Below are 72,089 nucleotides of genomic sequence, written 5' to 3' on the forward strand. Positions count from 1 at the left end.
CTAATAAGGCTTGATGGGGATTTGTTATAATTGTACATACTTTTGTTTTTGCCTTTTTCCTTCAAAGAAGGCACCACCTAGATTTTAAAATTTAACTTCCTATGTAAAAAAAAATGTTGTTTATGTTGCAAAGTTAAGCACTTGAAATATAAGAAATACTAGATTTACAAATGCTTGTAGAACCTTAATTTGGCCCTCTTATGCATGTGCATTCTGATGCAGACTTTAATTAGATGACCTCATAGTATTTTTTTTCTACAGGGTCTCTGCCTGATATATTTATTAACAGGAATATTTATTCACTGGTACATTTATAGTGAAACAAACCAACCAATCAAAAACCTACTACTAAACCAAGATACTCCACTGCATACCCTTCTCTCTTTGGGAGAGGATGAGAGAGCATACAACTTGTGTATTCAGTTGCTTAACACACTAGTGGAAGGGGCTGAAACACATCAGTGATGAGCAGGGTATAAGAACCTATGAAGAATAAGATGAAAATATAAAAGGGCTGATTTATGGTTGCACGCATAATCATACATTTGGCATTTATTAACTTCCAAGTGCTTTCCTCTGCCACCTAAATAACATTCTTTCAAGGTTTTTAATAATGGAATATATTATATATATAGTGTGTGTTACTGACCTGCTGTGTGACCTAGTGTTTCATCTCTGTGCCTCGGTTTCCTCATATGTAAAATGGAGATAGTGGGTGACATCCTAACCCCCACTCCGGCCCCTTTATGCCAGGTAAAAGGCTGTAGTGGTGTAAAGATTCCCTCAGCACAGGAACTGCATAACTGAGTCATCAGGCTGCTTTCTGAGGACATGCCATAGCATAGCTGTTGTAGGAGGGGCATCTCAGGGTGGGGCCACATCTCACAACACTGCAGAGATTTCAGGCAACACTATGGCCTATAGGGCAGCCTTAGCTTGTGGAGACTACTGTAACTTAGAGCCCTAAATTACACCAGGGTCCTCTCCAGCCCCGAGAGCAGTCCAGAATCAGGAAGTGCAAGGGTGATTTAAAGCCTGTGTCTTCTCCCTCCTGTTTTGTAAATTCAGTGTTTCATTTCTTTCACCCAATGATACACTCCTTTTTAAAGCCCTAAGAATAAAAAGGGAACAATATAAGCTATTGTTGTTGTTTCCCTTCAATTTAACAGGTTAAAAAAATCCTGCACACACAAGAGAGTGGGAAAGAATTTATAGCCTAAGATTGGCACTGGCCTTCAAAGCAAGACAAAAGCAAAATTCCTACTCAGAAAATGAAGAAGTCCTTTCTTCCTGACATCTGAGTGCTGAGCTGACATCAGAACTAACAAGATTTCCAGAGTTTCTGCATAGTATTTGGAAAGAGAAGGAACTCAACATCAAATGAACCAAGTTTTAAAATTAATATCCGCATAGTTCCATTGAGGTCATTGTGAGTCATATATACATCACATGGCAGAATTTGGCTTTCAGAATTGATGGCCTCTCTGAATCACTGAACAACAGATGAGAAAACTGCAGAATCTGTGATTAGATTTCCGCTGTGTTTCTTTACTCGCTGTATGTATGCTCCAGTTCACTGGTGGGGTTTATCAAATAATAATAATCATACCCCTAAGGACTTGATTCATTGTTTCATTACTTTAACTGTTTTTCCTCCTTTTTTGCTTTAGTTACTACAATAAAATACAGTTCTTTAAAGAAAGATTGATGGGCAGCAGCCTAGTGGAAGAACTTGTTTTGGAAGCAAAACAAAAACTTTTCACTTGCAGGCCTGGTGAGAGATGATCATGGCAGACAGGTACATGTTTTGTTTGATTCTGTGTTCTATTGAGAAGCTGTTCTGCTCCTCTCATCTAGCTGTTGTGGTGCACAAAGGGGCCTTGATGGTCACTGTAAGTGTAAAAAAAAAGGGCACTGGGGAGTAATTATTTTGCTTGTGATTAGTCTGTATTTGCACAAATAGGAATGTCTGATATCAGACATTTTGCTCATGATTATCTTTACATAATAGTTGCAGCTTGTTAATGCAGTGCTCCTAAGTTTTCATTTTAAAAAGCCATCTCTTGATATTCTTGGATTTCTAGCAGATGATTAGATTATTGGTTTTTAAATTAGATACCACTGAACCCTGACCAGTGATATCTGATCCAAGTCCGTTAATTTGTATTACATTTTCAAAGCAAGTCCTGTCATTAACCTTTTTATCCTCCATCCCTTTCTCTAAAACTATGCCCACATTCTTTCTCAAACATGAAATGTAATAGTGAGTGTAGCAATATGTAGCGTGGAGAGGAGATTTCTCTACAGTCTTAAAAGAAGGGGTGTTAGTGTCTGTCAACTTCTTACTTGATACTGACTGTATGTTCTTACAATGAATGTCAAGTGACTTGAAATTCTCTGTAAGATAAAATAGACAGATGTTTATACAGAAATCTTATAACAATAGATAATAGTTAACACTTCATAGTGTTGTTTTTTTCATTCATAGATCATAGAAATGCAGGACTGGAAGGGACCTCAATAAGTCACCTAGTCCAGTCTCTTGCACTGAGGCAGGATTAAGTATTATCTACACCATCCCTGACAGGTGTTTGTCTAACCCATTCTTAAAAAGCTCCAGTGACAGAGATACCACAACCTCCCTAGGTAATTTGTTCCAGTGCTTAGCTACCCTTATGGTTATAAAGGTTGATTTTTTTTGTCCTCCCCCCCACAATATCTAACCTAAATCTCCGTTACTGCAATTTAAGGCCATTACTTCTTGTCCTGTTCTCAGTGGTTAAGGAGAAGAATTTATCACCCTCCTCTTTATAACAACCTTTTACGTACTTGAAGACTGTTATGTCCCTCCTCGGTATTTTCTTCTCCAGATTAAACAAACCCAATTTTTTTAAATCTTTCCTCAGAGATTATGTTTTCTACATCTTTAATCATTGTTTTTGCTCTCCTCTGGACTTTCTCCAATTTGTCCACATCTCTCCCAAAGTCTAGTGCCCAGAACTGGACACAGTATTCCATCTGAGGCCTTATCAGTGCTGAGTAGAAGGAAGAATTAATTCTTCTGTCTTGCTTATAACACTCCTGCTAATACATCCCAGAATGTTTGCTTTTTTTGCAATGGTATTACATTTCTGAAGGAAAATATGGTGGGCTTACAACTTTGGCCGGGCTTTTAGGCCTAAATTTTGGATAAGCTTGTTTCTAGGCTGTGTTGAACTTTGGTTTAGCTTGTCTGTGTGTATAAGAGGCAGAGAGGAGGGGGACAGAGTGATGAAAGAGTGATGGAAAGTTGCTTCTGTGTGTCAAGGGTGAAAGGAGTCACAGTGGAAAATCTCCAAACAGAACTATTTGTAATTTTCCATGCTTATGAAATATATAACTGCAACAGTAGTGTTAGAAAGGTTGCTGACCGCAAAAGAACAGACAGTGAGTAACAGTAGGGACCTAGTGGGGAATATGCTTGTTTTTGCTTTGGTATTCCAATAAGGTAATTAATACGGAAGTATGTGTAATTACTTGTGTAATGTGTAATGTCTAAATATGTGTAATGTCTGTGGTTTTAACCGTTATAAGCTAGTTAAAGTTTAAACAGGGCAGAGTAGCTTGCCACCTTGCATGGGACTATGCTGACTCTCCTTATTGAGGTTAAAGAATCCTTATTGAGTTTGCAGGAACAAACTATCCTGATGCGTAGAAAGAACAGTAAATATGGCAGGCGACCAGCTTGACTTAACAGTGAAATCCTTGCTGATCTTAAACACACAAAAAAAGAAGCTTACAAGAAGTGGAAGACTGGACAAATGACCAGAGAGAAGTATAAAAATATTGCTCAGGCATGCAGGAGTGAAATCAGGAAGGCCAAATCACACTTGGAGTTGCAGCTAGCAAGAAATATTAAGAATAACAAGAAAGGTTTCTTCAGGTATGTTAGCAACAAGAAGAAGGTCAAGGAAAGTGTTGGCTCCTTACTGAATGAGGGAGGCAACCTAGTGACAGAGGATGTGGAAAAAGCTAATGTACTCAATGCTTTTTTTGCTTCCGTCTTCACGAACAAGGTCAGCTCCCAGACTGCTGCACGGGGCAGCACTGCATGGGGAGGAGGTGACCAGCCCTCTGTGGAGAAAGAAGTGGTTCAGGACTATTTAGAAAAGCTGGACAAGCACAAGTCCATGGGGCCGGATGCGCAGCATCCGAGGGTACTAAAATAGTTGGTGGATGTGATTGTAGAGCCATTGGCCATTATCTTTGAAAACTTATGGCCATTGGTGGAGGTCTCGGATGACTAGAAAAAGGCTAATGTAGTGCCCATCTTTAAAAAAAGGAAAGAAGGAGGATCCAGGGAACTACAGGTCAGTCAGCCTCACCTCAGTCCCTGGAAAAATCATGGAGCAAGTCCTCAAGGAATTGATTCTGAAGCACTCAGAGGAGAGGAAAGTGATCTAGAACAGTCAGCATGGATTCACCAAGGGCAAGTCATGTCTGACTAACCTAATGTCCTTCTATGACAAGATAACTGGCTCTGTGGATGAGGGGAAAGCAGTGGACATGTTATTCCTTGACTTTAACAAAGCTTTTGATATGGTCTCCCATGGTATTCTTGCTGTCAAGTTAAAGAAGTATGGGCTGGATGAATGGACTATAAAGTGGATAGAAAGCTGGCTAGATTGTCAGGCTCAGCGGGTAGTGATCAATGGCTTTGGGCCAAAAGAAATCTGATGAGTTTCAACAAGAACAAGTGCAGAATCCTGCACTTAGGACCGAAGAATACCATGCACTGCTACAGATTAGGAACCGAATGGCTTGGCAGCAGTTCTGCAGAAAAGGACCTAGGGATTACAGTGGATGAGAAGCTGGATATGAGTCAACAGTGTGCCCTTGTTGCAAAGAAAGCTAACGGCATTTTGGGCTGTTTAAGTAGGGGCATTGCCAGCAGATTGAGGGACGTGATCATTCCCCTCTATTCAACATTGGTGAGGCCTCATTTGGAGTACTGTGTCCAATTTTGGGCCCCACACTACAAAAAGGATGTGGAAAATTGGAAAGAGTCCAGTGGAGGACAACAAAAATGATTAGGAGGTTGGAGTACATGACTTATGAGGAGAGGCTGAGGGAACTGGGATTGTTTAGTCTGCAGAAGAGAAGCCTGAGGGGGGATTTGATAGCTGCTTTCAACTACCTGAATGGGGGTTCCAAAGAAGATAAATCTAGACTGTTCTCAGTGGTAGCAGATGACAGAACAAGGAGCAATTGTCTCAAGTTTTAGTGGGGGAGATTTAGGTTGGATATTAAGAAAAACTTTTTCACTAGGAGGGTGGTGAAGCACTGGAATGGGTTACCTAGGGAGGTGGTGGAATCTCCTTCCTTAGATGTTTTTAAGGTCATGCTTGACAAAGCCCTGACTGGGATGACTTAGTTGGGGATTGGTCCTGCTTTGAGCAGGGGATTAGACTAGATGAGCTCCTGAGGTCCCTTCCAACCCTGATATTCTATGATTCTATGATTCCTTGCATATATGCTCGCATAAAATAAAGGTGCCTCAGGCTGATCTGATCCAAACTCAACATGTGGTTGATTTTCCACAACACATTGTTGACTCATATTTAGTTTGTGATTCACTATAACCCCTAGATCCTTTTCTGAAGTACTCCTTCTTCGGCATCATTTCCCAGGTTGTATGTGTGCAATTGATTATTCCTTACTAATCATAGTACTTTGCATTCATTCTTATTTATTTGAAATCATTTCACAAAGGTGGCATGAGAATTTTAGTTCCCAACATTAAAAAAAAACCTGAGGGTTGCTTCCATGCCTGCCTATAGCTCAGCACCACCAGTGACTCCTGGAGAATCATGAGCAGCCTGTTCTTACTGTGGCCCAGTGGTGTTGACATGAGTAGACTTTATGTATTGATTCCCATTGCCTTTCCTTCTGGCTGCTCACAGTCTGTGTCAAAATGAGCAAACTATGCAGTAACCACATTCTGTGCAGACCAATCTGAATGTGTTGAGGAAATAATTACTATTCTAGTAAAGTCACCACTAATGTGTTTCCCCTCAAATACAGAAAGTTAGGCTATAGGCACGTGATCAGTTTAGCATAGGCATTCTCTCAACCAAGATTCTAATAATGGGGGCTTTGGATGAGTACTGTTTTGATTACTTAGCTGAAGCTTCCTCCCACCACCTCCCCAGTGGAAGATCCATTCTTTTCTCAATTCTATGGATTTCCCTGCCATCTGAGCCTCTCCTTGACACCAGGCAACCCTCTATTACCCTCTAGCCTGTTCACCATGGGCCCTTCTCCCATTGGTGTCACTCCAACCTTCCATTCTCTCCCAGCACCGGTTCACTACTTGCCCCTTTACAGAAGCAAAGGGACTGGGAATGGCAGACAACTGTAGGAGGAAAAGGGAATTGGAGTAGTCTTAGAGACACAGAAAGGGTAAAGAGAAGAATGGATATAAAGAAAAACCGAGCAAATGACCAAAAATTGAAGGAGATAATGGAAAAGGGGAGATAGAATCAATGAAAGTGTGAAATAAAAAGGATAAAGTAATAAAAGAGAATGAAGTCACACCTTCCATGTTAGAAAAAAGTTGTTAACCACAAGTACACTGCATTTTATATTTTCGAAGCATTGTTTGCGTTCATACATTCTGAGGTTGACACAAATCAATGTTAGTCATTTTTATTTATTCCGTGAAATGTGGGCCATTATATGTATCATTTTAGTGCTTTGCTGCTATAAAAGATCAAACGTTCTCCCTGTGACCTTATCATTTATTGGTATGACCATCACAGCATTGATACACCATTTAGCTGTGACTGAAAATTTTATTCTATTCAGTTATTTGGGATTTGGCAGAATATGCTAAAATTAGACATTCAGTGCAACACTACTATGGGATTATCATTCACTAGTTACATTTAATTCAATATGTGCAAAGAGCTAGGGTCAAGATTTTTAAAGGTATTTAGGCATTATTGTGCTCTGTGTGGCAATGCCTATCTGCTTTAGGTGCTTTAAATCTCATTGTCAAAAGAGATTTGGGTATTTCAGATGGCAATGTCAATGGGATTTTGGCTCCTAAGTGTCTCAATCACTTTTTAAATGAGCTTTAGGCTCCTAAATATGCGAGGCATTGCAATGCTGAGCTCAGCAAAGCCTCAAATACCTTTAAAAATCTGGACCTAGGTTTTCAGATGAACGCATTGGCCATTGCTCTGACCTTATCTGAACACCCATAAGGGAAGCAGGGATGAAATTCTGTCCCCAGTGAAGTCAGTGAAGCTGGTATTTTACTCTGGGGATTGAACATGAATTGGATGTCAAGTCAGTTGTATGTGCCTATGCAGAGCTCATTGTAGGAATAGCACCCAATTTTGGAATTTTGTCCCAAAATACATATTGTATCATATCTCAGATGTCCACACCACATATTTTCATTTTTGTAATATAACACTTAAATGAATAAATTATATTTATGTACATTCAAAGTAAGCTAAATTAACCTTTAACATTTTGATTTAATAGTCTGATACTCTGCCTCCCCAGGAAATTAAAAATTACTGCCACCTCTGAAAACTTGTCATTATCAACAATATGCATCTACTGCAAAGAAGGAAGGCCCAATCCTGCAAACATTTATGCATGTGCTTAACATTAAGTACAAGTAGCCCTATGAAATCAGTCGCAGTAGCCACCTGCTTCAAGTTAAGCAAGTGCACCAGTGTTTGCAGGATCGAAGTGTATGGGGCCATATTTCCAGGAACCTATTTTCTAATAAAAAACATTAAGGAGATCATTGTCATAGCTATCCTGTACTATATTCTTTGTCTTCTCAACTCAATTATTTAAAGCCTTATTCTTTAAACATCTTGATCATTACGAGTCTTAGTTGATTAATAGCACCAGGTTCTGCAACCTTCAGCCCAATGTTAAGCTTTTTACACTTCATATCATAGCTATAAACACTTCTTCCTTTTCCAAGTTCATCAATATTTGATTTATCACATAAAACAAAATGGTAAAGACTCCACTCCAACACACACTGCATACTTAAAAGGCATCTCAGGGTAGTAAATCAACTTCATTTTACATGTTTTTAAAGTTTCTTCATATTTTTATTTCTGTATTCTATTCTTGGAATAAATTGTCACCAATGTACCACACAGCTTCTTTTTGTGAGGATAACTAATTTGACAATAGATCGAGCCTGTGTATTTGTTTACTTTATGTGTTCAAAATAACCATAAGAGATACCATCACTGGGGGGACATCTTTCAACTGATTACTGCATGACATGTTTTTTATCCTTAGCATAGAAGATAAGTTACTGATTTCATTTTTTCTTGTACATAGTTGAAAATCTCTTTTGCAAATTAAGGCGGTACTGTGGATTGTCAACATTTTTTTAATATAAAAATCCTGGTACTTCATGTAGTTTCAGATATTGACCACTGAGGGGCCAGATCCACAAAGGGGCTTAGGCTCTTACACCCAAATTTAGGTGCATAAGCAGTGATGTAGTGGTAAGAAAAAGTGGGTAAACTTACCTTACTGATGTTCCAGGCCAGGCCATGGCATGGTAGGCACTCAGGGTGTGCAGTATCAGTAAAAGAGTGGTTAATTTGTAAGTATAATAGTAGATGAAACAAGCAACACTGTGTATGGGAACTGCTCAGCTTCAGAAACCAAACTCAGATTTGTTGAGGAAACAATTAAGTCCATATTCTTTTAAATGGTCCACACATATGGTCAGTCAATCCACATAGGCAGTAGCACTGGATGGCTCACTGTGGTTTTTACAGGCCACAATTTCCATGACTGATCTCTCTTGCTGAGCATAACCAGCTAGTAGATAATGTGCACATCAGTTGTGGTGGTCATGCAGCCAGTTCTTGCTTACCACTGAAGAATAGGAGTTAGTAAAAGCTTTATTCCTTAAATGAGAAATGGGTAAACAATATATTCCCCAAATGAGAATTGGATTAACTTAATTTAGCCATATTTACCCTTGACTATCCTATTGTGCCTACATCCCAATTTTAGACACCATTGTGTGCCACAGAAGCCCTACTCTGGTGCCACCTAATCCTGGAGGGCCTAAACCAGGGGTTGGCAACCTCTGGCACGCAGCTCGCCAGGGTAAGCCCCCTGGCGGGCCAGGCCAGTTTGTTTACCTGCCACGTCGGCAGGTTTGGCGGACCGCTCCCGCTGGCTGCAGTTCGCTGTCCCAGGCCAATGGGAGCCGCGATCAGCCGAACCTGCTGATGCGGCAGATAAACAAACTGGCCCGGCCCGCCAGGGGGCTTACCCTGGCAAGCCGCGTGCCAGTGGTTGCCAACCCCTGGCCTAAACTCATTTGGTGCCTAAGTGTCTGTCTCTGAACATGCACACTGCTGCCTCACTCTAAGCATCAGGATACCTATCTCACACTTAGCCCCAGCATGATCCTCATTCTAGGAGAACATAGATTTTCCTCCATCTGTCTTCCCTACAGGGCCTGATCTGGTAGATGTGCTCAGAGCACGATCAACTCTACACAAATCATCCTCCAGTGCAGAAAGAGGCAGATAACTGCCTTATAACCTTTAATGCTGAGGTTAGGGTGCTCACATAGGATATCGGAGATCCTGGTTCAATTTCCCTTTCTGCCTGATCAGAAGTGATTTGAACAGGGATCTCCCACCTCTTAAGTGAGTCCACTAACCACTGGATTAGGGGATATTCTGATGTGAGTCTTTCTCAGTCTCTTTTGTTGAAGTCATTCCACTATACTTAAATATTAATTGGGTCTGTGAGGCTTTTGTGGATCGCATTCTAGGCACCCATCTCTCTCTCCATTTCTTGTATAGGTGCCAAGGCTCCCTAACTAAGGCTTTGTGGATCCTAATGATTCTCAAGGGGCCTAAAATTGGACACTGCAGAGCCTAAATTCCTTAGTTGACCTGGGCCTGAGAACAGCTTCTTTAAAAAGTTTACGTTATTAAAATCACTGTGAACTTTAGTGACCTTCTGATACATATTCATATTAATCTAAGGAAAATAAAATATTCAAATCAAGTTTTATCATCGACAATAGTTTTTTTATTGCAATCAGTGTCAGTAATGTTGTCTTTTTATTTTTTACTTTTGGTAGACTTTGTAGTTAAAGAAAAATTCCAAATGGTTCACTAGTAGATAACGAAATTACCTGCATTTTCTTTTATTTTGCTTTTTCTTCTAATGGAAAATACTACCACATGCATTTTCCCCACAAGTGCTAGCACACTAAGATATGCAAATGTATACCACTGCACATCTTTTTGATAAACAAAATAGTTTTCATCAGTCTATTGAGGTTATATTTGTATTTTAAAATGTTTTTCTTACCAAGATTAACGAAAATATTCATTTTAAAAATCTTAATATTAAATTCATAATATGGAGGCAAGCTGATCACTTACTTAATTTTATTTTAAGGATAATTTGATATTTGTAAAACTGACCGAGTGGTATACAGGCAAATTCATAAATACCCTTTCAAATGTCAAAATGAGTTTGATTTTATTGGTTTTGTACCCTTTTTATTCCACCAATACATTTCCCAATAGATAGTATTTATTAGACTATCTTTAAAACAGAAATTGTTAGTAATATTGTTGAAAAGTTAATTTCAGTTTCTTAATTCTGAGTATTCCTGCTGGGGAGCCTGAATCTCTGGATTATACCCATACAGTCAGAGAACAAAACATTCCATGTTACCTGGGTTAACGGATGGATTTAGAATGTTGAGCATTCACAATAAATGGCTAATGAACAAGCTAAAACCCAAGTGTTGTTTGAAACTGTTTGCTATTTCTACAAATAACAAATATTTTTAAACAATTACCATCTGTTAGGCAAGTCACACACAGAATATTAAATGAATTAAATATTCATCATGAATTCATCCATATGCACTCAAGTACTTAACCCTTCTCTCTGTGACTTGACATATACAGAACTTTATTTATATGGCAATCGTTACTATACATCTCATTGGCATCTTGTTTTCAATTGTTTGTTCAAGAATAAAACACTTAAAATAGATTGTATTTCTTCTTATTAATGCTGCTTGTAATCTAAATTATTGCTTTATTATAGAGATGGGCCTGAGGCACAAAGTTGAGATCTGGATCTGAAGTAACCTCAAATTGTAGGGTTTAGGGGTTTAGCCTTCTCAATTAATGACATTAGATATTTATCAAACATGTTATGGATATTTATTTTGGAATACTCAAAGTATTCACATTTTACTTTAAATTCAGTTTTATATAAAATGATTAGGGCAAAATCCTCCTCTTACTGACAGGAGCGGCCATAGTGATATGGAAGAATTGAAATTATGGTTCAGGAGCCTTCCTGCTGTACAGGGCAACATTATAAAGGGGAGTCTGGATACACAGTGTTGCTATGAAAAAAGCAACGTGAACCCCTGTTTACAGTGTGCCTGACCACACTTCAAGTATACAGATCACATCTCCTTGGGGTTATGGTGTGTCTGTAGTCATGGGTGGTAGGTATAGGAGGCCAGGGCAGGCTAAGCCTCCCCAAACAAAAAGTGTGCTGACCCATGGCCTTTGGAGCAGCGCTGCCGAAATGACACCCACCCGTGCTCCATTCTGAGGCCCCGCTCCCGCTTGTCCTCTTCCCGACATGGCCTGCCTGCACTGTTCCTCTTCCCACTCCTGCTCCCCCTGTTCCCGGGGGGGCTGGGAGAGGGGGCGGAGAGGCACAAGTGGTAGGTGGAGGGGGCCATGTGTGAAGGGGCAGAGCAGGAGTGGGGCTTCGGGTGTAGTGGTAGTGTAGTGTGGGTGGGGCCTTGGGGGCAGGGCCGGCTCCAGGCCCCAGCACGCCAAGCGCGTGCTTGGGGCGGCATGCCACGGGGGGCACTCTGCCGGTCGCCGGGAGGGCGGCAGGTGGCTCCGGTGGACCTCTCGCAGGTGTGCCTGCGGATGCCCCACCGGAGCTGCGGGACCAGCGGACCCTCCGCAGGCACGTCTGCAGGAGGTCCACCGGAGCCGCGGGACTGGCGACCGCCAGAGCGCCTCCCGCGGCATGCCGCCGTGCTTGGGGCGGCGAAATTGCTAGAGCCGCCCCTGCTTGGGGGGAAGATGCTGAGGAAGGGTGGGCCTCATGGCGGAGCAGGGGGGTGAAGCCATGGTCCAAGCACCAGTACCCCCCCACCCTACTAATAAGGAGTTTCTGGCACTCATGCCTAGCCTCCCTAAATGCAGGAGATGGAGTTATTCGCTGCCCATGTCTGTAGGTGCATGTAACCATGTCCTATGCTGCTGGTACATCTATGAACTTGGGCAAGGAGAGTCATAGGCATTCCTGGTCCTTCTTTCTTTCCCTGGTACATCCATACAACATACATTGGGATTTGGTCCAAAGCTCATACTGTGCTGGGACACTAATATCTATCAATTGGTCATAGAGGGATTTGTACCAATTTCAATAATTTAGTTGGGAAAAGAATGTTTTTGCCTCTATGAATTTTTTCCCCTTTACTTCAAAATATAAAAAAACTCAAAACCATTTTGTGTTTTTTTTAGTTTTTAGCAGTCAACAAATGAAATAATTGCCCTCAAAATGATAAAAATCAAAACGTTTTCAGCCTGAAATTGCCAAATACTGCACAATTTTCAGTTCTCTGACAAAAATTAAAAATAATTTAGTCAAAAACCCAATTTTCCTCAGAAAAAAAGTTTTGACAGTTTTCAACCAGCACTATAAATTAATTTGAAAACATGCTTTTAGTTTAACTAGTGAAGCTTTCTGTGTGGACCACTGCTATCTGAGATGTGACTGTGGCACAGGTAGGCATACCTGACCTATCTTTCATCTAGCTAACATGAAAAACAATAGTAGTGAAGCTGTGGCTGCCTGGGCTATACAAGTCCATTTGGGACCCTGGGTTTGTACTCAAGTGGCTAGCCCATGCTACCACTTATGCTTCACTGCTATTGTTATTAGAGCTAGCTAGATAAAAGCTAGGTCTGGATGTTTACATGTGCTGCAGTCAACTTTAGATTGCAGTGTAGACATAAGCTGAAACTCAAAAAACATCCTCACAATAATTTGCTTAAATAGCTGTAGTATTTACAACATAAAGTTTGCAAATCAGCAAACATAATTATCTTGAAGAAAAGCATTAGTGACCTCCCGGAAAGGCAGACCTTATACTAGAGGAATTGCACTCCACCATATGGTCTAACAGAGAAGAGATCTTAGTACAGATAATTCCACCTGATTAAAAACATCCCAAAGAAATCAGAGGGCATCAAGCACTCCTGCTGCTACAGACTGTAAACCTGATATATTTGTGTTTTAAATAAAGTACAAGTTAAAATAAAAAGGCTTATTGCTAACATACAAGTCTTTGAGCAGTAGGAAATTAACAGATGAGGAACAAAAAGCAAAGTACATGTTGACCTGGGATAAAGAGATAGCTGCATTGTTAACAGAGGTAGTCAATTTGGCAGATGGTGGAATCATCTTAGATAAGTACAAGAGAATCATTTCAAAATTCTCTGGCAGTGGTATCTGATCTCTTCCTAACTTCTGAAGATTTATGGGACTGTCACCAATGGATGTTCACAAGACTGTGACACAAACATGTTAATTCCTTGATTTTACTGCTCCAAAACTGACCCTTTGCATTCAGTATCTCCTTTTATACCTCAGCAGTAACAGTGGTAACTCTCCCATTGGATTCCACAGGTTTTCTCCTGGGATTACTGGGTAAGAAGGGTTATACAATGTCAAAAAAAAAAAGGTAAAATGACTTCTGAACTTCCAGTGGTGGATCAAGTTGCTACAGCAACCTAATAGAAAAAGCCAAAATAAGCCAATAATAAGCTGCATGATCAGGATATGGGTTCCACTAGCCAGGAAAAAATATAACATATCTGAAATGACGGGTAGGAGCGAGAATATCTTGAAACTTGTCTCCCTTCTTAGAGTAGTCAAAAACTGAATGTTCCAAAACATAAAATCCAAAGGTACTTAATGCCTCCTTCTTCTGCAATGGACTTTTCATATTGTCGCCAACCATCTTTTGAAGGCCTCTTATTGTATTGGACTCCAGAGCCACCTCACTGTCTCTATGGAGCACTGAAGCTATAGTTTGTAACAGATATAAATGCTATATATTTTATTGAATCTGTAAACAAAATATGTAGTGAATAAACACAATGGAAGACACACCAGAGATTAATATCATCTTTTAAATCAAAGAGTAGCAAAATGAAAGCCCATATGAAAAGAGGATTTTTCATTCAGACAATCCTAAATTGCAAGTTACGGAAATCATTCTCAAATTTTTGCATACGGTGTGGACAATTTCTCATCTATCCATGGCTGCTTCCCCCCTCAGCCTCCTAATTCCATATCTATTGGGCAGCAGTTATACTGCTTGGTTAAACAAGACCGTAAGATTAGAACAGTTCAGTGGCGGCATATTTAATATAAACTCACTTTAATGCAAATGGTTTGGTTGCTTGATTACATTATTTCATTTTTATCTGTCTATTTATATCCTCTATCTGGGTATAGAACTTCAAATTTATTGGTACTTAATTCCTCTCATTGATTGTAGCCTCAATTAATCTTATATCTCCAGGTCACTTTGTAGTTTTCTGTTCTTCTCCATGTTTGTGATCCCTTCAGTTTTGCTGTTCGCTGCAAGTTTGAACATGGTTGAATTGCCTCCAAAGACACTCCTAATAAAAACAGGAATCGGGCACTCATGGGACTTGAGAGAGATTCTTGGTTCATTTGTTTTTAGTTTAATTGGACACAATTTTCCTGGAAACCCTAAAAGAGGATTGGACTGGACCACGAATATCAGGAATTGTCAATGCTTTAATGATGGCAGCTGTTTCATCACTTTGGCAGAATCAGCTCCATGAACAAAACTTCTTTGCATAGAACAGCTTGAGAATCACTGATCACTGATGTTTTGTCTATGGTATATGCTTCAAACTTGCAGTGTACAGTAGGGATTGACAAAAGAGAAGACTTTACTGGAAGATTTTGTGGAGTGCAAGAAAGGAAAATATTTGAAAAATCATGACCAATCTGTCAGCAACTACATTATTTTAAATATATATTTACCTTAGATTACAATGTGACCTCAGTGACTGTACTGTTTCCTAGAAGACATAACTTCTGTATCATTTTTTAAATAAATTTCAGTAGAAATTTCAGATGCATCATGAGGAGGTATATAAGAAAAATATGAAGAATAAAATAAAGAACTCCACATGGATTTCAACAATGTCCACCCTACCATCAATCTTAGCCTGGACCAGTCCACACAAGAGATCCACTTCCTGGACACTACAGTGCAAATAAGTGATGGTCACATAAACACCACCCTATACGAGAAACCAACTGACTGCTATACTTACCTACATGCCTCCAGTTTCCACCCAGGACACATCACACAATCCATTGTCTACAGCCAAGCCCTAAGATACAACCGAATTTGCTCCAATCCCTCAGACAGAGACAAACACCTACAAGATCTTTATCAAGCATTCTTAAAACTACAATACTCACCTGGGGAAGTGAGGAAACATATTGACAGAGATAGACAGGTACCCAGAAGTCACCTACTACAGGACAGGCCCAAAAAGGAAAGTAACAGAACACCACTGGCCATCACATACAGCCCCCAGCTACAACCTCTCCAGCACATCGTCAACGATCTACAATCTATCCTGGAAAACAATCCCTCACTCTCACAGACCTTGGGTGGCAGGCCAGTCCTCGCTTACAGACAGCCCCCCAGCCTGAAGCAAATACTCACCAGCATCTACACACCACACCACACCACAGAAACACTCACTCAGGAACCAATCCCTGTAACAAAACTTGTTGCCTACTTCATCCCCATATCTACTCTAGCGACACCATCAGAGGACCCAACCACATCAGCCACACCATCAGGGACTCACTCACCTGCACGTCTACTAAGGTGATATATGCCATCATGCGCCAGCAATGCCCCTCTGCCACGTACATTGGCGAAACTGGATAGTCTCTACATAAAAGAATAAATGGACACAAATCAGACATCAGGAATGGTAACATACAAAAGCCAGTAGGAGAACACTTCAATCTTCCTGGACATTCTATAACAGATTTAAAAGTAGCCATACTTAAACAAAAAATCTTCAGAAACAGACTTCAAAGAGAAACTGCAGAACTAAAATTCATTTGCAAATTTAACACTATTAATTTGAGCTTGAATAGGGACTGAGAGTGGCTGGCTCACTACAAAAGCAACTTTCTCTCTCCTGGAATTGACACCTCCTCATCAGTTATTGGGAGTGGACTACATCCACCCTGATTGAATTGGCCCTGTCAACACTGGTTCTCCACTTGTGAGGTAACTCCTTTGTCTTCATGTGTCAATATAATAATGCCTGCATCTGTAATTTTCACTCCATGCATCTGAAGAGGTGGGTTTTTTACCCATGAAAGCTTATGCCCAATTAAATCTGTAAGTCATTAAGGTGCCACCAGACTCCTTGTTGTTTAAGTAACTTTTCTGTCAGTCTCACCTTTATGTTTACAATGAGAAAATTCTACTAGAAGCTGGAATCATTTTATGGGTAGTCTAGTAGTGTCAATAGCTAACATAACTAATCAGAAAATGTATGGAGATGGTAACAAAGGTGTGTTGACCATAGAGCTAACTGCTAATTTCAAGAACATTAATAGCACTATTTTCACAATGCGAGCTTTATGTTGGATTATTGCTGATATCCTAAGGATAACACTGCTGCTCAGTAATAGTCTTTCTGTGTATGTTTTTGTGGCATAATGTAGATGGCATGACCCAACAATAACTTTTATGACTTAAAAAAAAACACATTGTACCAATGACATGGTGTTCCATCTATTGGTCAACGTATTACCAAATACATCTAACCTGGATTCTCCAGTTTAGATCTGGAGAGATTCAATTGGAATACTCTATCCTCTCCTACATCTAACATGCACCATAAGCCACTTACCCTTATGTCTAAGAAATAGCAGGGGGTCATATGAAAGAAAAGGAAAGTTGCTCAAGGTCAACTGGATCTATCAGAATAAATGTCTGCAGGTTCACATATGTCAACTCTCTTTTTCCTGCTTCTTCAGAGCACTTGCATGGTACTCTAAGTGGCAAAGGGAATTGAAGGCAGCTACAGCCAACTGTTACATGGTTTTGTACCAATATTCAGATCCTAATAGAGGGCATGTGCACAGCCAACAATGGTCACTGCTATGCAAAAGATGCTAGGATTTGAAATATGCAGGTTGCACATTCCTAAGGGTGTGATTGCAAAAGTAATATACTCTGCAAACTGAAGTTACAGCTGAAAAGTCATCCTTTTTTAACCATATGGGGCTTACTCCCATTGACATCAATATGCTTTCACACACTAAAATCTCAAAGGCAGAAGGGTCCAATTCTGATTTAACTTATACTAGTGTATCTCAGTTGACTTCCAATGAGTTAATATTTTCAGTAGTGTATGTGAGATCAGAATCAAATCCATAATTTCCATCAGAAAACTTAGTGTCAATAGTTCAAAATAAAAAATTCCCTCCTCCAGCTGGGGAACTCCTGCAGGATGTTTCTGACCTTTCTACGGGTTCACTTTCTTCCCTTATTTTATTTTGCTTTTAATTTGCCTCTCAAGAAAATTGAAAATGAACATATAGGATTTATTTTCCAAGTAATTGGTGCCCCAGTGGGCTAAATTTATATTAGTGAATTTCTAGAAAATTACTCATCTTGGAAAAAAATAAGACAAGTTCCAAAGGCTGAAAAGATATTCTTCATGCTAAATATCATCATGAATATTAAAATATGGGTAGGTAAATAAATCAGCTACTCTTGTACATTCATCCATCTACAGTAAATAAAATGTTATAAAAATGCTTTCCACGTGTTAGTCAGTCGAGAACCACCTACATGAAGCCACTTAAATATCTCCATTAAATATTGCATTTTCTATATTCAGCATTGCATAAAGGTTCACAGTATATAGTATGTTGGAAAGGCATTCAACATGTCTGCATGTTGGACAAACATAAACCAAATTATGTCAGGCACATATTCTCTATACCAGAAACACCATAACCAGCAACAAAAGCAGATGACAGATAACACCTGGATTCTGCTGTCTGCCAAGCATTCTAGAGATGTGACTCATGAGACCTTTACAATGATTTACACTGTGGAGGGACCTGGGCAGGATGTCACAGGGCATGGCCTCCATGCATTCATTTTTGGTCAGCCTGCCCAGATTAACAGGATCTTGGATTGTAATTTAGGCTGTTAAATATGCATTTTAACACAGTTCAGATGAAATGTAATATGAATATTACTTCCTATGTATAATTTTATTTCAAATATTTGACCTTAATATTACTTCAGTGGCCTTATTTTTCATCTAAATTCTGTATGGTTTGGGTTTTTTAAAGAGAGATACTGGATGGAAAAAGAAAAAAATGGAAAATATTTGGAATTTCCACCTTTCAGCAAAATCTTTCCCACTTGTAATCTCCATACAAACAGTACAAATCTTCACACACTCATATACTTCTTATGAATGAATCCTTACCTAAAGTGTGTGCATTTAATTAAGGTGAGTTACACATGGACTTCTTCAACTCATGCACACTGCCATAGGATCCTGCAATCCTTACTTACAGAGATAGGACTAGAATGCAAAGGTTCAAGGATTCTAGCCTGCTGCTCATTCCTTTAATCAATGTAGCTTCTCAGGCAGTGGCGTCTCATCTTCTTAACCCACTGTTTTGTGTCCCATATTTTTAAATGTGTTTACATGTTGTTAGCCTTTAAATTTAAATGAATTGGCAAATTTAGATTAAGCTAAAACTGCTTCAGAACCACTCTGTGATTAGCAGGGAAAACCAATAGCTCTGGGCATTGTACACCCATCATTCTAAAAGGTAACTTGAACAAAGAAATATAATAGCATTTCCCATTGTGTATGCCCTGGAAACATTTCAGTGACCATTAATAAAAAACTATGGATGCAATTTCCTTTAAACTTAGCTGGTTCCATAGATCTCAGTGAGATCTGGCACACAACTGATATTTGCACAAAATTATATCAGTTGTGCATTCATAAAATGTATCCTCACAATATATAGGATGGATAATGTTTTTGTAGGGAGCAGGGTGGGTGTGTTTGTTTAAAACATACAGTTAACCCATGAACATCTAAATGTAGTTTGCTGAAAAATTCCGAAACACATCCTTTTGTGCAGACACCAAGCATAAGAAATTTTAGCTCAAAATGCATTTCTTTGCAAAGCCCACGGAAAACAGAAAAGGAGGGAAGTGTTAGTTCCATTACAAGTTACTGCGGAACTATAGGTGTGCTTCTGAAAACTGGAATGCTCTTTCAGTACCAAATATGCTTTTAGGGCTTGTCTATGTGGCAGGTTATTGTACGGCTAACCAGAGACTGAATCTACAATGCGCCAGTTTGTCGTGAAGTAGCATCCCACATGGAGGCAGTGAAAACCCCCGTCTACTGTGCAGTAGTATGCTAAGCCTCTCTCCAGGACTTTCACTGTAGCAGTATCCGCATTTGTCTTTACTGTGCAGCAAACTGGTGCACTGTAGATTCATACCTTGGCTTGCCACACAGTAATGGCCTTATGTTCCTAACTTTAGGCATTCAAGTTTTAACATTTTGGCCATAATGAATATCAGAAACATAGAAATTGCTATACCAGAATGGAGTAATAGTGGGCTGTTGCAGAGGAAAGCATGATTCCCACCCCAACTTTTTCGTGTAATACTCTTCCAGGAGGGGTTCATTGACTGCAGTAACACAGCAGTCCTATATTGAGCATGGAAATGGAAGTATACTTGTGTAAGTGTCTCCACGGGCCAGAGTTAGGGAATGTTGGCCAGTGGGGTGTGTGCATGTAGGGGAGAGGAAGGGGAAGGAGGTAGAAAGCTTTCACTCCCATTACTAGTGCTGTACGAATGTTTTTAGTATACTACTACACTCTGGCCTGGGGTCATTCTGGCACCTTTCATGAGCACCATTATAAATACACTTTAAATAAAAATTGTGTCTATAAATCATTTTTGTCACTGGAGAACATAAAAGAAGATTATAGTTTTTTTCCACAGCCGAAAGGAGGGGCGAGGAACCATGGCTATAAAGTCACCTCTGTTTCTACTTTCTATTCTAATCCAGTATGCCTTTCATTTTGCAGGCTAGCAATTGATTCAGTTAGGCACTAGCTTTGTTGGTATAACATAAGAGACTTTGACATTCAGGGTTAAACTCTGGACCCGTGCACAAAGCCTGATTAATTAGGCTTTGCAAAGTGGATCACATTGGATACAGGGAAGTGGGGATAGAAGACAAAAAATTTTCCTTTCCGGAATACAGAATTTCAGCAGCCATTCCACAGCTGCTTCTACAGCCCATAGAAGCATGGATCCAGAACTATCTTGCTGACAGCCCTTTCCCTTCCTTTCTGCACTAAGATTGTCTTGATTCAGGAAAGAATGTGCCTCCACATAATCTCAATGTAACATGCTCCCGCAGCCTGGTAGAACTTTGGCTTTTCCACTACTTTCTCTTCCACTGCATTTAGATCCTTCTGCTCTTTCATAACCCCTTGCAGCCCAAACTCCACAGTTACTTAGGCCTGGTCTACACTACGCATTTATACCGAATTTAGCAGCATTAAACTGAATTAACCCTGCACCCGTCCACACAACAAAGCCCTTTATATCGCTATAAAGGGCTCTTAATACCGATATCTGTAATCCTCCCCGATGAGGGGAGTAGCGATGAAATCGGTATTGCCATGTCGGATTAGGGTTAGTGTGGCCGCAATTCGACGGTATTAGCCTCCAGGTGCTATCCCACAGTGCACCATTGTGTCCACTCTGGACAACAATCTGAACTCGGATGCACTGGCCAGGTAGACAGGAAAAGCCCTGCAAACTTTTGAATTTCATTTCCTGTTTGCCCAGAGTGGAGCGCCGATCAGCACAGATGACCATGCAGTCCCAGAATCCCAAAAAAGCTCCAGCATGGACCGTACAGGAGATACTGAATCTGATCTCTGTATGGGGAGATGAATCTGTTCTATCAGAACTCCATTCCAAAAGACAAAATGCCAAAGTATTTGAAAAAATCTCCAAGATAGGCAGAGGCCACAACAGGGACTCAACACAGTGCTGCATGACAAGTGTAATGGAAAGCCAAAGAATCAAGTGAACGCTCACGGAGGGAGGGAGGGGGGACTGAGGACTCTAGCTATCCCACAGTTCCCGCAGTCTCCGAAAACCATTTGCATTCTGGGCTGAGCTCCCAATGCCTGAAGGGTCAAAAACATTGTCGCGGGTGATTCAGGGTATATGTCATCAGCCCCCTCGTGAAAGAAAAGGGAAAAATCCGTACCTCGCCTTTTTTCAATGTCATCGTATGTCTACTGGATGCTGCTGGCAGACGCAGTGCTGCAGTGCTACACAGCAGCATCCCCTCCCCTTCTCTTCCCGATGGCAGACGGTGCAATAGGACTGGTATCCGCCGTCATCATCCCATGAGTGCTCCTGGCTGGCCTCGGTGAGGTCAACCGGGGGCGCCTGGGCAAAAATGGGAATGACTCCTGGTCATTCCCTTCTTTAAGCTTTGTCTCCTGGAGATTCAGTCCTGCCTGGAATATCATAGCAGCTGGAGGCTGCCTCGCCCCCGTTTTATTTCAATAAAGTCAGTATTGTTGTGTCTTATTCCTGCATTCTTTATTACTTCATCACACAAATGGGGGGATACCTGCCATGGTAGCCCAGGAGGGGTGTGGGAGGAGGGCAGCAACGAGTGGAGTTGTTGCAGGGGCACCCCCTAGAATGGCATGCAGCTCATCATTTCTGCAGGATGCCGTTTGCCTCTCAATTTCTTTAGGAGGCTTGCCTGATATTCTAGGTAGGACTGACTCTACCTTTAGACAAAACATAAAGAAGGGAATGACGCGGGGAGTCATTCCCATTTTTGTCCATGCACCCCCGACCGACCTCACCGAGGCCGGCCAGGAGCACCCATGACAGCAGCAGACAGTACAATAGGACTGGTAACTGTCATTGCCAATTTCCAAAGCAGCAGATGGTGCAATAGGGCTGGTAACCATCTCTGCTACCTTGCAAAGGCAAGTGAATGCTGCTGTGTAGCGCTGCAGTACCGCGACTGTTACCAACATCCAGCAGACATATGGTGACAGTGAAAAAAGGCTGAACGGGCTCCATGGTTGCCATGCCATGGCATCTGCCAGGGAAATCCAGGGAAAAGGGCGCAAAATGATTGTCTGTCGTTGCTTTCATGGAGGGAGGATTGACTGATGACATTTATCCGTAACCACCCGCGACAAATTTTTGGCCCCATCAGGCATTGGGATCTCAACCCAAATTTCCAATGGGTGAGGGAGACTGTGGGAACTATGGGATAGCTATGGGATAGCTACCCACAGTGCAATGCTCCAGAAGTCGACGCTAGCCTCGGTACATGGACGCACACCGCCGAAATAATGTGCTTAGTGTGGCCGCATGCACGCGACTTTATACAATCTGTTTCCAAATACCGGTTTCTGTAAAATCGGAATAATCCCGTAGTGTAGACATACCCTTATACTTACAAGCAGCAATAAGGAGTCAAAGAGTCCATGGGGATTTTCTTAACTCACTCTTTTTTTATTAACATATTTTAAGTCCCATGAGTAGAAGACCAGAAGAGTGTTCAGCATAGAACATTCTACAAAATTATTTACTGAAAATAAACGGGTCTTCAGAAACAAAATAAAACTCAGGGATTTTCACAAACCACTGAAACATCATGATTGAATCACAGGAAAGCAGGAATGTCTGAAGATTTTATATAAAGTTTTGGAAAGAATCCAAAGCTGAATGTTTGGGATTAATGAACATTATGAATGAGATTTCAAAAACACAATTAAAAAGTATAAAAATACAAAAACAAACAAAAATGATTTAATAAAAACTATTTCTGGTGAAAGAAATTCAGTATAATTATTATTAGGAAATAGAATTCTCTCTGTCTTCTGACAGTATGGGTCTGTTCATGGAAACTACGCTCTCATTATTTTATTCTGGTGGTGTTTGGACTGCAAGCTCAGATTCCATGGTTCTGATCCTGTAACTGGTTCCAGACAGACACAGAGGCCACCAGTCTGAATCCAGTTGCAAGATCAGATTTTTAGTCCAAGATATTTCTGTAAACAGCAGTGGGTAGATGCTAAGTGGGACAGTCAAATAACCTCTCCTTATTGTTCCATAAATAAGGCATCAAATATAACTAACAGAAGTGAGTTCTTGATTTCGACCTAGGGCCCGATCCAAATCCCACTAAAAGCAATGGAAAGACTCCCATTGACTTCAATGTGGTTTAGATTAGGTCCTTAGTTCCTAGAGGATGTTTCTTCACATCACAGAAAATGTAGCAAGACTTCTTACTTGAAAATGCTCAACCGAGGAGTCCCTGTAGTACTGAGATGTATGGCCAGAGCTGAGTGTGGTGTACAAATAGCAGCCTAGCTTAGTGCTGTTAAACTCTCAACTTCATGCCCAAAACAATTCAGAAAATTTCGAGTCTCCAAGAGAGAGCATAGAAGACCACTCCAAAGAATAAAAGACTCAGTGAAGATATGAGAAAGCTGAGTGGAGGAAAATAGCACTTAAAAGACGAGTGATAAGACTAAGTACTAAGCACAATTTCTGTCCAGATGCTGATAAAATAAATTGCATTACTATTATACTTGCAATACTATGTTTAATGTTGTTGCTGTATGCATTTTCTCAGAAACCTTTATTTTCCTGGATTTATAGCTGCATCATGTACTTCTGATGCACAAGTAGTCAAAACATTGGTTAAAAGACCTTCTGATATCATTGGGCATAAGAAAAAAATATTTTGCATACTGTTTATTTTCTGTTTACTTCAGACAAACAAGGGCTTTTGTATTTTTAACGCAACATGGAATTTTGCTGTCTACACAACATTTCAAAAGAAAGTTGGTTTTAATACATTAAGATGTCTCCCAGTCATCTTATATTTTCCATTGATTCCAATCAAATGTTTAATGCACTTCTATTCTAAACTATAAAATGAATAATAAGATTTCAATGTAATATTTTGATTGATTGCTTCAAGACTACATGGAGATGATTTACTAATTTCATTGCTGTTGATCCCCAGATTCAATAACAAGGTTCCTTGACTCTCAGTGGGACACCTATATTTGTAAGAAGCAATATATATAGTGAAGGGTACATTTTTTATGTGTATATTTCACATATTCACTTAAGGAAATACAAACATAAATAATACTGAATTTAAAATGTCATTCCATAGTCCCAGCAGGAGTTTGTTACTAAATAAAAGGACGATCTTTAAACAGCTACTGGTGGTTCTCAAACTGTGGGTCGGGACCCCAAAGTGAGTCATGACCTCATTTTAATGGGGTTGGCAGGGCCAGCATTACACTTGCTCCCCAATGTGCAGGACAAGTGTGTGCACTGTTACATCCCTCCATGCAGTGCAGTATATGCCCCCTATCAGCGACTGGCGAGCTCTGCTGATCACCACATAGGAGATAAAACCTTGGCCATATGCCCAGAAGGGAGCAGATCCTACATTCCCTTGAGCACAGGGGCTGGAAAACTGCATGGCCTTTATTTCCCCTCTCCCCTTGTGCACCCATATAAGTTCCAAATAGCATCTGGCTCTCAACATGGACACCTTGTCCCTCTGTTTGTTCATTCCCATCATGATAGATAGGACACGGTATGATTTGCAGCAAAGGGCAATGGGTCATCTATATACACATCAACATGATTGTAAACACCATCGGCTGAGGAGACTGCAAGTGATATCAGGGCTTTTAGCAGCTGGTTTCCTCATGAGAAAGTCAGAAAAGGTGAGAGATGGCATTTTTGCCTTACACCCCTTTACAACTGGAAGGCCAGTGACTTATAATCATTAACCTTAACCTTTTCTTTTGAGGAATGTACAAAAGTCCTTATCATTCTTTTAAAAAATCCAGATCCCTGTCTCCTGATGTTTATATTTGTAAGTTTAAATCCATGAAATACATATTCTATGACTAATCCCATGACCTAAATCCAACAGTCTCATTTGTATTTTATTTTTATTTGGTAAAATGCATTTGTTTTCCTTTTAATGTGCTTTTTTCTTTGAATGCGTATAGGATTCTATGAGACAATGTATTTCTGAAATAGCAAAATGATGTTTGCATGCACAGCTTCACAATTCAGCAGCAACATGATCACTTCATGAGACTGGGAAATGAATCACTTTAACAAATATAATGCACTTCACGTATTGGTTTTATAGTTCTCACATTGCAGAAAAATAAATTAAGGTATAATATGCAAAGAGGATGATTACTATTTGTCTCAGAGTATGTGGCTGCCCCAAGGGCATAAAACCAGAACAATGTACAACTCCTGGTGATATTCACAGGCAGAGATCTCACAGAAATAGTACTAGCTGGATAAGTTAGGCCTGGTCTATGCTTTGGGGGGGGTCAATCTAAGGTACGCAACTTCAGCTACGTGAATAGCGTAGCTGAAGTCAAAGTACCTTAGCTCGAATTACTTACCCGTCCTCATGGCGCGGGATCGACGTCCGCGGCTCCCCCGTCGACTCCGCTACCGCCACTCGCTCCGGTGGAGTTCCGGAGTCGACGGGAGCGCGTTCAGGGTTCGATATATCGCGTCTAGATGAGATGCGATATATCGAACTCCGAGAAATCGATTGCTACCCGCCGATCCGGCAGGTAGTGAAGACGTACCCTTAGTTATTTTAAGATAATGTGCTTTAACATGAGTATTCAGTATTGTATAATGTCATACAATAGTTGGGGGGGCTATAATCTCTCTCAGTGTGTAACAGTAACATTTTGCTTATTATATTTCCATAAATATTGCCCAGAGTCAGATACAGGATTCATAGTTACTATGAAGTAGGTGAGGTTTCCGTATGTGCTTGAGTATTGGTATATACTCAAGTGCTTGGGCTTCAGAAAAAGTCAAGAGAGTTATGGAAGAAATTACCCCAGAAATGACCAGGAGTTTTATCACCAGCATTTCCCCCTCCAACTGAACATAAAAATAGAATAATGGACAAAGAAGTATGAGAACATAAAAATAAAGCTTTAAGGACGGGAGGTGGCACAACAAGTATGTATTTGTTTAACTGAGTTGATGAGAATGAAAATGACACCTTAAAAAATATTGAGACTGTACTTGCCCACTGATCTGTGCCTTCATTTGGTGGAAAGAAGATGCCACTGCTTCACAAGCGCATGCCTAACCTATCTCCTTAACTAGTACATATTCTGCTTTCATGATTGGCGTTCTTCTGAAATGATAATTGTACCGTGGACTTTCCTTTCCCATATCAAGTAAAAATGAAACAAACTAGATTTTTTCTTCCCTGAGATTGACTGCCTGTGTCAGACTGATTAGCAGTGACAGAGCACAAATTAAGTTTTTGAGGCTGTGAGAACATTCTTATGTGGAAACAAAATTGCCCACTGCTTTTTATAATAAATCGAGATGGGAAAACCTGAACAGATGTGGGTGTTCAGTTTATGTAAGAAGCCAACAGTTCAGCTATGGATCTGATATTTACGTGAGATATCTGAACTTTTCAGGAACTCTCTCCATATACCACCTCCCAGCAATAATGCAAGCTCCCCTACTGCCTGCTGTTGGGAGAGAGAAGAAACAAGCTCCCTTCTTTTCTGGGGGGATATTTTTGCAAGTAGCAGCCCATTTTCTCACACAATTGTCAGGAGTGGCTGAACAACCCACTTCCTTAATCCAATGTTCCCTCACCTGCACCTACTGCTGTACCCAGCTTTAAAACTGTAAAAGTATGCTGAGGCTTTAGACTACTTTGTAAAAGCATGGCTAGCTTCTTCTGTTCATCTATTACAGGTGCTGGCATTCTAGAGGCAGGTGATATTTGATCCATACTGACTTCTTTAATAGATTCAGCTTGTCAACCTACCCTAAATATGACAGGAGGTGAGAAGAGCTCCCTGAACAGAGGACTCTAAGTTTAGTAGGCTTTGGTGGGCTAATAAAGATGAGTCTATGCAAACCACTTGCTCCTACTTCCAGTTTATAGTGGAAGATAAAGTCCACAGTACGTGGAGGTAGGGTGAAATAAGACCATAAAGAAGTTTGAGTCATGAAGGCCACTGCAGCAGATTTTCAAAGGTTAAATGACAGCTACATGCACATCTTATTAGATTGGTTAGCCTGTCTCCTGGATCCCTGCTTGTCTCTGTCAGGTCTTGTCTTTTAGACTGTGAGCTCTTTGGGGCAGAGACTGTTATTTATGTCTTTGCGCAGTGCCTGGTGAAAGGGAGCTCATCCTGACTGTGAACTTCAGGTGTTACTGCAATATAAACATTTAACGTCTGTTGAAAGTCAATGGGAATAGGTACCTAACTCATTTTCTATCGTGGGAAATCTCCCCACTTGGATTCAGAGATATAGAAGTAGAAAATGAAGGTGGAAGCGATCTTGCTCAACTCTTATTGAAGTGAATGGGAATTGAGTATGTTCAGCACCTCACAGGACTGGGGCTAATTTAGAGAATTATATGATCCTACTTTCTGGAGTGAAAATAGGAGCTGCTCACTTTTTAAGTTTTAATTATTCTTTAAAGGGAAACTAATTATTCATCAGAAACAATTAAACTGCCTCCCCCCATATACATAATTAACAATAGTACTAGTAAAATTTACTCAGTGCACCAAAGCTACTAATCTGTGAGTGGATTAACTATGATCTCAGATTATTTCCCATTGAAATTAATTGGAAAAATATTTATCCCTGACTTATTCTCTTTGTTTGGATTTACATAATAGGCCTATCAGGAAGATGCAGGTATAAGAGCAATCAGTTTTTTAAGGCACATACATTACAAAAAATCAATGTTTATATGATAGTCCTGATGTGTTTTGGGGAAATAGCAATGTGAATATCTCCATTCAACCCAACTTCTCAGAAGATGTCTTGAATAAATAGGACTTAGCACTATGGGGGCAAACAAATTCTACATCAGAGGGCTTTCTTGGGTGGGGGAGGAGCATCTGGCCCTATCGCTGAAAAGTTTGTGGGTTTCGTTGTTGGAGGAGGCTAATGGTGTGGTCGCTCTAAGGGATGACTTGAAGACCAAAGACTGAGAGGAGTCAACATGCTATCCTTAGAAGAGAATAGAGAGGAGGCTCCTGAAGGTAAATGGAAAGTCAGAGGTGTGTGCTTTTTGGAGGTCGGAGTAGGGATTGGTGAGCTTTGGAAACTGTTCCATTATACAAGGGTGGCTTCTGGGCAGGGAGGTCATCATTTAAAAAATCTTGGTCTGGCTTAGGTTTGGCTTTTGGCCACTTAAAGACATTTTGAAAAAAACTCTTCTGTCTTATTGTGCTTTTTGCATTTGAGCTAGAAGATTTCACAGGACATTTGTGGTAGAACAGTGAAATATAGAGGAACATGCCAGGTTGAAGATCCTATGAACCATGCCATCTGTATTTCATGGTTAAGCCACAACTTTGATTAATAACAAGTTTTTATATAATATACTTATGAACTCTCATGAACAGTATAATATTCTATAATGTATTTATAGGGAATTCTAAATGTCCTGTTGTCTTGTTGCTGAGGAGGTCCCACCATTTGTGAAACTCGTGTTTTAATATCTGAGAAATAAAAGAAATCCCTATAGAAGGGTAAGTCCTGTGTTTTAGTCACTTGATTTTTGGTCAGTTGTGAGTACTTGCATATACCAAGAACTAAGCACTTGGTTATGGTCTCAGGCTCAGATCTTCAGCTGCAGTTCATGATTGACTTCACTGGAGCTGCACTGATTTACACCAGCTGAAGAGTTGGGCCTAATATTTTTCCTGATCAGTTCATCTCTATTTTCAGGCTGTTAATCTGATACAGTAGATGTGTTAAACATTTTAAGCCAATATTGTCAAATTTTAGGTGCCTAACACACCCCTAGCTGCCATTGAAGGAAATGTCAAGAAAATGGGAATACGAGAAACAAAGAAAAAGGAAAGAGAAAGCTAGAGACAACACACTTGGCTTAATGGTGCCTCATGCTGGCAGAGTTTAAGGTCCTGATCCGCCAGCTATGTTTACACAGGCAGACTCCATTGTCTGATTTCAGTAGTTTAGTTGGATCTCTACACAGCACAGCTGGGGTGAACACAGAAACAAGAGTCCACTTTTTGCTGCATCTGCAGTTGGAGTTAGGGGTGTGATTGCAAATAGGTCTTTGTGAGTTGGCTCTAGCTCTCATCAAGTTAGTGTGCTAAAAGTAGTAGTGTAGCCTGGGCAGTGGCAGGCTAGCAGTGCTGATTAAGTATGCGTGGGTTTGTGGAGCCAGGTCCACATCCTGTAACTAAGTGTGTAGGTGAATCAGTCCTAAAAATAACAGTGTCAAATGATTTATTATCTATTATTTTATTCCTTCTCAGATAAAAACTTTTTAAAAGAATTTATTCAGATCCTGGTCCTGTCATGAGCTACATGCTGGGGAGTCCCTTCACAGAGACCTGGCGACTTCAGTGAGCCTCTGGGAAAGCTCAGGAGCAAAGCTGTGCAAATAACTGATTTGATTGGTTTGGTGGATGATTTGAATGGAAAAAAATGGGGTCAAATGAAATATTTTGTTCAACACAAAACTATCAATTTTTAAAAACTTTTTAAAAATTAAAGTTCAATTCAAAACCAAAAGTTCTTCTGAATCAAAAAATCAAAATGTTTTATTTTGTCACAATGAAACATTTTGACTCAGAATTGTTTTGATTGAAACAACTTGGTGGATTTCACACATTCAGGAAATGTTTTGGTAGACCCAAGTCTGAATTTTTGGTGAGAAAATATTGTCTGAAAAACTTTGTCCAGCACTACTAAGGAATCTTCTTGTGCTTCTCATTACAGGGTGAGAGACCAAGGCAATGGACTGCTACCCGTCTCTTGAATGAAGGGTCTGTCAAAGCAGCCAATTTTCTGTGTTATAGGGCAACATCACATACTTTTGATTTCATTATTTAGTAGTAGTATAAAAAGGGCAATAAATCGAGTTATAAAAGTAGATTAGGGTTATGGTATCACAAGAGAGTTTGTGTGGACTTGAAAGTATGGTAAACAGTCATCTCTGATTTGATGGGGTGGAACAGTTTCCTGCATGTGTAGCAATGCAGGACAGTAAGGAGTGTAGAGATGACATCTGAGGCCAGAGTAAGATCATCATATCAGAACCTAGCTGATTGTCCCGCAGGACAAACTCATAAGGGGTCCTCTCTGCTTCAAAGCTATCAGCTTCCCAGGTAGTCAACTGAAAGAAACAATGTTAAAATAACTTTTCCAGCCATACTTTGGCATGTGGGAATTTACTATTTAGCAGCATCTATATGAGCTATATGCCTACATCCTTCTATACCACAGTGTAAACTTATTTCTGAGAGTCTGACCTCCAGAAGAAACAAAATTTAGAGTGAAGGTTCCCACTCTCCCCTTAATATTCCATGAAGTTCCTCATTATTGTGGCTGCGTGCTGATCTCAGATCCCTGCATTTCCTCATGTTTGGCTGACTGTGTGAGCAAAGCCCACCTTGGTAACCTCAATTCTGTATTTTCTTGCCTTTGCATTTGCATCAGACCCCAAATTTTGCTTTAAAGTAGTTTTCTTCTATGTTAATCAGTGATAATTATCAGCTGAATCTATAAATGTTGTTTTTAGATCAAAGGTGACAAATTTGTGTGTCTGTCCCTTTTTGTGGAGGGCTGAGGGAGGGAAAGTGCCAGGCTGCTTAAGTGATCCTGTACCATTGTTGAACAGAGATAAATTTTAATCCACTCCAGAAAGGAAAAGGAACATTTGTGTGATAGAGTAGATATTGGCATAGTGAGAAAGTGAGATAACAGTTGGAAAAGCTGCCTGCAGGGGCTTTTGGAGGTAGAGGGGAGTTAGGGATGGCTTGAGGAACTACTGCATATTTAAACAGATTTGAGCAGTCAAGGTTAGAACTATCAAAGTGAGTCTATTTCATCTAACATGTTTTTCAGACTAACATAATATACATGATTCTAAGGCGTGTTTGGCTCAAAACTACTAGCAGGTTAGAGTATTAGTGACTTCATAGTTTCTATTCAATTTCATAACAAATAGAGAAATCTCTTTTTAATATCAACCATTCAGCCCTCTTTGAAGTCTCAGTGCAGTATGACAGCTCCCTGCTGCAAAAAGACTGTTAGCTTCCAGCCTTCCATAGCAGATATATTTTAATCATATCAACTGTATCCATCCAAATAACTTCAAAAAAGGTCTCTCTCTTCTGGTTTCTCTATCATAAGAATCTGATTTTTAAAACTGAAGGCATTAAATTGTGATTCACTGAAAAATCATTAACTAAAAATGCTAGATGTCATTACATTTTTTAAATATCACTTAATTTAAGATAGTGAATACAATTTTAATAAGTTACAAGAATCTATAGCCCACAGATTTGGACCAGACTCTCTCTGTGCTACTAAAAATAAGAAACTAAATAGAGTCTAAAATGTACAGCTATTATTGGTTCCTTTTGTGACCATCTGTATTTCTTTGCTAGTCTAGAAGCTGCTTAATTATATTACCATAAAAAAGTGAGGACTTGAAAGGTGTATAAATGATGCCTTTAATGTTTATAAAAGGGCAGTGAAGGAGAGCACACCTACAGCAGCATTCATCTGCTCTCATGTTTTTATTGTTTGGTATGTAGGAATCAAAGGACCGTCTAATGACAGGATAAATATGATATATAATACAAATACAAAACAGCATGCCTATATTAGAATTATTGTTATTTATACAGGATACTATCACAGCACTAATTTTACCATAAAATCCTTTATTAAATACAAAGGTTGAATAGTGTTTATACAATTGCTCTAAATATGCCTAAAAAGCCTATATAATAAGCACTTTACTAGCAGAACATATATAAGCATTTGATTGAGATACTTACAAATGGATTAAACCCAGGGGTGCTTAGACATATATTGGTTGGTTAAAACATAGTCTGGAGGGTATTAATGTTGAACCCTTTAAGATATTACTTTTTTTACCCTTTAACAAACAAGTGATGTCATTGTCAGTTACTGACTTCTGCTAAAAATGCAGTTGAGACAGTGCACCCTTATTTCCAGTCTTTAACCAGATAACATTTGCCACCTCCTTTCCTCCCCTCCTTCTTGCTAACAGTTTATCCATTGCACCTGTGTTCATATAGTCAGTCACCCCATCAGAGTTTTTAAAAGAAACTTTTCCTTTTTTTATTATTATTTTTTAAACCAGATATCCTCCCTAGTCCATTCCTACTGGTGTTATAGCTCATTAGTTTTTGGGTCTTCCTCCTACTTATTAGTCAGGGCCTTTCTTTACAACATATATATTTTCTTAACCAACATACACTGATAATTCTTTACTTACATATTTATTCTACAGCCTGGAAGTGGCTACTTGTGAATATACTGCTTCTTGTAGGCACATACAGATTTGTGTGTGAAAGGGGGTTGGCAGGATTTGGTATTTTTAAGTAATTTCCATTGCTGTTAATTTAGTTAATGTGCTCTGGGACATCATAATTTACAAGGAAATGGTGACTTCTTGTTAATACATCCAGCAACAAAATGGCTTCCCACAGAAATAAATTCTGCTGTCGTCATATGTTGTTGTTTACTGTGTCAGTAATATAGCCAAGGCAATACTGACATGGATTAAAGAATGCAATGAAAAAAAAAAACATTTCAGTATTTAAATGATCTGCCTGATACAAACCAAACGTTTTTCTGCTGGTATGTACCCTTTGTTAATTCAAAATGGAGCACTGAAAATATGCTCTAAAAGAGTGACAACCACCTTCCTGTAATAGTCAGTGACATTCCTGGCCATTATTCATGAAAGACTTTTGTTGCCAAGTCTATATCGTTACACAGCATCCATATCCAAAATCTGAAATTCCTCCATCTCTTTAAATGTTTGGGTGAGGCATTATTGTAAATTACATTAGATATTGACCATTCCGTGTTTGGATGTAGGAGCACAGTCAGTGCAGTTTGCATGATTCACTACAATGTGATTTCATTTTCAGCCCAGGTGAGTTTATTTCCCCATCTCTGCAAGACAAATAAAGACTGTTTTAATAATTAAAAGCATAACTGGAGCACTACTTCACTCTGAGTATTGAAATAAATGGGTATTCAGGCCTTTCTCTGACAGCTGAAATCTTCTCTCAGTCACTAGAAATTCTCCCCTTGCAATATATCTAAAGGAAAAAGTATAATTGCTTCTCCTTCTTTCTCTTTGTTCTCAGTTCTGTCAATAGTACTGGAATAGACATCATAGCTCTTGTTGGATTCCTTGCCCTCCCCCTTCCTCCAAGATAATGTTTCATTCACACTGCCCAACTTCTCATCCTCCTCCAATTCATCTCATTTTCACTTCCCAGCAGGGCTAGCAAGAAAAATGCAATTCAGATTCCAGCCAGCACAAGGTGCTAGATCAATCATCCCATCCCACAGGCATCCTGATGAGTTTAAATGTGTCATTGCTGTGACATACGAGAGTTATAATTTCTATTAAACATATCCGTTTTTCTGCAGCTTCTTCTCCAGCAGCAAGTTAATTTGCTTTCCAAGTGGTGGTAGTTACAGGGAAACTATATGATAGGCTTTCTTGCAGCACGAATTCTTGGAAGCTCTTTCCTGAATTGTGTTGAAAATCTCAATTTTTTTTTCCTGAGATCATCCACTGCCCTGGATTCTCACTGTGTTATTGACACTAAGTGGCTATCTCTTTCATTTTTATTCAAGATACTTCTTTCTTCACAAACTGCTGTGCCCAAAAGAGCCACAAAGGAGAAAGGATAAAGCAGCATTGTAAGTAAAATTAATAGCCCTACTGCAAAACAAAAGTGTTTGCAGTTGCATAAATTGAAAAAAATTAAGCAACCCTCTGAAATTAAGCATAGGGATCAGCACACATTGACCTCCTCAAACACAAACACTTATGCATCAGGTTGGCCTTCTGTTCTGAGTATAAGAGATGTATCCAGGAGGAGAGAAATTATCAGGTGCTCAATCTCCTGTAGGCTGCTAGTTAAAAGGGAATCATCAGTTACTTTGAGAGTAATCAGAATGATGCGCTCAACCAAATGATCCTGTCTCATTTGCCAGCTGAATGAAAAATAAAAGTGTAATGCATGCAAGAGCACTTTCAAGTGACTGATGGTGATGCACTGTATTAGACGGACAGCATGAGAGTCATGATGAAAGACCCCCTACATAAAGCACATTAAGAAAGCAGAGAAGACCATCTTTGCTACCTTTTTATAATCCCCTCCAGTAAAGACTCTTGGTTTCGATGAGGTTGTACAGCATCTCAGTAAAACTAGAACGCGACTCAGTGTTTACAGTTCAATCCATACAGAAATAAAGCAATATGAAGTGCACATTTATGAAGAACACGTATGGATAACTACCGTAAAAGTGTAAAATATCTGCTGTGAAGGAGAAGTGAATATTTTAACGATTGGTGGAGGTGAATGCCGAAAACTATCAACCCTCAAATTCAAGGGAACTAATTTTTCAGAGCTCTTATTATAACCAGCTCCTTCTACTGCTTCCTTAGAATGCATTAGACTCATTTTCATCTTGAGATCAGTCCTGCTAGGACTGAATTCCTGGTGGCAGAATGTAATAAATGATAGAGGGGAACCTGATATCCTTGCAAATTGAGTGCTGGATATTTATTTACAATAATGGTATTATTTCCTCAAAATGATTCTGAGCACTCATCTTGCTGCCAATCTCCAGCTTTGTCACAATTTGAGGAGGGAAGTTAAACACACGGAAAAACAACATGTTTTTTTAACTAAAACTGATGCTCTTATAAGGTATTTTTCATGTTCTTAATTTCAAACAGTAGCAGCATTTCTTAGAGTCTCTTCTGATTCATTGCTGAAATTTTTACCATTTTTACCCCCAAAATTATTTAAAATGTTTTCTGTATCCCCTCATACTTTGCCATTAGATCTAGCCCTGGAAAAGAAAGAGATGAGACCAGTCTTTTCTTTCTCACTTTTTCTCTACTTTCATAGCACTATATCTCCCTCTTTACTGTCTGTCCCCATGTCTTCCTGCCAAAGCCCATTCCAGAGAGCCTGTTGCAGCAGACAGTCCATATCCTTAAAGACACAGAGCTTATCAACTAACATTGGCTCTCCCATAGTTTTGAATGTGGGACAGTATGACCTAGTTCATTGGTGCTCAAAGTTTATTCCTCTCCTTCTGATTTCCATTGCTAAATTGCATTAACAGAGAGGTACAAGGCATTACTCCTAATCACTTTTTTCCACATCAGTATTGCAATTGCTGTACTTTTCCATAGGATGTTACATGATCATGAATATGGGGAGAGATGACCCACCAAACAAATCTCACTATTAATATGTGGCACCCACTAAAACTTTTTGAGAACCCCTCATTTAGCACATTGTAATGTAAATACTGGATGTTTTATATCCTTTTCCCCAACAGTGTGACGTGGCTGCAACATTTAGTATACAAACCCCTCCATGATTAATTATATTTTAAATTTAAAACTTATGTATTGCTTCTCTTGGCCTAATATGTAATTTTCTCCCTACAATACTAGCTTCTGCCACATAACTTCAAAATAGAAGAAAAAGACTATTAAAGATGTCTGAATGTAGATTAAAGGAAATTACTTAGTTAAATTAGATTGATCTAAGGTCCACTTTATGCCTCTGTCTCCTTTTTAAACCTCAGCTATGTGCAAAACTTGCCACAGAGGCTCAGCTCCAATCAATGCAATTCTAGTGGCCAGATCCTACAGTCATTAAAAGGAATGGGAGTTATCAGTTGACAAATCCTGTGTTCTTAACTGGATATTGGAAAAGTTGTGGAGTATGTTAACTACACCACTCTCATTATATGTGGGCATGCTCAGTCTGTTGTTCCCTTTCATTGTGTCATTTATTAAAATTGTATTCCTAGCTTAGATAAAACACCTTTGGATGATTTGCAGAGATGACTAAGCAGCAATAGGATGCTGAAATAATAAATTCCATTGATTTTGTTTGTTTGTTTTTGTTTTTTAATTAACTCTTCTAAGCCAATAGCTAGTAACATTATTAATTGTATGCGAAACCTAATGGGCTGATTTTTCCCCATAAGTCATATGACCTCAACATGTAAAAACCTAACCATATAAGGAATGGAGCAGAGATTGTATTTCAAATCTCTGCAGAATGCCCCTATCTAAAGTAATTATATGATCCTCATTATCTGTACTATCTTGGTGCCTCCCAATCTCAAATGTGTGTATCCTTACAACATCCCTGTGAGGTAGAGAAGTGCTATTACCTTACATTTTCTTTTGTATTGATTATATTTGCCACATGATATACCAGTAAAAAAAAAAAAAGAACTATTACATTTTAGAATTAAAGGTTAGCAGTAACCACTCAACCTTTTTTTGTTTCCCAGATGAACTCTAGATCTATCACTTACATGTCAAATGTTTCCTTTTGCTGTGCTTTATCAGTAATAGCATCATACATTCTGGTTCTAATTTCCAGTGACTGTAAGAGAAGTATGTAACAGTGTTTTCACCTTTGTCTTATGGTTATGTTGCTTGAACATGAACAGGTGTGTACATATTTAACATGAAGACATGTTTACTTTTCTTTCATCATGTATTTCAGTGGAACTAAAACTCACACACCGCCACCAAATGGCTACTTCCTGCAAGAATAAATACATGGTTTGTTCTTTTTGCTTATTCATTTTTAGAAGCTGGAAACCAGAACATGTTTCAAACTAAATGGGTTATAGTGAAAATTTTATTTTGATAGGTTTTTTGTTATTGAATTAGCCTGAAATTGCACCTTCCTAAGAATAGTATTTTTACTTCTTTATATAGCAATTACCACTTAACTTGGAATGTGATATATAGCCTTGTGGGTGGGTGTGAGTGGCCTACTTGACATTCTTAAATAGAAATGTTAAGAAATGCTGGTACTTAGGTGCAAGATTTTCAAGATATGTCTAATTATAATCTACTAATATCTAGAGTTTATCTCCTCCTGCCTTAAAGTGCAAATAACACATGCACCAGATGTCACTGTGGCTCATCACTTTGATAAAATAAATGAAAAATAATAAGATAATAAAGACTCTGAAAGTGCAATAAATTCAACTTAACATGTTCCTTGCAGAATGTGATTAGCATTCATATTATTAACCAATAAAAATGTCATCCTGAATGTTGGACCATTAGGGAAACAATTAAAGCCTAATCCAGTAAACCGCTCAATATGTTTATAATTTCTAAATAATGAGATTTAGTTGACCATATAATATTATTACAGATTATAATTGAAATTTCTGGGTAATTAAAGTAGAACATAAAGCATTCGTTGAATACATCGGATACCTGTGAAATTTCACAGTCTGAAGATCAATTTATCATGGCTTTTATGAGCGTGCTCATCCTGTGGATGTAACTACAAAGATGTCTTAAAGTAAATGTTCACAACAGAATAATTTTATTTACAAGTGTGCCTTTAACTAACAAACTGTCAAAACAGGATTTTTAGTAACATATTTTACCATATGACTAATCAAATGACAGTGATTTTGCCCTTGTAAAATACACTAATTTTCATTCTGTCTTTTGTTGACCTTTTAATAATATAACCAACCTGCATGAATCAATTAAGCTCTTTTTTCAGCACAACAAAGTATATACATAACATATGTCTTTTCATTTAGTTGTCTTGGAATAGAGTTAAATGTGGATCAGAAAATCCATAAATCTTTTGTAATACTCCACTCATCATTAGCTTATAATTGAATATTTTATGGACATTTCATAGGTTTCAATTCCCCTCTGAGTTAGCATCATATAATCATCTTTTTCAGAAAAGATTAACTAATCCAAATATCAATCTTGTCTTCCGTACCAAGTGGAAGCTGTGAATCATGAAGCAGTGTGCATAGCTGCTGGGGGAAGGGAGTGATTGAACCAATGAAAGAGCTATTTCTATTATCAAGCAGTAGTGAAATACTGCAAGCTATGAAATGAACAGCTTGTCTGCTTTGCCCACAAGTTTGGTATTCTGAGAGTTGATTGAAGGAAGAAGGTAGAAAGAAAAGATCAGAAAAAATGGCAGCCAGAGTAAAGTGTGGATCAACATCACCAGTGACTGAGCCTTGAAGCTGAGCAGAAAAACTTCAACTTATTTTTCTGTTGACTTGAACATCTTGCCTAAATAAAGGGTAGGAATACAGCTTCTTTTCCCCATTAAAGTTACCTCTTCTCTCTCTACCAATTTATGTAAATTTCTGTCACTCATCATCCTCTACATACCTTACTCCTCATGCACTTCTCTGGTAATCAGTGGCTATGGAATAGATATGAATCCTGCTTCTTCCAGCCAGCACGATTAATCCTAAAAGGCTCCATGCAGTCTAAAGTAGCTCTTCCAACTGGGCTTTGGATCAGGCCCTGAAACCCCAGCTGTAAGCAAATGCAGGCTTTTATTCTTAAAAGAGACCTAATATAGTGTTTTAATTTCAAAAACAAGTTTCCCCAATGGTTTGTTCCACAAGATAACCACACAAGAGGGAGAGGGTTACCAGGCTGAAAGAAAAACTGATGCAGCAGATTGGCAAATACATTGGTAAAAAGGGAAATGCATCTGTACAGTGGGGCTCATTAATAAATAGAGATGTACTGCATTGTGATTTCAAAATATTAATTCAAAATTAATTGGTATTCTCTGTACTTAGACTGGCAAATACCACAGACACAGTGCTAAATATAATATAATTACTATGGCTACTAAATCCAGGCCAAAACTTTCAAACCTCTTGCATAAAGTTATGCGCCTAAATACATTATTAGTCATCCTACTAAGGATGCAGCTCTATAGGATCCTGAGCATTTTGGCCCCAATGCAACACACTGCTTAGGTACATGTTTACTGTTAAGTTGAGCAGTCCTACTGAATTCAATGGGTAAAATCCTGGCACCAAAATTTCCATTGACTTCAATGGGGTCAGGATTTCACCTGAGTGCTTACAGTTAAGCACGTGCTTGAGTGCATCACTGGACTGGGGCCTCAATGCTCTAAATGGGCTGTTTTCAGGGTTGCTGAGCACCCACAACTCCTATTGACTTCATTAGCAACTTTGGATGATCAACATTTTAGTTAACTGCTTAAGTATAGATTTAGATCTGGAAGTAATAAAATGATTACCGTTACTGATGGTTCTCACTGATCCTCCCTTATATAACCTCCCTACATTTTCATTCATTTATATTTGAATATTTGGGCATTTTTCCTCACAAAAGCAAACAAACATGTTCCCCTAACCAGTTAGATTGAAAATTTGCAGGCCATAAGTGTATGTATGTGTGTATCTTAAAAAAATCACCAGAATTCTCATTTTTTATGGACAATTCTGTGGAGTGGAAATAAAAGTTTTCACTAAGCTTTAGAGGGCAATCTTCTGAGAGTTTCCCACTTAATACTCTCTGCTGCTTTAAGGTCAAAGGGAGTTTAGAGTGCTCAGACCTTTCCTGGTGGTGCTCTGCACATCAGAGGATCATAACAAGAGACTCAAAAGGAGTCCTGCCACTGATTTCTATGGGCTTTGGATCAAGAAATAGGCCCTGATCCAGCAAGGTACTGAAGCACATAACTATATTTATGTATCTGCATAATTCCATTGAAGACAATGGAACCCGTTGTGATTCACTACTTTGCTGGATCAGGGCCTTAGTGACCACAGTGCAAAATCATGGGAGGAGTGCTCATGATCTCAGGAAACTGGTCTCCTACTCAACATCCTCAGTTTGATACAAAGTAGAGCCTACCTTGAACTTCCAAAGACAGAAGCCAATCAAAGAAGGAAAATGTTGTTAATCTAAATTCCACACGAAATGATTGTATTACAAATATAAGATGGCTGTTTCAGGAGCATTTTCTTCTACTCTAAAGTGCATCGTTGCAGCTAGACATAGGTTATGAAATGACATGATCCCAGTTGTAAAGATAGAATATTTGATTCCAAAAAACATTTTAACCTTCTTTTAAAAATGAGCTGCTTTGCTTTTTAATTTACCTTTAATCATATAGTGAACTTCTAAATGCATGATACAGACAACTACACCATTGTTATCAAAAGATGGAAAAATGATAGTGGAAAATGATTAAAGGTTTAACAGTGCCAGCAGCTCTCTACAAACCACATATTCATGATGGATATATGAATTTTATTGCTATATTATATTCTTCCATGTGAGATATGAAATTCTAAGTACAAAGCATGATAAAGCTCTCAACTGAGTTTACATGAAGTGGCATATCCAGGAGTTTTTACCTGTTGTATTAGAATTCTAGGAAATGCATTGAAAAAATAAAGGAGGGGGGGGATCAATTTTATAGTGCAAATGGAATGTTACAAATAATATGGAAACAAAGAAAAGGTAGGCAATTTAAAACAAAGACTTATTATACTGACAATTTAGGACCTTATTGTGCCACCCTTATGCACAACAAATAGTACCTTACTCTAAGTACAGTAGTTTCATTGACAGAAGAGTTAGGTACTTCTCTAAGCGAGCAAGTGTGGCAGAATCAGGCCTTTTATCTGCAGCAGTTCTGGTATGTGAGATGTGCCCTGCACTGAGCTCGGAACTCTATATTACATAGATGTGTTAGGTGAGCTGTGAGTTAACCACCTTACTTTTAAATGGTGTTTTAATTTGGACACATGAAAGAATACTAACTCCACAAAGAATGTAATAATCTGAGTACCATCTGTATTTTATCCTTAAAATACAAATGATGCTACAATAGCCTCCTTTTTATATTCTTTAAAATTAAATAAGATGTTTCTCAGTTATTTTCTCAGAAACTATTAGTAAATGGGATATTGCTAATATCTTTAGACCTGGTTCTTATCTCATGTTCCAGTTTTGCAGTAGTGTAATTTCAGCTGTACACCAATGTGAGGTCAGAATCACACCCTGTGATATGAATGCTCATATAAATGTACTGATTACTCATCCAGAAAGGGAAACTATAATTCTTACTCTGTGTGGCTGTTAGGTGGTACAAAAAGGCAATCAAATATAATGCAGATAGGCATGGTATAAGAATCTGAATGGAACAGAAAAAAAAAAGAAAAGCATACATCACAAGAAGTCTGGTAAATTTGCTCTGTCTGACACTGATTTCAATGGGTCAGATTCTACCTCTTCCTTATGTAGGTAAACAGCCATGTACAAGGAGGAGAATTGCAGTCCCCGTGCCCAGGAACTGCTCCATCCCTACTCCACTTGGGACTCATGGCATCTCAAAGTGACTAAGGAATAAGTGGCTGCATGGTCCTTTAGTGTACTAAATGTTGATTAAAAAAGAGTACAAGTAATAGTGCTCTTTGGGGATGGTGGGGGGGGGGGGTGTTTCAGGATTTCCTTTGCATTCTCTTTGTATAAGTTAGGAGGTCATCTCAGTTTCATGGGTTTCTGAATGTAGGTTAACCCTGGCACATATATATCTCGAACACAGACATTGGCTGTTTATCCTGGGCTTTACTAGAACCACATCCATGCTTACCAGTACTCAGCCATGGTATTTTCTTTGTACAGTGCAGATTACAAAATGGTTAGTGCTTCATTGCTGGAAGTGCAAGAGCTGGTGCAGTGTGCTAAGTGAAATGGCAGCCCTGGAGAGGGTTGCTTGTTGACAAATGATGCCATGTACTAAAAAGAAATAATTGTCATTTGGACTTAATTTTTGTGATAACCAATTAACAGATAGAAGGAAGTAGAAATGTAAATGATTTATTCTATTCAGTCAAAATTCTGGGTTAAATGCTGTTCCAAAGATACTCAATGTTGCATGGATCTTTTGCCCACATAGTTCCTTCTTCTTTTAAATTGTTCTCTTTTTTTTCCCTTCCTGTCTGTCCATGTTTCTCCCATTGTTAAACTATAACTTGTTTAAATCTTAATTTTAAAAAATGCTGGAGCTGTTGTGTAAAGCACACGAATTGCAACTTCTGGCATGTTTCTCTTCTGTGCCTTTAACAATTAACATGGTAATACATATCAGAGTTAGTACAAAGGAACTTTGTTTTTAAACCACAGACCAGGTCCTTGGGCTATGCCACTGGCTAATATGGCACTTTCAGTGGCAGAAAGTACCCAAAGAAAATGGTCAGGTGCAGGCAGCAATTTATACCACTCACTGTCCCCCCTCAGGTCCATCATACTTTCAAACAGAAGGGCTGGGTCAGTTTACAGTAAAAGACAGGATATGCGAGAATGGTGTTTGTTCCTTTGTGTTCTTTTTACTGTCTTCCTGCAACCCTAGCTTCTCCCCCTCCAAACTTGCCCTACCATCCCATCCCAACACACTCACCACCATTTCTTCCACACCCTCATTCACCCATTGATTCCATTTCCCCTCTCCTCAGCTTTGCCAATCCAACCCCACCACACTAGCTCACTCCAACATGACCCCTACTAGCTCAAATATGTCCAAGTCCCCCGGCTTTAGGCTTAGAAACCTTCATTTTCCTATTTCATCTCTCACAACCACCCCCTTCAGCTCTGGACCTTCTGCCATCCAACATCACCAGGCTCAGAAGCCCTCTCCTCACCACTTATTGCTGGGCCTGGAAAAATAGAAGCAGACTCTTGGAGGGAGCATGTGCATGTGATCTGACTTAGTCCCAGAGTCCTGTATGTATTCAGTATTTTAGCCTGTAATTATTGCTGCTCAGGAATTATTATTGGTTTGCTGTGGGTGGTTTTTTTTAAAAATGGAAAACTCTGAGAAAAATTGAATTTTTCACTGAAAACACTACACAATTTGGTTGTTTTCATTTAAAAAATCTCCCAAACTTGAAAAATTTGACTGAAACTTGAACATTTATGTTTGCAGGGAGGGGGTGATAGAAATTAGGTTGGAAATAGGCATTTGTTTGGATTTTAAAAAATTGTTTGAATTAATATTTTCAGCTAGCTCTGCCTGTAATCTCTGCTCTGTGCCACCTACCTGTTTTGTCTATGGTTTATGTTCTGCAGAGCCAGAAGTTTTCCAGTGTCACCTATATATAGTGCAGTCTGCAGAGCTAGAACAGCTCCAATCCTACCAAGAGGCCTGTGGTGGTGGCAGGTGATGCTATACTTTGCAGTACATCAGCCAAGCTTCATAGTTGTGATCTTATGGGCTTGTCTTCACCAGAGTTTTCTGATCATACTGCTGATATCATTAAGCCACTAACTCCTTGCCTGAGGAGGTTGTGAAGACTAGGACTATAACAGGGTTTAAAGGAGAACTAGATAAATTCATGGAGGTTAAGTCCATTAACAGGGGTGGCTCCAGGCACCAGTGCTCCAAGCGTGTGCTTGGGGTGGCATGCCGCAGGGGACACTCTGCCGGCCGCCGGGAGGGCAGCAGGCGGCTCCGGTGGACCTCCCGCAGGCGTACCTGCGGAGGGTCCGCTGGTCCCACGGCTCCGGTGGACCTCCCACAGGCGTGCCTGCGGATGCTCCACCGGAGCCGCGGGACCAGCGGACCCTCTGCAGGCATGTCTGCAGGAGGTCCACCGGAGCCGCGGGACCGGCGACCACCAGAGCGCCCCCTGCGGCATGCCGCTGTGCTTGGGGCGGCAAAATTGCTAGAGCCGCCCCTGTCCATTAATGACTATTAGCCAGGATGGGTAAGGAATGGTGTCCCTAGCCTCTGTTTGTCAGAGGGTGGAGATGGATGGCAGGAGAGAGATCGCTTGATCATTACCTGTTAGGTTCACTCCCTCTGGGGCACCTGGCATTGGCCACTGTTGGTACACAGCATACTGGGCTTCATGGACCTTTGGTCTGACCCAGTATGGCTGTTCTTATGTTCACTATAATTATAGAAGTTCCTCATGTGTCTGCTCTTCTTATGAAATGAGTGGCTTTTTTTTTCCAGTTTAGCTTAAGCTGCTTCCAAGGAGACCTAAGCTAAATTGGAAAAAGGCACTCTTATACCAGCATTCGGGTCCATGTAGAGAATTACATTTGCTTTTTTGGTGCAGATGGGTTGTAGCAAGAACTTCTGTTTTGGAAAGTTTATTAGTTTCATGTTTATTTTCAACATTTTTAGTAGATATCCAAAAATTGGGGGGAGGGGTTCAGGGCTTTCTTTTTTTGTATATACTTTAAAGAGTAATGTACAGTATACACTACTGTAATGAGCAATCTCTTCACAATGTTCCCTCATGCACTTTAATGTAGTACTGTTTCAAACAACACGATGACAAAGCACATTAGGGAACCCTTATTGGGCACCAACAGAGTCCACATGGACTAACTAATGAGCAAAGCATTACTGTGCTTTAGAAATCACACCCCTGTAGTCAGCATTCCTGCTCCATGTAGACAAGCCCTTAGAAACAAGTAGCCATTTTCAGTGTTTATTGGATAGATGCCAATTTCATCCCCTCCCCTTTCAGGTTGTTTTATCAGTGTTTATCTGTTACAATCAGAAGCCCCAGTTATAGCTCACTAATAACATGACTTGCTGAAGTTCCAATTTATGTTAGAAAGTAGAACTACTTTTCTTCTTCCAATTTTTTTTTAAATCCTCTTTATTAGCTATATACAGCACTGCATGCCAGATTATTCATAATATACTGTTAGCTCTAACATCTCAACTGTAGTTCTCAGTTCAACAAGACCTCCTCCCCCCCAGCTGACCTTTCACTGTAGAGGACTCATATAAGGCATACCATGTGAATAAGCTCCAGTGTGATATGTGCAGGCCCATAGCAACAGCAGTATATTGTAATATAGCTTTCTCCGTTTTGCATACTGGCCATCTTTCATATGCAGTCATTTCATAAAGACGCTGCTGATGAGTATCACTTGCTGTTTGCTCTTCCTGTATCACATTCCATAATGATAAATGTGATTTGAACAAAATGATATTGGTGTGTATAAAAAGAAAAATTACTCATGTACAAATGGTAGTGAAAGTTCTGCCAAGGGAAAATGTGACTCCAAGAGTGTACTCATTGATATTCAAACAAGGAAAAATGCTGAAGGTGAGGGTGTCAGCTTAATTTCTTTCCCTGTTTTAAGCCTGAAGAACTGATGTTAGCTTTTGGAGCTTTCAGTAATGTGCACAGATTAATTCCACAGCAGACCTGTGCTGTAGGGTAATATATTTATTGAGCAGATTCACTCCTAGGAAGCATGAGACTCATCCCAAGTTATATTTTAATTTGGCATGATGCATATCTCTGAAATAGAATTGCCAAGATGATCAATAGGAAAGCTCACTTCATATAGGTAATCATGGTGAGGGTGATCCCTGGACAGACTGTGTCCTCTCATTTGGGGAGAGGGAATGCAATCAAATAAGGATGACAGTCTGTTCTGTTTGGCAGGACTCATTTGAAGGACTTGAACTGGTGTGATTCTCTGCTCTGTTTCTTTGCTCTGCTCAGTTTCAGTGTGAAAGTCTTTGTTTTCATTGCTATCCACCCTCACCCCAGCCATCTCATGTCAGAACCTACTGTCCTTTTAAACTGTAATGTCTTCAGATGAACTCTCAGCCCTGCTCTTATATGTTTTGTTTTAAAAAGGTCATCTTAATTATTAAGAAATGCTTGATCACAAAAGAACAGATGGAAATTAGTATTTTACAGCCTGATCCTATAAACTTTTAACATGTATGCATAGTCCTTTATGCATATTAGTAATACCATACAAGTCAATGAGACTACTTGTATTCATAAGGGTTTCTAGGATCAGGCCCTTAAAATTTCAGGATAGCACACAGGTAAACAAGATCCTATTTAATATGTGTAAGAAGATAAGGCAGCAGCCAAAAACGTCAGCGTAGACAACTACCATCTCCATATTTTCCAGAGAGCTGTGTTTCAGAAGTGCTAACCCATCAAATTTAGTGTAGGTCATATAGATTATGAACAATTTTGCTGGCACTAATTCTAAATTCAGCCTTCTCGGGCTTTTGGATACCTGATTCTCCCTAAAGACACAATTCTTTGGCAAGACCCTGAAAATTTAAATCCACACACAAAAAAGCTTTTTAAATTTCCCCTGGTGAAGAAAATTAAGACAAATACAAAGGTAATCCCCAAAACTAAAGCTTTAGTTAGTTTCTTTACTGATGAATTTTCTTGCACTCTGGATTTGACAGGATTCTTCTTCAGAATAGTTAAATTTCATGGAGAGATGCCATGGAATGTTATGCTGGTCTCCATGGAAATGCATAGAAGAGAGAATAGCTTGACAAGGCATAGAAGTAAAATTTCAGGCTCATCTGCTGAGTAGTCTGAAGGCCTGAAAAGGGTTGTCAATTCTGTAGTCCGTCCCAGATTAGCAGATCAAATTACAGGTTTGATTGCTGTTACTACTGGGATGTAACAACTCCAGTTTCTCAAAACTATGCATAGTGAGAGACAGTTACCTTGTATAGTTCAATATTATCTCAGGTTGGTATTCCTGTATGTATTTCAGTAATTTACCTCACTGGCCTTCTAAATTTGGCTTATATTTCCTTTCATTTTTCTCTGTATATAAATTGAGTCCTTTACAGTATGAAATATCTTGTCCCCAAATTTGGTGGTGTGCAAATTATGGTCCATGAAGCACTAGTATTCCGACGAACACTTTCAGGTACACGGTGGAGGGCCCTCTGCATACATGATGCTGATTTTTTTTCCTTCTTGTTTTCATCTGCTAGATATCATTAAAAGACCACTAAATAGATATTTAATGCTTTCCTTAGAATCATAGTGAGAGATGAGATGGTATCTATGGCCTTGATCTAATGCATATGAAGTCAATAAAAAGACTCCCATTGACTTCAGGGGACTTTGTGTCAAGCCCTGTGATTGCAGATAGGAAAGCAGGTGGTCCATGAGACAATGCTTTGGAGAAAAAGTTTAAGAACCCTTCCCCTGTAAATGGTGGGAACTGCCTTATCTGAAGTACAAAGAGGTCATGGACCAAAAGGTAAGATAGTGTAGCGGGTCTGGCCTACAGCACACTACTCAGCATCTAAAAATGAATCCAGGGGGGCAACCTGAAAAACTAAAAGTAATGGTTAATTTGGTGGCAGCAAAAACCTCATTTATTTTACTCTGTGTTGAAATACCCACCAAATTACGATGTGCAGATGGATGATTGGCTAGGGATGAGAGGCTATTTCAGAACAAATTCTTTGAGATCCTGGTTAAAAGGGGCATTGATGTTTTAGAATTGCTGTACTCGCAGAAAGAGAGTAAAGAGGCTCATAAAGAGAGTAAAGTACAAACCAAATATTACCCAGCTAGCTCAAAAAGGGGGATTTGTCATTCCTCTCCACGATTTACATTGTAAAGCTCAATAGGGTAGAGTGGAAAGCACCAAGACAAGTCAGGAACTTACCTACCAAACGAACTATGAAACATGACAGGGTTCCTAGGGACAGCTTATCCAGCTCCCACGGACAGAAGCAGTGAAAGCTGTAGAAAAAGACTGTGGCTCTGAGCTACACACAGTGCAGGAACAGATGCAAAAAGGCAAAGACGGCTTTGTGACACTTTTGCCATATTCATATACTGGGGCTGCTGGGAAGTGTTTTGATACCTGATGCAAGTTAGAGATGTCTCAGGGCTGCTTTAGCTTGTGCCCTCAGGAGTTATTTCAGCAGCTAGAAGTAGCTGGAGTACAACAGTGTCCTACAACTGGAGCCAGTGTGTAAGCACGTACCTGACTATAATTCTTCTCCTCTCCACCCACATCACAGGGTATATAGAGTGCACTCCTCTAATATGGTGATTGGGAGGGATGAGCTATGTAAATATCATTCCTTTTCTATGAAAAAGTATTTGTCCTCTATCTGATCCCCAGGTTAGTGATGTTATGAAGAAGTGTTAGAGTAATGACAAATTATGAAAAGGCAAGGAGGAAACTGGATGATGATTTAAATACTGAAGTGCAAAGTTTGTGGCTAGAACTGGCTCAGCGTTTTAGCATAAGTTTTTTTGTTTGTTTGTTTTAAACGTGAAATAGTCTTTTTAAAAACTGATTTTTTTCATGAAAATTTGTCAGAATTAACAATTTTATTTGTATTTTACCAGCAAAATCATCTTTGAAATTTGTCATTTACCAAAATCTGTACTTTCTTAATGAAAAATAAGGTTTTCTTTAGATGAAAAATTTCATCGATATTTCTTTAAATAATATGGTAAAAATTGCAGAAAAATTTATAAATGATGGAAAACAAACAGTGGAAATACTTAGTTCTGCTGAAGCCCTCTATTCATAAATTCATTTCTTCATACTTATTCAAATGGTTAGATGGAGGCGGGAGGTAATCTTTCTGTTCTAGGTACCACCTTCCCCATGGCACTTCTTGCATTTTGTTCTGACACAATAACATTAAGGTTACAAAGTCAATATTGCCTAGAAAATGTATTGTAAACCTTGCTCGAGCAACCTTGTAAATTTAATGAGTAATGAAGTGGTTTGTTTGGTGGAAACAGTTTGGTTTTGCACAATTAGAAAGTTGGCAACCCTAACACCCCTGCCCTGCTTCTTCCCTGAGGCCCTGCCCCCATTCGCTCCATCCCCCCTCCCTCCGTTGCTTGCTTTCCCCCACCCTCACTCACTTTCACTGGGCTGGGGCAGGTGTTCAAGGTGTGGGAGGGGGATGAGGGCTCCGGCTGGGCGTGCGGGTTCTGGGGTGGAGGTTTGGGGTGCAGGAGGGGGCTCTGAACTGGGAATGAGGGGTTCAGTGTGTGGGAGGGGGTATGGGCTCCGGCTGCAGGTGTGGACTCTAGCATGGGGCCAGGGATGAGGGGCTTGGGGTGCAGGAAGGGGCTCAGGGCTGGCCCAGGGGGTTGGGAGTGGGAAGGGGGATGCAGGCTCCAAGAGGGAATTTTATTATAGACTCAGACCTTAATTTTGAGTTCCATGTTTTAATTACTAAAACAAGGCTTTGTTGTTTAGAGATCTTCTAGATGATAAATATTGTAAATAAAAATTCAGTGCTGATTCTCATCCCACTATAAACAGGAGATCACATCCACAAAATCTTTTAATTCATTGGGGACTGAGAACTTGCATATTGTGCATCTATGTACACCTTATTCTAAGTTTTGTTTTGGTAGACATTCTGGTGCCCCTTCTTTCAGGGTTCTGCCCCATGCAGTACCCTGCAGTCTCGCTGGGTCTCCCCTCCCCAGGGAACCTCCAACCCCCTATCCCCACCTCGCCTCAGTCTTTGGCTACTGCTAGTCACTATCTAGCCCCCACTCACTGGGGCAGACTGCAGTCTATAAACCACTCATCATTGGCAAGGGGGGTTGGACCAGCTGCCTCTGCCTATATCTGGGCTGACCATCTGAAGCCTTAGTACCCTTTTGTGGGCCCTTAACTTAGCCTGCAGTGTGGGGCTTTGCTAGGCTGGAGCTCCCCAGCTCCCTCTGCCCTTCCCCAGCACTGCTCCACCTCCGGTACCCTGCTCAGCTCCCAGACAGCCAGGTCCTTCTCTCTCAACATCCAGAGAGAGACTCACTTAGCTGCAGCTTAGCAGACCCTTTATAGGGCCTGCTATGGCCTAATTAGGGTGTGGCCCCATCTGTGGCTGCCTTCCCCAACCAGCCTAGGCTTTTCCTTCAGCCCCAGCCCTCACCCTTACCCTTTCAGGGCCGGAGCAGGTGACCACCAAGATACTAGAGCTGCTCAAAAAATAGATATTCAATCTTGTGCTAAATTCTGATGTTTTGAAATTTTGTCTTTGTCTAGAATTGGGATGAAATCAGATTTTTTTTTTCTGAACAGAAAGTTCCAAAATATTTCAAATTTGAGGTGTCAAAGTATTGCATTTTGGCTCAATTCAACATTAAGTTGTGTCCTCCATGAGCTGGCACAGTGCCTCATGGGAGTTGTTGGTCAGATGTCTCATCCGTCATTTATTCTGTCTGGGCCTAGACCCACAGACTACATCTCCGATGATGCACTGTATCAACTCAACTTGAGAATGCATCATGGGTGATGTAGTTCAGAAGACTAAAGTTTTTTTGTCCTTCACTGTGAATTTTCTAGGTTAGGCTTTATTTACCATGATGGGACAGTATGCAGATGTGTGTGCATGAGGCAGTATGGATGAAGCTTGCTCTTCTACTGTTTTTTTGTTATACCTTTCCTATAGATAAATATAACCCATAAGTACTGAATTCACATGTTCATAAATATTTTGGTCTAGTAAAGAATTACTTAATGTCATATAATTTAAGTATAAGTTTACCAGATAAAGCTAGAATGTTGTGAATAATCATGAGTCACATGTTCTTTAGAATATATACTTTTTGAACTATCATGGTTCTGGGACTAATTGTACTTCTGTCCCCATTCTGGTATCTCTGAGATCCTCCACCATAAGTTGTGGGCTTCTTGCCCTTACCTGTCTTGGGATGGAATCTCACAATTCTTAACAGGCCTGGGTATGCTGCCCTGTGTATATCAACTTCTTATCCTGAAGAGCTGTCTAGGATGCAGGTACCTGCATATTCTCCCTTTGACCATTAATCTACCCCATTTTGAAATGCAGTAGATCACTACAGAACTTTTAGTGCATAGAAGTAGGGTCCATAGAGACAATTTGTGCATGGCAGACTAGTGTGAGGCAGATTTACATCCCATTTTACAGTGCATTGTATTCATAAAGACAAGCCTTTAGTATTGTCTAATCTTGCACTTCCACTACAAGCTAAATTAAATAGGCAGAACAGAACCAATCTTAATCCTCTTCTGTGTCTCCCACTCTGGTTGTCTCTGCCCTCCCCGCTTGAAAGAGTCTGTCCTTATAACAACCATGCTCCCATTTCTTTATCCTCCTGTCTTCTTTAACACATTTACGTGATGCCCGACTCTCCTTGTTCAAACCAGCTTGGGAGCTGCCTGGAGAATGGGCTAGAGCCATTAAAGGTACTCACTCAGACTCGTGGGGCTCGGACTAATGGATTGTTTAATTACAGTGTAGATATTCGGGTTTGGACGAGGCCTGTGCTGTGGGACTCTACAAGGTGGGAGGATCTCACAGCCCAGGATGCAGCCCAAGCCTGGATGTCTACATTACAGTTAAACAACCCCTTAGTCCGTGCCCCATGAGCTCAGATCACATGGGTGAGTCACTGGTGTCCAATTGCAGTGTAGATTGCCCTTGGGCTAATGACTCTGGTATTGTATCTCAGTGACTCTTAATTGAGGAAAGTTAGGTGCCTAAATACCTTTAAAATCTGGCCCTAAAATATTTCCCAAAAAGTGATAATCTGAGATAACCCAGACAGGAATGAGGACGTGGCTCAAGATGGTCACCTAACTTCCATTCATACATGCCCACAGCAGATACTTAAGTAACTATTAGGCTATTTCTATATTATTCAGGGTAAAGGTATCCAGCTTTGTATTTGGAAATTACTAGTGGCAATGTGATTTCCCTCCATAATTTTTATCATGCATATTTGTTGGTATTTCATATTGAAGTCCATGCAGTTGCTCTAATTTGCCTGGCAACCAATGTGTGATTGTTGTCTGAGTGAGAAAAATAAGAGATGGCCCACTATATCTGTTTTAATCTACTGAATATGATTGAGTTTACTCTTTCTTCTAACTTTCACAAAGATGTACTTTTATATTTTGTTTGTGTATATACAGTTAGAGGTTTTGACTCACGTTCATCTCATTGAGCATAAACTCCCAGTAAAATAGTATAAACTTTAAAATGAAGTAGTTTGGTGTGAAAGAAGACAACGAGAGACTCCTAGGAATTCACCCGTCAGTTGGACTAAGTTTGAAGAATTAGTTAAAAGGGATTATTGCAAGTAGTTTTAGGTCCAAATGGCAGGGCGCAAGGCACACATTTGCGTCTGTATCCAAAGGGTACAAAAACTCAGGGATATACAGCATCTGGTAGGGTTCAGCAATGAGAGTGCAGAACCAGGGTGAAGCTTGAGGCTCTTTAGATGTGTTTTTTTTTATTTTGGCCAATCTCCATTTTAAACTCCCCCAATCCTACCAGTACTGGAAACCTAAAGACAGCCAGGCAGGAACCAGCATCCAAAGGCACATGTGGTTGCATGAGCAACAAAGAAAAGGTGACACTGATTCTGGGGAATATTAAAACTTATAAAACAAACCCTTAACATACTTTACAGATCAAAGAAAACCAAACAGTAAAACTAGATAGTGAAATGGATTTCATTATCTAAACTAAGTGAAGTGTGTGTATAAATCATCTAAGTGGTAAATATATTCCATTTTTTACACTATTCACTTTTAATAATCTAATCTGTGAAGGAGGTAATGTTTTTTTGTTTTTTTTATTCCGACATTGTTCCTTTAAAGCTCAACTGCAAAGCTATTAACTTTGGTTCCATTCTACTAGATTTCACTCTGCCTCAAGGTAGAAAAGTTAAACCAAGAGTTCATTGCTTCTGTAGCCCTTCTGAGCAAAGAATATTTGCAGACAAGAACACTTCAGCCTGTTATCACATTACACAATGAAAAATAGTGTGTATCATATTTCACAGTACTGTTATTAATATCAACATTGTACCACAATCAAGAAATAGTATTGTCTCAGGAATTTCAGTGCTTCACTTTAACACTTGCAATTTTTAAACTGAGTCTGTAATGAGAAAGAAGGAATAAATATGCGATATTCCAGCTGTCAGTGAAAGACAAGAAGTAATAAAATATCCAGGTCTAAACGCAGCAACTGATCAGAAGAAAGTGCCATTAAAATTCTTACCATAACAGCTGCTCAAGACCTGAAAATGTCTTTTCTGTTTGATCATAACCCAAGGTTTACTTTAAATCTATGAATGCATCTTAAAGAAAGAAAAAACATAGGAAACATTGTCTCATTGGACCTCAACAATCTATGATTTTTTTTTCTATATTACTGTGAGGAACTCTGTATCCTTTCAGTGGAAGGTTTTAAATGGTTGATAAACTGCAAGCCTTAAGTCACCATTCACTTTTACTTAATCTGCATTTTGGGGGATATACTGTATTATGGGCAAGATTCTGGCTTGTAAAACCAGGAACATGCTGAAGGGCATGGAAAGATTCCTTGCTACATTGAAAGACCCCCAAGAGATTCCTTTTGGTGTTACCTGGCAATTTCAGGTTATAATGTCAGATGTGACCCCTTATAATGACCAATGTCTATACATCACATACTTAATGTAATCTCACCCTATCCACTAGCTAGTGTCTAAAAGGGCACAAACCAGGATCATTGTCCATATTCTTCAATGGAACTATTCCTGGCCCCTGGGTGCACAGCAAAATATGATCTGTCCCTAAATGTATTTAATTATTTCCTTGGATTGCCAAGTTTCCTAATTGGCTAAGTGTGCCGTGTGATCTAATATATTGTTATTGCAGGTGTCACCAGATGGCACCGTTACAATGTGAGCAAACATTCAATCTTAGGAAGACCTGCTGTGTGGTGGTGTTACTTTGGAGCTATGCAGCGTTCTAGGTGGAAGGAGCTATACGCACAGCAGGGGTTTACTTTGTATTTTGGTCTCTGATTATATTCAATTCTCTGAGGATAGTTGCTCCCTAGGAACTGGGAAGAGGCATCAGACTAATATTTCTGGAAAAAGGGATTGCCTGTATACTGTTTGTGACCATCCAGCACTAGAATGTGTGGAAAATAAAACAAGTTCCACTTAAAATATTCCCAGGCTCTGCATCACTGGTTTCTCTTCCAATGGGAAACTGACCTGAGAGGCCCTAGACATCCTAGTACCACTCAGAAGAGGGGCAACAATACTTTTGCACACTCGCTCACTTAGTTGGAAAATAGTTTCTGATGGTGTTTCCTCAACCCCCCTACTTTTTATTACAGCAGATAATTGACCTTTATCTCTCTCATACACTTTAATGTAGGTGGCTACATCCTGATCAGTATATCTTTTTGTAAGTAGTAAGTGGTGATATGAGCTCCACAGGCTTTGAAACTTCAGACTCATTGAAGTTAGTTTAAATCACCACGGTGATGTTATTTATTATTAGTATTACCATAGCACCTCGGAATCCTAGCAATGGAACAGAACCCCATTGTGCTAGGTACTATACAAACATCAGCTCCATTTAAAGTGCAGTGTGAACAGGATGTAAATCCCGTGGAAGACCCCTTTAAAGGAACCATATTATTTGATCTACTTTCCCTTTTTCAGTGTATTTAAAAAAAAATCAAAGAGTGTTTTTACTTGGCTTAGACTCAAATCACTAATTCTGCTGCTTTTACTCTATTCACAGTATGTATGCTTGGAGGCCTCCTTATTTGTCTCTGCCTATCTCCAGCAAGTTTCAATAGATTCTTATTTTTAATCTCTTGTAGTGATTTAACAGCTGTGTGTATTTGTCTGCATCTACTAATTGAAAGTTTTATAATTTTGAGTACAGTATTTGGAGATATGCTGAGAGAGATTTGTCACTCGTCTTCAGGTGTAGGCTTAAAGTAATCGTAACTGCTCATTCGCAATTATGCATTTATAGCCTAATTATGTTTGATGTCAAAAACCCCCAAAAGTGGTAACTGTAATGATGGTGTTTCAGTGTAAGGGCTGATTGACTAGTGTAGCAATGAATGGCATTTTGGAAACTGCTGTTCTGGAGGCAGCACACCTGATTATATGAACATTGATCCTCTGAATGGCCAGGTATATGAACCACTTTGCTGCGGCCAAATCCATCTTTCTGCTGCTGTGACTTCAGTCTTTCAGATAATGTTAGTGGCTGTTCATGATTGAAAAGACTGAGAGATTTGGTGGCCAATACGAGATACAGTTATCTCAACCAAAGAAAAATCAGGTACACTGCATACATGTATTGCCATTTGTTATGTACACTATTATTGAACAATTAATTTACACTGTATCTCCTGTAACTTTGAGATGTTCCATTTTATTAACTTTCCCATTTTATGAACTCCTCAATCCCCAGTTAATTGATAAAAATGAGGTTCTACTGTACGAGCACAATGAAGGTATGTGCTAGTCATGTAGGTACACAGGTTTATTGTATAATAGTAACTTTACAGATTTTATTCTAGCCCAGTGGTTTTCAACATTTTTTTTCAATTGTGGGTCCCTAGAAAAATTCAAATGGAGTAGTGGATCTCTTTGGGAATCTTAGACATAGGTCACAGACATTTTGTGGACCTCCTTACACATGCTCTGCAGACCCCACCTTAAAAACCACTTTTCTATCCCTTTTTAATACTCAGAACCTGGCTAAAGATTCTGGCTTGCTGGATGGGGAGCCCTCCTATCATCTCTTTTTTGATGATTCTCTTGTGGAAAGCTTTGCCATTACAAGGACAGTCCATATTTTAATATACCACAGATCCATAGGAGAAATCACATTTTCCCAATAATTTGCTATACAAAGTCTTGATGCTAACAATAAAAAAGAAATTGATTTGTCAGTCTGTATAAAGTGTAAATCCTTTACTGGATCATTAAGTAAGCACATCAGGGCATCTCAGGAAGGTGGCATTTGGTTATAAATGACTCTTTTCTTTAAATAATTTCCTCACAAAACCATCTAATTCCTGACCACAACCACTGCATATTTAAGTATATTGCCCTTTCCCCACAACTGAGCCAACAGAGTGCCTCTTAGTAGCAAAAATATTATGGTTCTTAACTAGAACCAAAAGTCATCTATTTAGTAATTTATAAAACCTTTATTTGCATTATACAGCTGTAATTTGTATCTCTCTTTTACAATATAGACACCCACTCATCAAGCTCATTTTCTTTCTCCAAATCCTTCTCCATCTTTTCATCTGAATTGTTTTCTTATCAACATCTTTTTCAGTCAAAATTGGGTATATCTTAAAAATTAAACTTTTTGTTCCAGCTTGCTACTGTGTCAACTCCTGAAAGAGCCAACCTATTTCTTTCCACTACCCAATATTCAGAACAACAAAGAATAGTATAATGGAAAAGATTTTGTTTGATGTATTAGCATTTTCCTTTGGGAACACTAAGATCTAAAATGGAGACATGAAACATTGTGTCCTGAAATGAGCCCCAAGAACTAAAATCCCAGTCTTCAGTTTCTGGTGAAGAAAATTATAAATAACGTAAGGATTTTTTCCCGAGTGACTTTTAACAAAGTTCAGCTTAAATGACAGTGTTTTGAACAATATTTCAGTACAAATATTTCTTTGAGAATATTGAGATTCTATTTTATTTTTACGAAAATAATTATTTTTATATATTAAAAAGAGAGACTCCCTGAAGCCTGAGCCTGAGTGTCTACACTGCAATTAAACAGCCCTTTAGCCCAAGCTTCATGAGCCCAAGTCAGCTGGCATGGGCCAGCCAGGGGTGTCTATATACCCATATATTCTAAGGCCAGAAGAGACTGTTGTGATCATCTAGTCTAACCTCCTCTGTAATGCAGGCCATAGAACTTCCCCAAAATAATTTCTAGAGCAGATCTTTTAGAAAACTATGCAATTTTGACTTAAAACTGGTTAGTGATAGATAATCTGCTAGAGCTCTTGGTAAATTGTTCCAGTGGTTAATTCCTCTCACTGTCCATTTAAAAAAAAATTACTCTTTATTTCCAGTCTGAATTTGTCTAGCTTCAAATTAAAGGCAAAATATTTACTGCCTTCAATGGGAACCATTGCTAAATATCTTGTACAAAGAAAAGCTTTACCCCCTGAGGAAAATAACTCTTCTTCAGTCAAGTAATAAGCAATCCAATGGAGAGGTGAAGCAAAATCCAAAGAAGTACAGCAGTACTCAAAGTTCCAGAGGAAGTTCCGAAAGCCCAGGGTAAAAGCAACAAGATGGTCTGCAATAAGTGGAAAATTCCTCACAGACTAAATATGCTGTATAAATATTGTTTTGTCTCACTGTTGCTGAAGCAGAGTTAGAATAAAATAAGTGTTTATTTAACCTAAATAACTTCCTGTAAAAAGCACAAATTAAAGTTTCCAGAAGGATTATGAAATATGTTCAAAGGTTTTAAAATCAATATTTCCTGTCTGGTTTTCTTTGTTTACTGCCTACAGTATTCCTCACCATTGACTCTTTCCATGTATTCATTCGATAAATGTTTGATCTTAAAAGAGAGAGAGAGAATCCAAACTTCTTTTATAGTCTTGTTCACTCGCTTTATAAAATACCTACTACGGGCAAATATCTGTAAGAGCCTCATATTATAAAGTTCTAAATCCATAAATTCTTTCAACAATTGTTTTAAAAGATTACTTTTTCCCAAGTTACTGGCAGCAATATCTACACTGTAAGGTTTTTGTTTTGTTTTTTGTTTTTCCTTTTTGAACTAAAAAAGACTTGAGTTGCTATGTATTGCAAAGAGTGAAAAGGATTTTAAAAGTACAACTTTTCCCTTCTGTTTCTTTTTCATGTATTCTCTTCCCCAGCTGCAATCAAAGCAGTGTTGTTCCACACAGCAGTTGCCTCTTGCAGAGAGATGTGCTTCCCTTCATAAATGGGGTATATAAGTGTGCTGATCTAAGATAGAGGTTCTTAACCTTTTTCTTTCTGAGGCCCTCCCCCACGCCCAACATGCTATAAACTCCATGGCCCACCTGTGCCACAATAACTGGTTTTCTGCATATAAAAGCCAGGGCTGGCATTAGGGGGGAGCAAGCAGGGCAATTGTCTAGGACTCCATTCCACAGGGGCCCCCACAAAGCTACATTGCTCAGGATTCAGCTTCAGTCCTGGGTGGCGGGGCTCAGGGACCCAGGCTTCAGCCCCATGTGGTGGGGCTTCAGCTTTCTGCCCTGGGCCCCAGTGAGTCTAATGCTGGCCCTGCTTGGACGCCCCCTGGGGGGCCCCAGACACCTGTTTGAGAACCACTGATCTAAGAAGCTCAGGTGGTACCACCTGGTGTCTGTAACTCTACAGGAGCTATTACATATCTTCACAGTTTCTTATGCAGAAAAGGTTCAAGATAAGTTTCTTGAAATTGTTGAAGCCCATTGCTGGTTTCACAAACTGACTGTATCATGATTTCCAAAAAGTCAGGAATCTTTATATCCCAGAATTGATTTGTTTCCTTTTTGTGAATGAAATGTGTGAAGATGGAGGCAGGAAAGACCGTCAGTGCCCAGAATACCTTAATGTTTAATATGTACATTGCATGCAGAATAGAGTTTTAAACAGAGATGATTGTTAAATATCAAAATAGTATAATTTAGGCCCTACAAGTACAAAACCTCCTTTAGCATTTAGCTAGTTGTACTTTTCTCTGCCAGCAATATGCCATGTTCTGTCAACTAATTGTATGACAATGAAATTTGAAAGTGGGTTGTTGCTGTTGTAACCACAAGGGTGACTGAGCCTTTTTTTTGAGGAAGACCTGGGAAGATTGATAACAGCAAAGTTAAGGGTTATTCACCTTACTCTTTCACAGAGCTCACATTCTTCCTTTCTCTCCTTCCCCCTCCACCGGTGCACCCTGGAATTGTAATTCATGGACTCAAAGCTGTAGTAGGAACCACCTAGGAACAAACTTACAAACATAAACTAGGATAGCTATCAGCACCTAACTAGATAGAACACACCCTTCCCCTTTAGAACAACCACAGTAAAACTTTAAACAGTCACTTTCAAATTGCCACTTGAGTCTGGTAAGAAATTCTTCCAATCCTTTATTAAGTCTCCAAATACTGGAAGAGGGAGGAACCTGACTAGGTGGTGAAGCAATTCCTACTTCTATAGATTGGACCAGTGAACATCAATATCACCAATAGCTATGACAAAAAAACAACAGTAGGTGGTGAAGCAATTCCTGCCAGTATAGACTGTTCATCATCACTCTAGATGTCATTAATGTTCTTCTGGCTGATGAGTTACAGACAATATTGAAATGATCCATTTCATTCTAGCTATTAATACAGCAGAATCTCCTCAGATTTCTGTTATCTGCAAAGGACATGAATATCTTGAACATCCCTTTTTGACTCAGTATGGAAGCATTACACAAACAAAATCTCCAATTTGAAACTTGAGATTTAGCATCTTTCCTATAATCTACGTGCTGTCTGTATTTCTCCTGTTTGCTCTTAACACATTCACAAATAGTTTAATCAGACGGTCTGGATGAAAAATGACAATGTGTGAGCCCTTCGCAGGTCATATATTGACTTTGTGTCTTCTTAACAGTTCAAAAGATGATACTCCTGTAGTTTCGTGTGGAGTGGCCCTGAAAACAAACAGCATTTCATGTCAAGTTTTTTTTTCCCATGGTCTCACTTGCAAAGTGGAAAATTGCAAACTTTCTTTCACTAGTCTGTTTTCTCAACCAGACCATTAGCTCTTGGATGGTAACAAGAAACCGTTTTGTGTTTTGATACGATTGCTATTGAGGTAGTGTTGCATTTCAGTAGGGATCAATTGCTTTTAATTGTCAGTTATCGATTTATTGAGAAATCCTTCTTCAATGAAGACTGATGACATTAACTTAATCATTGTCTGTTTCAGTGGAAACCTTTCTAGTGAATGTAACTTCCAGCTACTTTGAATAATAGTTTGCTATTAATATGCCAAATTTTAGTGTAACTGACTGATCTTCAGATGGTCATATTATTTCAAGAGCAAGTTTCTCCCATGGACAGTTGGGATAGTCAACTGGTGTGAGAGGGATGCTGAATGTTTCCTGTGAGTTTTCACGACTAGTGCAAGCCATATAATTCTTGATTATTTCCTCAACCTGCTCGTCCTTACCTGGCCACCAGAAGTCTGGTTGCAGTAGTTTTTTGGCTAGATCATCCCTAGATGTTCTTCATATGATAGGTGAATCAGTCGTTCTCTCAGAAGTGTAGGCACAACCAGATGGTTAATTCTCAAAATCTCTTCATTTACAAGGAACAGCTCACGTGAAACTTGTCTACATGGTTGCAAGTGTTCTGGTGTCATAGTCTTGTCATGTCATCTGTTGACTATATAAGTCTTTAGGTACTGAAATACCTTGTCTTATTTCATAGCTGTTGCCTAATCTAAGACTGATCACTCTTTGAGTTGTAGCAGAGATTTGTGCAATGACAATTTCTTCATCACCTTTCTCTGTTGCACCCTTGTGATTAAGGTGGGGGCAGGCAAGGCAGACAATCTGCAGTGGTGTTCTTGGTACCTGAAAGATACAACACCTGGAAATCAAAGTCCATTAGTTTGGCGGCCCATTTGGCAATTCTTGGTGTTGCTTGTCCTGAACCTCATGTGGTGAATAAAGCTGAAACAGATTTGTGATCAGATCTTAAGATAGATCACCTATCTCACAGCTCAGGTCTGAAATGTCTTATGCCCAGAAATATGCTATAGCTTCTTTCTTAATGACAGAATAGGATTTTTCTGGATTAGTCAGGGTTCTGGATGCAAATGTAATAGTGACTTTTCATCCATTTTTTAGCTGAGTCAAGACATCACTAGTATCTATTGTGATCATTGTTGGCTTCTCAGAATCAAAAGGGCTAAAAGCCAGGCTGTTGGAAATTGCATGTTTTAGCTTGTTAAAGCTGTTTTTGCATGCTTCATCCCATTCAAACCTCACATCCTTTTTTTAGGAGCTGACACAAAGGAAATTGCTTGCAAACTTTTAATAGTATTCACACAATCCCAAGAAGGATAGAAGTTTGTCCTTGTTGTCTGACTATGCTGCACCACAAATGGCTTTCACTAATCTGATTTTGGTTGTATGCTGTTCCAAGAGATTATATGTCTCAGATATGTCAGTGAGTTGGTACAGAGTTGACATTTCTTCTTGCTGGTGGTAAATCCATGCATTGAAGATTTTCTAGAACCTTTTTTTAGGATGACGTCATGTTTGGATTCATTTTGCCATACCATAGGAATGTCATCCTGAAAGTAAGTAACATTCTTTCTCTCCAAAGATCCCATGCATCATTCTCTGGAATACAGGTGCTGCAGAGGCTAATGCAAATGGCATCTGTTTGAATTGGAACAAATCTTCTGTAGTGATGAAAGCTATGTACTTGTGGGATTCTTCCACTGAGGGGATCTGGTGGTAAGTTGAGGATAAAGTGAGTAGCATTTCACTGATGTTGATTAGAGGATGTCAATCTACAGCAATGTCAGAGTTTAGATCTCTCGAGTTCATGTGTGGATAGCACCATTAGGTATCCTCGCAAAAAGGAACAGAAATCCCTTCTGATGAATCCACTGGTTCAATGATATCTGGTTTGCATAGTTTCAGAATCTCTTCCTTGAGCTGTTGTCTCAGTGCAATTGGTGTTTCTTACATTTCACGTTGTATAGGCATCACATTGTTGTTATTGTTTTTCTTTAGCTGGATGTTGTGCTTGAACTATTTTTTGAAACATCTGTGGTATAAGTAAAAGCTTCTGAAAAGTCAGAGATGATTCCTGGTTATAGCCTATCCTCAGTTTTCAGGTCAGGTTCTATACTATTCAGATCTAATTTCATCTGAACATCCCTTTGAGCCCATCTTAAAACAGAAACTTCCTTTTGGGGTACATAGATTTTTCCTCTTGGCCATTATGGCCTTTGTACTTGAGAGTATCTGTAAAATAGCCATTGATGTGGATAGGAGATCCACCATACCCTCTGGAGTATATGTCTGGAGGGTGCAACTCATGTTGGGAGCTGGCCAATACCACAATATAGAGTTAGCTGGGAATTAGAGTGTAAGGCAAACCAGATTCTGCTAACATCTTCATTTCATGGCCATTGACTTTCACGTGGCAGTGTGGTGTGGTATGGTGACCACCCAACAAATGGAATGTGACAGGTGATTTGTTTGGTTTTCTCCAAGATAAGATCTTTTTTTCATGAAGGGTTGTTCACGAATCTTGGAACTGGTAATCTTCATGACAATTTGATCGCTGACCATTTCACTTGTGAAATTTGCAAATTCACAAGTTGTGCTAAACTCATACAATACAGCTACGTAGATTTCAACAGGCTTGTGAGGCATCTGTACTTAGGAATAGAACTTGAGGCATTCAGCAACAATATTTAATATAGGATTAATTAAAATGATCATACCAGGGATTGGAGGGTCTCATATGGAGTCGCATCTTGTGGTAAGTAGGTAACAGGGGGGAGATTCCTGAAGAATTGTTGCCCTTCAGGACCAAGGCAATGAAGCAGTAAGGCTTTCTGCTTTTCTGGAGTGTAAGTAGAAGTTTCTATAGCAAGCATATAGCTGCTGAAGTAAGACTTTCATTGCTTCCATGTGAGCGGAGGATCTCTTGGAGTATTCTTGAAGAGCAGCAGAGGCAGAACTTGCATCATCCTAATAAGTGTGGAAGTAAGCTGGAGATGTCAGATAAATTGAGGAAGAAAGCTAGTGAAGAAATGCTGGTCACAGAAATGGCTTACTGGCCCTGTAAAGCTGCAATTGTGCTGCACTTGGGGTACTCAGAACTGCAGAGGAACATGCCATCTGGAAAAATGTCTCTCTTCAGCAAGCTGCAGTTGCAGCTAGCAGCAGGCTTTATTTAGGCTTATGGAATTTCCCTAGGAGCAGCAGCAGATCATAGCAGTAGGAATCATGAGGCACTTGGATAAGTTAGTTTTTTCTTTCTCTATGATTTTTACATGCTCATCGCCAGTTTGTTTTGTACCTGACCCCTTTGAAGAAGATTCGAGAAGCGTGATAACAACAATTCCCCTCACTCTTTCACAGAGCTCACATTCTTCCTTTCCTTTCCTCTTTCTCCTCTCTGTCCTCCCCCTTCCCTATCCTGGGAACTGTAGTTTCTGGACTCAGCCTACAGGAAGGACCTAGGAACAAACTGGATACAACAGTCCCTATTGTCAACCACTTACATTGTCAGAAGTAGAGCTGGGTGGGAAATGATTTGTTGGTAATTCTGAAAAAAACAATTTTAATGGAAAATCAAAAAGCCCCCCTCCCCCCCGCAAAAAAAACCCCACCCCACCTCAGATTGGGTCACAATGAAACACCCTGTCTCCATCTCACTGAATGAATTTTATTTTTGGTTTCAAGATATCTTGTCAAAATGTCTTGGAAAGGAAGTCTAGGTTCACAAAACGAGAAGAGGTAGTGAAGGTGCCTTCACTAATAGCCATAGCCCAGTGGTTAGAGAACTCACCAGGGAGACCCAAGTTCAATCCCTTTTCCACTACAGGCAGGGGGAATGGAACCTAAGGGTACGTCTACACTACAGGATTATTCCGAATTTACATAAACCGGTTTAGCAAAACAGATTGTATAAAATCGAGTGCACGCGGCCACACTAAACACATTAAATCGGTGGTGTCGTCCACAGTCCGAGGCTAGCGTCGATTTCTGGAGTGTTGCACTGTGGGTAGCTATTCCGTAGCTATCCCATAGTTCCCGCAGCCTCCCCTGCCCCTTGGAATTTCCAGGTTGAGATCTCAGTGCCTGATGGGGCAAAAATCATTGTCGCGGGTGGTTCTGGGTAAATGTCGTCAGTCACTCCTTCCTCTGGGAAAGCAACGGCAGACAAGCATTTCACGCCTTTTTTCCCTGGATTGCCCTGGCAGATGCCATAGCATGGCAATCATGGAGCCTGTTTTGCCTTTTGTGACTGTCACCGTATGTGTACTAGATGCCGCTCACAGAGGCGATTCAGCAGCACTACACAGCAGCATGCTTTTGCTTTTGCATGACAGCAGAGATGGTTACCAGCCATACTGTACCATCTACCATACCATTAATTGGTAATAAGATGATCATGGTTACCAGTCCTTTTGCACTGCACCATTTGCTGCTGTCATAAGTGCCCCTGGCTGAGATCAGCCAGGGGCGCAAAAGCCAAAATTGGGAATGACTCCCTGAGTCAATTCCTCCTTTTTGGTATCTAAAAATAGAATCAGTCCTGCCTAGAATATGGGCAAGTATACTAGAGAACCACTGTATCATAGAACCAGAGAGCACAGCTGCTCTGTGTCAGATCCTGCAGAAATTATGAGCTGTATGCTATTCACAGGGGGTGCTCCTGCAACAACCGCACCTGTTCATTCCATTCTTCCCCCAGCCTTCCTGGGCTACCATAGCATTGTCCCCCAACTTGTGTGATGAAGTAATAAAGAATGCAGGAATAAGACACACTGACTTGTTAGTGAGAAATGGGTGGAAGGCAGCCTCCAGCTGCTGTGATAGTCCAGACAGGACATTAAGCAGTGTGGAGGAGAGGAGCCCAGCATCCCTCTGCTAGTCCAGGGGCAACTGAATCTTTTCTTTACACATGAAGGGTGGGGGCTGATGGAGCTCAGCCCCCTGTTGCTATGATGAGGACGGTTACCAGCCATACTGCACCATCTACCAGGAAAAATTAGGACCAGGCGCCCTTGATAGACCTAACGGATGCTAGTCGGCATGGTTACCAGTCCTTTTGCACTGCCCCATGTGCCAATAGGCTGATGATGATGATGGATATCAGCCATATTGCAGCATCAGCCACCCATGGCGGGGGGGAGCAAGGATGTTGGTGTTGAGTGCTGCAGCATCGCGTCTATCTGCAGCATTCAGTAAAGATAGGGTGACATGTAAAAGAGTCAAGAGAGGATTGTTTTCCCTTTCACTTCTGGGGCTTGGTGGGGGGGTGCGTAAATTGCCGAGCTATGCCCTGACCCACCGCGGACACTGTGTTTGACCCTAGAAGCATTTGGAGCTCAGCCAAGAATGCAAATGATTTTCGGAGACTGCAGGAACTGTGGGATAGCTTGAGTCCTCCAGTCCATGAGCGTCCATTTGATTCTTTGGCTTTCCGTTACGCTTGTCACACAGCAGTGCGCTGAGTCCCTGCTATGGAGATTTTTAAAAAATGATTTTGAATTTTGTCTTCTGTAACGGAGCGCTGATAGACCAGATTTGCCTGCCCTTACAGCAATCACATCCGCATGGTCCATGCTGGAGCTCTTTCTTTATTTTGATTTTTAACTGCATCGCCACATGTGCTGATCGGAGCTCCACGCTGGGCAAACAGGAAATATTCAAAAGTTCACGGGGCTTTTCCTGTCTACCTGGCCACTGCATCTGAGTTCAGATTGCTGTCCAGAGTGGTCAGTGGTGCACTGTGGGATACCACCCGGAGGCCAATACCGTCGATCTGCAGCCACACTAGCCCTAATCCGATATGGTAATTCCGATACTAGCACTACTCCTCTCGTTAGGGAGGAGTACAGAAACCGGTTTAAAGAGCCCTTTATATCGATATAAAGGGCCTCTCAGTGTGGACAGGTGTGGCATTAAATCGGTTTTACGCTCCTAAAACCAGTTTAAACGCCTAGTGTAGACCAGGCCTCTGTCTCCCACATTCCAGAAAAGTGCCTTAACCACTGGGCTGAAGCTTGTAGTCAAGGCAAGGGCAGCACCAGAATCTCCTTCTCCTTCCTGTTTTGTGAATCTAGTTCTTTCCAAAGCACTTTCACAAAATGCCTTGGAAACTCAAAATATATTTCTTTTAGTTGGATTGAAACAAAATACTTTGTTTCTACATTACTGAAACACTTTTTGGGGGGTTGAAACAATTTGGCAAACTCCACATCAATTTACCAACAGTTTCAGTGGACACTAAACTGTTTATGGGCTTTAAAAAAAAACAGAATAATTATTCACATTAAAAATATTTCCCAGCAGGCCCTATTCACTTGAGTGAAAAACCAAAAGACCACAGGAATCAATCACAAGTATAAAAAGAAAAATCTTTAGATGCCTTTGAGAATCAAATTCAATGAAAAGGAGATAAAAGGTGAAGATAGGGAACTAAAGGACAACAGAAACAAAGCAGGGAAAGAAAATGAAACAGAAAATGAATTTCTAGAGGAAACAACTTCCACCTTATACCAGATCTTATGTAATGTCATAGGGGCTGTGAGAAATATTGTGCCACATTTTCCAAATGGCACTCAAAATCATGCATTTCATTATTGAAAGCCACATCCCTAAGGATACAAGGAATGAGGCACTACAATGACTTCTCAGCAATGCAAGTAACAGCCCTTCAAAGATACTCCAGCAGTTTCAAAGTGATTATATCTAACTCAAATATCATTCTAATATGAAGCTATCAGATATAGCAGCATCCAGAAGACTCATTAAACCATCCGTCTTTCTGGAAGATATATTGCTTGCAGTTTCGTTCCAATGTATGAATTTTAAAATGTCCTTTGTGCAGGTGAGCTAAGCCAAGGTGACAATACCTTAAATATCCAACACAATGTCTCAAATACTTTACCCATAGGAAACAGATGATCTCTGATTTTATTTAAGACTTAGGTTGTCTTTGCATCTTGTTTCATTTGAAATATTATTCAGATGTAGGCTGGGTTAAGAAGTTTTCAGATAGTCTAATTACCATCATCACTGTAAAAGCAAGATTCTGTCCTGGTCTGCTACACAGAGGCATGTGGAGAATGCTGGCATCCTCTTTTCCATGCCCTTTTGCCTCAGTGTACATGTGCAGAACATGCCCATTAGTACTTCATAGCCACAAGGGGTTGTGTTCAATTGGGAGCATAGTCGTGTGTGTGTGTGTGTGTATATATATATATATATATATAATGTTCCTTTCAGCAGACAGGAAGAGGGGGTGGGAGGTCACATTGCTTCTCTTTGGAGCATCAGTAAGGAGAGCTGTAGGTTGTATGGTGCTACACCATACCCAGCCATCAACCCATTTATGACAGAGACAATAATTATTGTTATAAACGTGGGACATTTGGTCACCCTAATCATTATATGCTAATTAATTATTAGTCCATATCATTAAATGTGATTTTAAGTTTATTGCATAAGTGACGAATGCACAGGCTGGCACAGATACTTTAGAATCATCAGATATGATAAAATGCCTATTACAGTGATTAGAGAATGACATTCCTTTCTGTTACCAGATTTGCCCATTACTTTGGGGTATGCTCATTTATTAGGGTTACTCTTCTTGGGGGAGTTCTGTAATTCTATCAATGTACAGCTTGTGTCACTTGTGTTGTCATATGGAGCTCTACTTCTCCCTTCTGCAAGTCCCCTCCCAATGGAGCTATCCTGCAGGACCTAGGTTCCCCAGCCCCAGGTTCCTCCAGCCCCAGAATCAGACAAGAAAACACATATTAACAGAGCAAATCTGAGTGAACCATGTAAATCATCACTCCCAAGCTGATCCTTTATATGTCCCTGGACTCAGCAGGCTGGGTCGAGCAGCACTTCGAAGCTGCCCCCCTCCTATGCCACAGGTTCAGCATATCCCTAGCCCCACTTTCAAGTTACAAGTGTTCTGGTAGTAACCCACTTGATGAGTAAACCCCATGGGATTTTTGGTCACTCCAGGGATCTTTAGGTTAGGTCAGAGGAGTGTTGCTGTAGAGCAAATGGGGAAGCCAAAAACACAAAAGAAAGAGGGAGGGAGGGATGCAACCAGCTTAACCATAAAAGTTATTTATTGCCAGGTAATAAACATACAAGGAGAGCCAAACAAACAAAACAGTTACAATATTAAATGTAGCTTAAATTTGATTTAAAAGGTGAGGTTTAGAAACCTATACCTGATCACGCAAGTCATGGTTAGAAAACTATACCTAGAGTAGAAAAAAAAAAAGAAGAGAGAGTTGGATTCTCACCACTCTGTGAATCATAGAATATGAGGGTTGGAGGGAACCTCAGGAGGTCATCTAGTCCAACCCCCTGCTCAAAGCAGGACCAATCCCCAGACAGATTTTACCCCAGTTCCCTAAATGACTCCTTCAAGGATTGAGCTCACAATCCTGAGTTTAGCAGGCCAATGCTTAAACCACTGAGTTATCCCTCTCCCCCTTGAACTGGTTGGGGTGGTGGTGGTAGCTGAGAGTCCAAAGTTCTGGAGACAGGCAGAGCCCCCACAGCACAATCAGTCGGGAGAAGATGAAATCCCAAAGGAACTGATGCAGATTTTGGATCCAGGCATCAGAATCTTTACCTGAGCGTGGGTAGAAAGTTTTGTAGGGAAAGAACAATGGTTCATGGGAGAAAACTAGATTTGTTTATCGGTAAACTGATGGCTCAAGGGAGTATACCAAAGTTGTTTTGTTCAGGCTAGACCAGGGATCGGCAACCTTTGGCACGTGGCCCACCAGGTTCGGCTGATTGTGGCTCCCGCTGGCCACGGTTTGCCGCTCAAGGCCAATGGGGGCTGCAAGAAATGGCATGGGCCGAGGGATGTGCTAGCCACTGCTTCCCGCAGCCACCATTGGCCTAGAGCGGCAAACTGCGGCCAGTGGGAGCCGTGATCAGCCGAACCTGCAGACTCGGCAGGTAAACAAACCAGCCTGGCCTGCCAGGGAGCTTACCCTGTTGAGCCACATGCTGAAGGTTGCCAATCCCTGGGCTAGACAATAGGAACTGGTCATTTCTGGCTTTGGGTGTTGTTCCTTCGAGGGAGCTCACAATGCAATTAGGCAGCTTCCGTATTTTGGATACCAATAAAGGATTTATTACTAGAATTGGTCTGATAACTACTGAGCTGGGTGTGTGCAGGCGTAGGTTCATTTACATCTGGAGCAGAGATCCCCCAGGATGCAGTGCTTCTCTGCTTTTCTGGTCCCAGAGTTCTGTGAGGTTCTTGGCTTGGAACCTCTGTTCTCCATTCGGTATGCTAATGGAGATGCCTCCCTGTCCCATCTTTGATGCAAATGAAGCTGGGGAGTTGACTTTATCCTGTCACCCTTGTCCAGAGGGGTTTAGGCAAGTGTGTCTCCCACTGCCTTTTCATTGCTTTTTGCAAGTCTTTCTTCTGATTGGTTTTGGTTCAAGCAGAGGCAGGGGGTGAGAGTGACCTTCATGAGTTAGACAGGCTAGATACTGTGCCCTGGTTCCCCAAGAACACAGAGCTGATGGTTAACATTTCTTTAAAACACCCATTTTCCCCCAGCCAAAATCTGCAAATCATCATGTTAAATTTGAGTACCAAAAGTATTTACTACCCTTTCTTATGCAATTTCCATCATTTCTAAGTCTAGGCTAAAAATTATCCTGCTATGCATATATTACAAAGATTGTATTAACTTTTTTTTGATCTTGTGAAAATGTTAAATTCACTAATTTTATTTTTAAGATTTAATGCTTACTATCCATCTGCAGTTTTAAGGTGAATCACCAAGTCATTATTTCTTTTAGAACCACTGTATTAGCTATAGAACATTTATTTCTATATAAAAAGAATGTCATGCAAATACCAGATGTCTGTCTTACCTCCTTTAAACATCATATGTTTCTTCAATGAAATGGAAAACACTTTTACCTATTTGATCTTTTTTAGACTATTCTCTGTGGCCCAATTGATTTCAACATCCTTTTCCTTTTTTAGAAGAATATGTCAGCTCTCAAGTGTCCACTAGTTCTTTTTATCTGATGTGGCCTCTTTAAAACCCACAAGCATGTCTAGGTTATCAAATCTGCTTTAAAATGCTGCCATTCATCTGTTCAGTTTAATACGTGCTCAGTAGGGAGTTACTATATTGGCTAAAGGCTATGCTACACTACAGCTTAGAAAATGAGAAACGAAAGGCAGGCAGGTCTAGGCTAACTATAGCATTAACTTTCCCTCAGCCTACAATATATCAATAGAGCATCAGACCTAATCATGTTTTATATAGCTGGTCTACCACAGCAAATAATAATCAGATATTTATTCAGCAAGAATACTGTTTAGTCCTTTGAGTATTTGCTGTTCTCCTCACTCTTATACCTGATTTGTAGTGATTGCCCATTAATCTTATTATGCACTTTCTCTTCACTTTTAAAATTCTCCATGCTGTGAAGGATAGAGGGTTGGGGGAGGGGGGGAGGGGTGAACTTTTTGCCTGCAAACTGCAAGGTGCAGTTCTTAACTTATCTCACAGAACATCATACATCAAGCATAAATAGATTAATATTGCCTGTTCTGTCAGTGAATATATATAATATATATAATATTCACTGACAGAACAGGCAATATTAATCTATTTATGCTTGATTTAATTTAATATATATATATATAATATTGATTAACTAGTGATGCAAAATGACCCTTTTACAGTGTTCAATTGACTGGATCCATTGTGTACTTGTTAATACCTAATTAAATCTCAAGGCAGTAAAATTTGCTTTCAATTTATAGGCAGTTTGCTTTCATCCTCAATCTGTAAAAAGGGGGGTTTAAATACTATGGGAACACAAGATCCAAAGCTAATTGCCTGTAAATATTGAGGAAAATCAGTATGAGTTAGGATCCCTACAAAATAGTTAAGCAACTGCAGGAAGGACACAGAGAAAGAATATCACATACAACAGATACACAACAGTGTTAATATGTATGACCTGTTGTGAAGGGCATTCTGTAAGTTCAGTAATGAGTTCAGTCTTTGAACACAGATGAGCTTGAATTGAAATACATATTTTCATGGATTTTCTGCATTGCTGAATTATCTGCTTACCTCCACTGGGCTATGTAAATATGGGAGGCTGAAGTTGGAAATCAATTTATTGGTTATTGAACATTTTTCATTACCTCACCCCCCCAAAAAAATCATTATTCATTTTTAAAATAAAATGAAGTGGCTTTTTCATTATTTTTTATTCAATTAGGACTAAAATATTTGCATTCATTACCCTTTGCCGTTTTCATTTTTGTTTAGTGTAACTCATTGACTCTACTTTAGTGTTTGAAAAATATCTTTTATTTCCCAAATTTGCAACTAGAAGTCATGGTAGTGATAAGTGACATGGCATAAAACTAAACACTTCTTGGACAGATATTTGGTCAGATGGGTTATGAATTACAACCAGGTTTATCTTTTGTCTTTGAAAAGTCAATAATGAACTAGAGAAAACTGAACTAGCTAATCCTCAAAGTCTGATTGCTTATATCTAAAACATAAAATAAAGTCTACTGACTTTAACTTCACACTGCATTTCCTAAAACCGGGTCAGACACTTTGTGACGCAGAAAGATGGTCCAGTAGTTGGGGCATTAATCTAGGACTCAGGAGACCAGGGTTTAGGTCCTTGCTCTGCTGCAGGCTATTCTTTTTGTCTTACTTCCCTGTCTATAAAATAGGAATAATAGCACTTCCCTGCCTCACAGGCTTGTTGGAAGGATAAATACAATAGATTGTGACATGCTCAGATACTATAGTAATGGAGGCCATATACGCATTGAAAATAGATAGAAAATGTATTGAGTTTTATTCCAGCTATCTTTGAACCAGCGGGCATTTTTTCTTCTTTATCTGCAACTAGGAAAAAAAAAAGCAAACAGCTTAACTACATTTCAGTCCTTTGTATTTGGCCCTGTAAAGCAAACAAAAAAAATGCCCCTACAATAAGAACATTCTGATTTACAAAACATAAAACCTTTCTCTCATTACTGTTGATTATTCTAACTTCCAAATTCTCTCTCAGCCTTCCCTTTCTTAGCAATATGTTCAAGAAAGTTTCTCTCATTTTTCCAATCACATTTAGCACAGCACTATCACCTGTCATTATCAATATGAACTTTGTCCTTTTTTGCTTGTATTCATGGCACTCCTTTCTGTATAGTTAATGACTTATTCCTTTCTGCTGATAAAAGCACATTCTCAGTCTCTGTGATTTAAGTGTAGCCTTTGACACTGTAGACCTTTCCATCCTCCTGGATCAACGCCATAGTTATGCTGACATCTGGTTTCCTTTTGTCACGATTCCCATAAGGCTCAATTCTCAACAATGAACTTTTCTGTGGTCTTGGTCTCAGACACTAACTTTACTGCCAGTATCACTTTTATACAGATGGAACTCATCTGTATGTATTCTTTGAGACCTTTA

At 39.7% G+C, this 72,089-nt stretch overlaps 2 long non-coding RNA genes across 2 annotated transcripts; both read left to right on the plus strand.

Annotated features, from left to right (window-relative positions):
- The first annotated feature begins 1,465 nt into the window (after positions 1–1,465).
- On the plus strand, positions 1,466–30,418 carry LOC120395256. The gene is made up of 4 exons (XR_005592547.1): positions 1,466–1,557; positions 1,671–1,798; positions 28,767–28,866; positions 30,089–30,418. It is a non-coding gene; the product is annotated as an uncharacterized LOC120395256 (long non-coding RNA).
- Positions 30,419–54,429: 24,011 nt separating this feature from the next.
- On the plus strand, positions 54,430–57,265 carry LOC120395257. The gene is made up of 3 exons (XR_005592548.1): positions 54,430–54,568; positions 54,974–55,124; positions 56,896–57,265. It is a non-coding gene; the product is annotated as an uncharacterized LOC120395257 (long non-coding RNA).
- The last annotated feature ends 14,824 nt before the right edge of the window (positions 57,266–72,089 follow it).

Source organism: Mauremys reevesii, linkage group 1 (assembly GCF_016161935.1).
Source record: "Mauremys reevesii isolate NIE-2019 linkage group 1, ASM1616193v1, whole genome shotgun sequence".
NCBI lineage: Eukaryota > Metazoa > Chordata > Testudines > Geoemydidae > Mauremys > Mauremys reevesii.